At 38.8% G+C, this 71,630-nt stretch overlaps 6 protein-coding genes across 7 annotated transcripts; 3 read left to right on the forward strand and 3 right to left on the reverse strand.

Moving 5' to 3' along the window:
- Positions 1–7,908: 7,908 nt before the first annotated feature.
- On the reverse strand, positions 7,909–8,929 carry LOC130709985 (ethylene-responsive transcription factor ERF109-like). Its single transcript, XM_057559140.1, has one exon. The coding sequence runs from the start codon at positions 8,859–8,861 to the stop codon at positions 8,145–8,147; it is 717 nt and encodes a 238-aa protein (XP_057415123.1). The 5' UTR covers positions 8,862–8,929; the 3' UTR covers positions 7,909–8,144.
- A 6,875-nt stretch (positions 8,930–15,804) lies between these two features.
- Positions 15,805–21,112, reverse strand: LOC130715131 (ceramide synthase LOH2). Its single transcript, XM_057565176.1, has 6 exons — positions 20,724–21,112; positions 19,469–19,677; positions 18,041–18,196; positions 16,970–17,155; positions 16,701–16,879; positions 15,805–16,183 (listed from the first exon to the last, which is right to left on the reverse strand). Exons 1-6 carry the CDS (start codon positions 20,838–20,840, stop codon positions 16,167–16,169), a joined length of 864 nt encoding a protein of 287 aa, XP_057421159.1. The 5' UTR covers positions 20,841–21,112; the 3' UTR covers positions 15,805–16,166.
- Positions 21,113–21,488: 376 nt separating this feature from the next.
- Positions 21,489–22,874, forward strand: LOC130712251 (uncharacterized). Its single transcript, XM_057562083.1, has one exon. It carries the CDS (start codon positions 21,489–21,491, stop codon positions 22,872–22,874), a length of 1,386 nt encoding a protein of 461 aa, XP_057418066.1.
- An 8,311-nt stretch (positions 22,875–31,185) lies between these two features.
- On the reverse strand, positions 31,186–35,149 carry LOC130712537 (abscisic acid 8'-hydroxylase 4). The gene is made up of 9 exons (XM_057562368.1): positions 34,843–35,149; positions 34,414–34,738; positions 33,833–33,982; positions 33,316–33,564; positions 33,104–33,193; positions 32,779–32,857; positions 32,557–32,663; positions 31,671–31,789; positions 31,186–31,566 (listed from the first exon to the last, which is right to left on the reverse strand). The coding sequence occupies exons 1-9, from the start codon at positions 35,043–35,045 to the stop codon at positions 31,455–31,457; spliced, it is 1,434 nt and encodes a 477-aa protein (XP_057418351.1). The 5' UTR covers positions 35,046–35,149; the 3' UTR covers positions 31,186–31,454.
- A 7,242-nt stretch (positions 35,150–42,391) lies between these two features.
- Positions 42,392–43,629, forward strand: LOC130714719 (uncharacterized). Of its 2 annotated transcripts, XR_009011387.1 has the most exons (3): positions 42,392–42,977; positions 43,187–43,293; positions 43,475–43,629. XR_009011387.1 is itself a non-coding variant. In XM_057564653.1 (2 exons), exons 1-2 carry the CDS (start codon positions 42,421–42,423, stop codon positions 43,191–43,193), a joined length of 564 nt encoding a protein of 187 aa, XP_057420636.1. In that variant the 5' UTR covers positions 42,392–42,420; the 3' UTR covers positions 43,194–43,629. The 2 variants fall into 2 exon arrangements, 1 of the variants encoding a protein (XP_057420636.1); XM_057564653.1 differs by having other exon boundaries at positions 43,187–43,629.
- LOC130712252 (uncharacterized) lies at positions 43,252–45,963 on the forward strand. The gene has a single exon (XM_057562084.1). The coding sequence runs from the start codon at positions 43,252–43,254 to the stop codon at positions 45,961–45,963; it is 2,712 nt and encodes a 903-aa protein (XP_057418067.1).
- The last annotated feature ends 25,667 nt before the right edge of the window (positions 45,964–71,630 follow it).

Consider the following 71,630-nt stretch of genomic DNA (forward strand, 5'->3'; position numbering starts at 1 on the left):
CTGGAAATTTTTGCAGATCTCCCTCTCTTCATCCTCCTTATTACCCCAATAGAGCATACAATGATATTTGCACGCATCTATCTTTTCATAATTCAAACCAAGCTTGGAGATTGTCTTCTTGGCCTCGTAGAATGAACTAGGAATTTTTGCGTGTTCAAATGCATCATTTAGTAGTTCTAGTATCATTGTCATGGCCTTGTCACTCACTCCAGAAAGACACTTGATATGATATAGTTTCACCAAAAACGATAATCTTGAATACTTTGTACATCCTTCATACAAGGGTTGTTCTCCATCTCTGGCCAATTCATAAAACTCATCAGCTTCAAGCCTTTCTTGAGATGCAGGTGTCGTTTCTTCTTCATCCATGTCAATATCCACATTTTCTACAATGAGTACTTCATTTTCCCTGTGCCTATCGACTCCAAATGCATCATTGATCATGTTTTGAACAGGATCTTCAACAATTGTTGTGCCTTCAGTTGAATTTGAGGGGTTGATGAAAGAAGCATTATGAGTTTCGCCGGTTGCACTCTCCCCATGATAGGACCAAGAAGTGTATCCTGCTGGAAATGGCGTACAGATTAAGTGATCATACACCTCATCTCTACTCTTCCATTTTTTGAAATGACAACGTTTACAAGGGCATATTATTTTGCCATTGACCGAGCGGTGTTCAAAGGCAAAATCAAGAAATCCCCTAACTCCTTGTTCATACTCAGTTGAGTTTCGTGGCTTTGGAATCCATGACTTATCCATAACTCTACACTTGAAACAACTTTCTACTCTGAATCAAAAGAAGAAGAGAAACTCACTGCAAAAGCATATACAACAAGTCTATATAATTCAAATTATTTATAAAAACATAGAGCATCTGTCCATGTAGATGATCATTGTGTAGATTTTAATGATATAAAGGACCAGACTAGCCAGAATAAATAACACTACATAAGTTAGGGATTCTGGAAATAGAATCAGTTAGGTTTCATCATTCGGTTCTGGTTATCTCTACTAATTCTTATATGATATAAATTTAAATTAACAACTACTTTTAAATTTGGTTTTTTCCTTAGCCAACTTTGAGATAAAACTAGTTCTTTTTTCGACAAAGGGGAATAATATAACATTAAAGGAATGAGAGTCATTACAAACAAGGTACGAAATAACACAATAAAACATGGCAAGCAGCTAGGAACTCATAAGAGAAATAAAATTGCAGTAGCACATTGCAACAGAAACAGTAGAACATAACATAGAACCCGAAAATCTCAAATCTTATCTGATCAAGGTGTATGTCAGTTCTTATCTGATCTAGCTAGATAAGCAATTGATTGATTCAATGTCAAAAGCATATATACCAGTAGCAAAAATAACCAAGACTAAGTAAACCACCAAAGTCTGCAGTAAGCCAGTAGAGATATATACCTGATAAATACAACACAGCTGGGAGAGATGCAGAAAAAGAGCTTAGATAATAAGGGGAGCCAAACTAGATTTCCAAACGCCAAGATTAAGCTAGGAAACACAGAACCAAGGAAATTATGCTGCTTTTAGTTGGCTGCAATCAGTCGTAAGTTGTCACATTTGCAATCAGTCCAAGGAAAAAAAAGAGCAAATAAAAAACTAAATGGCAGCCATATATATAGCCTAGGACAGCAAAAAAGAGCAAATTAAAAACCCAAAGTGCTGTTACAGCAAAATAGAATAAAGGAGAACTAATTACCAACATAAAAACAGCAAACAAAGGATACATCCATCGATCTTAAACATGAAACAAAAAGGAACTAGAAGAAAGACATAAAGCTGGAAAGATAAAGAGCTATCAATTTAATTTCAAAAGATAAAGAAGTGTTGAAGAAATGGTATATGTCTCAAGTTGAATTACTCCAATTGCAACTATGTTGGACAAGGAAAACCATAAGCATGATATGCTAAACAGGCCTCAGTTAAACAAATAGAATCTTCCGCAACCTAGAAACCCGGCTAATAGGGGGCAGGCAAGTAGTGCCCCATCTCACCAAGTGATGTATAAACTCTGTCCTTTCACTCTCAAACTATTGTATACAACATAACTTGATAGAAAGAAAATCCATAGGTTAATAGACACAGACAAGGCTATGGTATAACGTCTTATTTACCTAGTACATTTTTTAAACGCCCGATCCTCCCAAATTAAGTGGAATAGATAGATTAACTAGAACATGACTCAACGATGTCAAATCTACAATTGTTACTTGCAAACTCAACAAGTTTATGAGCTCAGGAGAGCTTCTTTACTACTTTACATTCTCAGTTGACAAAGCATTGTACTTCAGTAGCACCATATTTGAAAACCTAAAGCTTCCTACTCACTTCAGTGAGCTAACCTTCATCATTTTCCCAGAATTGAAAAATTCATAATCAAGTCATTACTACCCTAACCCATTTCATATATGCATATTCATATATCAGACATTGCCTATGAATTTGTAAAAGAGAAATAGGAAAAAAAACTACAAGAGAGATTGGAGAAACCCTTACCTTCTCAAGAGGAACAATCAAGCCAGGGGAGAGTGTGCCTTTCCTCCTTCGTGTGAGAAACCAGAATCACTATAGTGGGTCTTGTTCCCCAAATTCAAAGAGAGGAGAGTTAGGGATATATGTTGTGAGAGAAATCTAAGAAAATTTGAGAGAAAGAGATGCAAGACATGTGAGAAAGAGAACACACATACCAGAACCGTGAGCAAGAACTGAGAAAGAGAAGCAATTCGTGGAACTGAAAATCATTGAGCTTGAAGATGAGCCCTCACGATGACAGAACCGTGAGCAAGAACTGAGAAAGGAGCGTGAAGGTGACAATCGATTCGCGGAAGAATGAAATTTAGGGCCACATTGAGCGGAAGAAGGAGCGTGAAGGTGACATTGAGCGGAAGAATGAAATTTAGGGCCACATTGAACTGAGAAAGTGAGGAAGAATGAAATTTAGGGAGGGAACTGAAAATCATTCGCGGGTTTAGATTGGAAAATCGATTGAGGGAAATTAGGGCCGGCCCTTGGCAACCGTCGATAACAAGGAGTAATTTTAGCAGTAATGTTAGCGGCGGTTGTAACCGCCGCCAATAGTACATTTTTTAAAAAGGATCGACGGCGGTTGGCTATCCGCCGCGAAATAGTGAGTTTTAAAAGGGACCGACGGCGGTTTGCCCAACCGCCGCGAAATTTTGGCCACTAAGTTGCTATTTTGGTGTAGTGAGGGACGAGATGATTAGTGTAACAGAAAGCTCAAAAGAAACATAGTGAAAGTTGTAATCTAGTACTTATCTTTGTAGGATGAAACTTAAATTTATACCATGTTTTATGTTCGTGGTAAAATTTTCATGTTTTGTCAAAAATTTATTGGGAGAATTATGTGAATTTGTGATCTTAATGAGCATTGTCATTTTATTGCACTACTTTTTTTTTTAAATGATTCTTCTTAGTTGAGTAAATTGTGACTACCATAATAGAAAATTTATTTAAGTAATGGATAAATTCATGCAACTTTTTGGATTCAGTGATTCATTAACAATCTAACATTGGTCAGTTTGACCAGTTTGAGTCCGGTTTTCTTGGATTTATCAATAATTTCTCTAATTTGCGCATTTAAGCATTAGGCTTTTGTTTTGTGCAAATTTATATTTATTATCACTTGGGTGATTTTACTTGATATGAACTAAATGCTTGTTGATGTATTTCTTAGAAAATGTGGGTTAAGGAAGTATATGTATGAAGTTGAGACTTGAGAATGATTTTTATGATTTAATTTTCACCAAAGCGACTAGTTCTTTAAGTTAATGAGGTACTTGATAATTTAATGAGGGTATTAATATGTTAATTACTTGAATCAGTTAGTGAATTAGGCTACCAACGAAAAGTCTATTGCATGAGTCGGTTTGAGTAACAAGGAAAATTTGGGGTTTTGTGAAAGTGAAAATTATTCTGCTCGCAAGTGTTGAATCTTCTAAAACTATTGTATGTGGTAGATGCATGCTCCATACACATCAGAACTTATGTTCAAAAAAATTGAATCTTTGTTATAGTGACAATGGAAATTATTCGACCCACGAGTGTTGAATTTCCTAAAATTGTTACATAAGGTATATGAGGAATAACACAGGGACACAAGAAAGGGGTTGAATAGTGCTTGTATCATCCTTAATGATTTTGGCAATTGATAATTCTATTTTTCAAATATTATTCTTGCATCGTCTTAGACGTTGATGGCAACAGATGATTGATAAGAGTTTTGCAATAAGGTAAGAGTGAAAGCACACATAATTTTATCATGTTCACCTAGACAAGCTACATTCAAACCTTGGTCTATCAACCAAGAATTACACTAAGAACAGAGTATTAGCAGGACTTCTCCTTATACATGTATTAGAGGGACTTTTCCCAAGTGTTCTTTAATCTAAACTTTCAAAGTTATTGAGTATTAGACGGGACTCCTCCCAAGTGTTGTTTTAACCCAACCTCTCCAAGCTATTGAGTATTGGGAAAGACTCCTCCCAAGTGTTATTTTCTCCAATCTCTCCATGTTTTTGAGTATTCTTTGTCTATATGTCTCCAAGCAGAATGAGTAGTCTTGTCCCTGCCTCTCCAAGAAGAATGAGTAATCTTTGTCTTTGCATCACCAAGCAGAACGATAATCTTTTACGCCAACCTCTCCAGGCAATTGAGTTTTCTTATCCTGGACTCGACCAAGTATTCTTCTTACCAGCCTCTTCAGGCTTGATGAGTTCTGGTGAGGAATCCACCCATGGAGTATTATAAGGAATTCTCATCTCATTAGTCAGATGAGATCCATGCTCAATTTATACTCTTGGGTAATGTGCATTTGATTTTTACTAAGTTACAACCTTCTAGAGTATTTACATGATAGAGATGAGTATACATTGAGTGATGTCAATTCTAATCTCTCATATTTTGATCAATATTGAGTATACATTGACTGCTTTCAATCCTAATCTCTCAGATTTCGATTAATATTGATAAACGTTGGAGTGCGATTTATTGATCTCAATATCTTACTTCTTTTCTCTCATTTTTCAGTTAATATATATTTCACTGAGCCTTTGTCTCTTGATTTTTCTTCAGAGCTGTGTCTATTAGTGGTTTAAGCTTGGTATTCCTTGAACATTAAGACTCAATTACCATTCAATTACCCTCAACCTCACCTTTCACTAGGAATGACTAAGAGAGTTTTGGAATATCTTGGAAACCTTTATTGGTGAACAAAATCTCTTACTTAAATAATCATTTATTTAGATAAGGCTTAATTGCACTTTTGGTCCCCCAACTATACCCTTCCTGCGAAAATCGTCCTCAAACTTTAAAATTAGCAAAAAACGACCCTAAAGTTTACACCCGGTTGCAAAATTGGTTTTCCGTTAGATTCCGTCTAAAAACTAACAGAATATTCTGTTAAAAATGTATTAAAAAATAAATAAAAAATAAAATTGAGAAAATAATAGTATTTTAATTGAAATCTAGAAATACCCAGAATATTACATCAATTCATGAGAGCATTTGAGATTCAAATGATCACAACCTGAAATTTTAATCCAAAAAAAAATTGTTCAGATTAAAAGGAAACCAAATCCAGGAAAAACAAATCCTGAAAAACTGAAGAGGTGAGTTTTATCGTTTCTTGTTTGTTATCCCTTTCCACCTCAACCTGCATTTTCTCTCTGCTTCTTCAATCGAAACCAAAATTCACCATCACATCCAAGCAATTGAAGCAGAAGATCAATTGACCCCCTTCAAATCTAGTACTCAAACCATAAACAACCATAAAACCCAGAACTTGAAAATGCAAGTGTGTTGGTGTTCCAAAATCGGTGGGTTTTCTGGGTTCTGGGGGTGAACAAAGGGGGATTTTTATGAGTTTTAAAGAGGAAGGAGTCGTGGAGGGAGGAATATATGAAATGAGAGAGACACAGAATCAACAGAGACCAGATCTGAAGAAGAAAAGTGGTGGCTTGAATCTGCCTCCTTCACCATCACCCGCCACCGTCGCCGAACCATTGACCGAATCAGCAACCTCAACTTCGTCTGCAAAGCTATGGGTATCTTCGTTCACCTTTTTCTCCATCTCTGCCACCTTTCATCGCTTCTGTTGTCGCTTCTGCCACCTACGCTCTTTTGAAACACCAAATGGAAGTTGCTGCTGCTCCTTTTAGTTTTTTTCTCCAATAGAATTTTGAATCAAAATAGAAGAATTGAGGATGATGTGGGAAGAAAATGACAGGGATGAAAATGAAGAAGAAGATGTTTGAAGAAGATGAATAATGAATGAAGGTTGTTGGGTTTCACTTTTTTAATTTTTAATTCATTTTTTAACCCAGAATCCGTTAAGTTTTGGATGGTTTTGGACGGCAGACCAGTTTTGCAACCGGGTGTAAACTTCAGGGTCGTTTTTTGCTAATTTTGAAGTTTAAGGACGATTTTCGCAGGAAGGGTATAGTTGGGGGACCAAAAGTGCAATTAAGGCTTTAGATAATCATTGGGTTGATTTGAAAACCAGTAAAAAAAAAAATAATTTTAATATATACAAGAACATGAATTACATTTAAAATGTAGTGGAGTAAAATAAATTTTACTTTAAATAAATTCACCTTTTTGGTTTTCTTTTAAGAAACATACTTACAGACATAATAAATTATAAACATGCCGGTATTGAACTTATTTATAATACTATAACTAGTCGACAAAGTCAGACCAAAAAGGAATTTGCATCACTCAAGATGTCATGTCTGATAGGGGAAACGAGTATTTAACGAGTAGTGTACATAACACAAGTAAGCTTTGGGAATGGGAATCAAAGCTTTATTCTAAGCTTCTATAAGCTTCTATGAATTGAGTTTGAGTATCTTTCTAATGATGCATGTTGATCTCATCCTCAAAACAGATCGTGGAGAATTAAGCACATTCAAAAAACGTGGGTAAAATGAAAACGTGCTTCAATTACAGTTGGCAGTGCTCACTGCAGATGTGGCATAACCATGGACACTACGCGGCCCTACATAGTTGTAAATTTGTCATCCAAAATGCTCACCACGCTGACATCATTCAGGTTCAGGTGACAGATGGTGGGGTTTATTTTATTTTTTGTCTGTATCCAACTTCTTCCCTATATTGGTAGCTAGCTACTTGCTAGAATCTCTAGCTGCACGTTTGTTTTGAGTGTAAAAACTATTTTGTTTACCATTTTTTGGAATTAAAAATCTGTTATAATATAATATAAAATCATTAGAGTGACATTTACCCAATAACTTAAGCAAATTTTGGGATTAAGTGGTTATTTAACATGGTATTTGTGCATTTATCCACACTTCAAACCAAAATTCAAGAAAAAAAATGTCTAACAAGAGCTACAAATCATACTAATTTGTTTTTTTTTTTCCATCAGATTCATGTTTTTCCAAGCATATTAGGCCAACTCTTATACTTACTTTTACACATACCAATAGTGACCACTACCATTATTGAATATTTAATTTAGTGACAGTTTTTTCTGCAATAATAAAGGGAAAAGTTAATCTTGAGAACTACCAAGTGTGGTAGAGTAGTTTCTCACCTTATTCCCTAATCAAGAAGTTGAGATTTCAATTTTCAATCTTTATTCATGGTAATTAAGCAAGTTTTATGGTCAATCATGTACTACTTACTATGTCTACGAGTATTAAAAGAATAAGTCATTGTTGGTGTATATCCTAGTATGAACCAAATAAAATGTGGACTCTAGTTTCATATGCTGACCGTACAGTCAAAGTGAACTCCTTACTAAAAATGGATAAATTGTTGTTATCCATTATCTTCTTGTTTTGATGTTTCTGTTCATTGGCCCTGAAGCTAAAACGAGGAAATAAGTTCAGAAATCTACAAGAATAAAGCAACAAACATAGATACAATTTTTATACAAGCAGATTCTTCTGCAAAATTCAAACATTGTGAACTGGATCGTGATTTCTAAGCTTGCAAATTCCTCCCTGAAAAAATCTTAGCCGAAGAAGAGAAAATAGAAATCCAACGAAGCTAATCAACACACTTAACAAGTTGTGCTACACCTAAAACCACACATTACCACCAAAACTAACTAATTTTTTTTTTTTGCTATAGAACAATCAGGAACTGTTACTAAGAGTGTTCCCAGTAACAGAGTCAGAGGAATCTCTAGAAAAATCCATCATCATCATCAGCTGTTGAAAATCCGCATCCCCAATCCTATCCCAAAATTGATCACCATCAACTCCTTCCAATTCCATTCCCTGGTTGATCACATTCCCAGCCGAAGGCGGTGGCGGCGCATTAACCACTTCTGCCTCCGCCGCGTGCTGCTGCAAGCTCATGAGCGACTCATCGACCATTGGAAAATTAAGCTTAGCCCGCGGCCCGCGGAACTCGATCGCCGCCTTATCGTAAGCCCGGGCGGCATCCTCTGCATTGTTGAACGTCCCCAGCCAGACCCGGGCCGCGCGCCTCGGGTCGCGAATCTCAGCAGCCCATTTCCCCCAAGGTCTCTGCCTCACTCCCCTGTATTTCTTCTTTGCCCTCTTCTGCTGCTTCTTCTTGTTGCTGTTACTGTTACTGTTGCTGTTGTTGTTGTTGTTGTTGTTGTTGTTATTGCTCTCTTCTTCCGGGAAGAATTTGCATCCCAAGCATCCTGCAATGTTGCATTCCTTGCAAGTTTCCATGGAGGCAGGTGGAGGGACTATCCGGTCAAAGGTGGTGGTTTGGTGGTCTGGAAAGGCGGCGGTGACGGTGGAGGTGGAGCCGGCGATGACGTTGGTGAGGGTGGCGACGATGACGGAGAATTCTTGCTCGGCGGTGAGGGTTGACATGTTGAATTTGGAGAAGAATTTGATCGGTTTTTGGAAGCGTTGAAAGGTTTGAAGAAGTGAGTGAGGAAGTCAAGAGGGTGAAGAAGGTTTATATACGGTTTGGGGATGACGTGGAGGGTGATTGCCAGCTGTGCACACAGTTCACACACGGGGTTAACTTTTTGGTCATGAAGGAGGATAATTTGGAATTTTTATCACGTGGTGTATTGAATGTTGGTGGTTTTGGTGAATGAGTGGGTCCACATGGGGGACAGCTATGTCACATTGTTGAAGCAACAAGGGATCATAATTTCTTCCTTTTTTTGGTTTTTAAAAATTTAGGGTGCGGGATGGTCTTCCGGTCCAAGGTAGAGAAAACAGTCGAGATTAAAAACTACTTATAAAGACTTATATTTATCTCACTCTAAAAAGACTATTGCAGGGGTTCATGCTTGCGACTGTCATGTATGGACTCTGTCAATGATCATATTTTTTGTCACTAAAAGATGTCTCATTTTCTGCCTCGACCTGTAAAAATTTTACATGTTAATTAAAAAATATTTTGAGTTGACATTTATAAAGGTGGTTTTTAATATATCATTTAGAGATAGAAATTTTTTGTCGGATGAATTTTTACCCGGCTTTTATATTTTCTCTTCAATCTCTTTTTTCTCATTTTTGTCTTTTTCCATTATATCATTTATCTTATCACTTACATAAGTTTTTTTTACATTCTTTTTCTGTTCATATCTCTTTACTAAGTGTAGGTGTATTTAGTGTAAAATAACAATAACAATGTTTTTTAATCGAAAATAACTAATAATAAATTGGATCTTAGTTGTTCAGTATTTTTTTTTTAAATTTGAACATATTACATGACATCAGGGGAACGAAAGCAATAGGAGAATAGGAGAGTTTGACTTTTGACACAGTGCACTTCAAACGCGCGCTGACTAGCATAGTGTACGCTTATTAGTTCTGGAGTCTGGACCATTACCATGTCAAACTTTAATTGTCCATATCATTGGCGGCGTTAGCAAAAACAATTTTTAGATTAATATTTATATATTTTTCATTTTCATTAATATTTATTAAATTCTAATTGAAATATAAAATGTTTAATAACTAATAAGTTTTTTTTTGAAAGTAACTAATAAGTTAATAACTAATACAAATAATGTAAATAAATTTTACATATATATATCTATTTTGATTTCACCATTTTACCACAATCACAATTAAACTAAAATTTGTCCCCAAATGATAGCTTAACTAGTTAGGGCTGGAGGACATACGGGTTGGGGAGGTGAATATCCAAGATCGATCATTGGAGTGTGCAATTTATATTTCTAATTTAAAAAAAAATTAAACTAATTTTTAAAAATCTCAAAGATGTAAGATATAGAAATATAATTGAAGCATCTCTGAAGCGTAAACCTCAAACGCTGATGCGAATGCAAAAGCCAAAGAGTCTGTGAAAAGCGTAACAGAAAACCCTCAAAATATATGCTTTCTCTTCTATGGTCCAGAAGTTAAGAGGAAAAATAAAGGGGGCCAAATGAGAGAGGAGAGAATGATCCGAGAGATTCAGAGGGTGGTGCGGGAGAGGAAGAAACCCGAGCGAAAGGAAGAGATCTCGGTTGTCTGGGAGCGAATGCGATATCGACGGAGGACCTGGCAACAGAGTTGAAGCAAGGCTGCAACGCGACCCCGTCCTCGGAATGATTTTCTTTACATGGAGGCACAATTTCTTAGAGGTGTTTTTTATTTCTAAATTTTAGTTTTCTTTATTCTGATCTGGAGAAATGCTTATGGTTTCATGATTCTGTTAAGTGATGTGTGTTTAGGTGGTGGATAATGTAAACTGGACCATTTTCCTTTTTATTTTATTTTTTTGAGTTATTGGATTGGCATGGCTCAAGAAAGGAATTGTTCAAAAATGTGCAAGTTCTAAACATACGGAACCCATTTCCTTGTCAAAATCCCTCCCCTGCGTTGCGTCCTCCCCTTTTGAGTCTAATAGCACATGCGCTGCTGATTTTGGTGCCAAAACCAAGAATTTATACAACTCATAAACTTAAAGAAATAATTATCCATAAGATGTTGCTACTATTGGTGTTACGACTGAGTTAGATGGTTTTGGTTTCTTCTAGCACACTTCTTGCTTCCTTTCTCCTTTTTAACACAATCAATTTCAGGCACCACCTTCAATAATTGAAGCTACCCCTGCAACTCACCTCATCATTTCATTTTTCTATTTTGATTTTTATTTTCGTGCATCCTACCACTTAGTTCTGATGTGATTTCGTTTAATAAAATTCTATGAATTTATTTTTGTTATTTGGTTCATGTCTGAACTTGCTGCTACTTCAGCAGTATACTTAAAATGAAGGGGATGATATGTTTTTTAAACAAGGATTTAGACTATTTTTTCACCTATTTAGGCCAATATTTAGCATTTGATATTTAATGTGTTCTCTTCCCCATCTTTTTTATCAGTCACTTATTCCACTATGGAAAATGCAGGTGAGTGTCATGTAGAAAAACTCCCAGAAGAATATTTTGGCCTTGAAATAGAGATCAGGGGGTACTCAATACTTGATAATCCATCTATGCCATCAGAGGTGAAAACTTATCAATTTCATCCAATTTTAAACCATAATTGACATTCTTTATTTTTGCTACTTTGTTTATAAGCGTCTTATTTCTTGAGTTCAGGTGAAAAAGTCATGGCTTGATGTACAGCTCTGCAAAGAAGGAACTCAAGATTGTGATGCATCAAATGATACCACGTCAGGGGGATTACTTAAATTTCTAAAGCATAGCAATGAAGAAATGGTATTTGATAAAAAAAATTCAAGCTTATGTCTATTTTTTTTTTTGAATTCAAGCTTTTATATAGTTGTAACATGTTTAATGGTTATTTCTGTTCAAAGTTTCCTAAATCAGCCCTATAAACTACATTGATATGATCATCTTTGTTGGTTTAGTTGAATGAAATGGATAGGGATAAGGTAAAGGAAAGGGAGCGAGAGAAAAGGAGAGGGAAAACTATAGATATGGGGAGAAGGTCAAGGGGAAAGGTAAAATCAGAGAGAAAGAGAGGCAGATAAATCTAGATAAAGAGGCAATTGCATATTTTACAATGTGTAATTTACCCTATCTTCAATAAGTTAAGGTGTCGCTGGGTGTGATGGTCTGTGGAACCATCTTGGGAATAGGTTTATTTTGTGCAGTATGAAATACTCCTAGAGCATCTTTAACACATTGACAGCTAAACACTGATTAACCACCTTATCCCACTTGATTTTTCCTTTACTTTATCCCTACATGGACATTTTCCTTCAATGTTATCAAGGTTAGATTTAATTTAGCTTTATTTAACAAGAGGACCATTAGCTTGATCTATTCCACCGACTTTTTGTTCTGATCAGCTACCGGAAGAGGTTCCACTGTTAATGGCACAGATGTTGATCTACGCAGATTAGGCATGGAAGGTGCTCGAGAGGCGTATCACATTATAGTTATCTGCTATTAACGGTTTGTATTTATGTAAACCATTACGCTTAATAAGAAATATAGCTTTTCTTTTTTACAGGTTAATATCTTCCTCCCATTTTGTAGTCATCTGATACTGTTGTCAATAAAACTGAGATGAATAGAGAATATTGGAATGAAATGATATATATGTTGCACTTGATAAATAAAAATTAGTGCTCTAAATGTTTTAATTCATAAAGAATAACAATTCAATGGATATTTTATTTTCATATAAGCCTTATAGCCAAGTTCATTTACATGAATATGAATAGGGCGCAAGTATTCCACAAGGGCTTTTTTTTTATCAATTCTGATTCAATTGCAATTGCTTCACTATTTGCCCCGACTCTCCAATTATTACATGTTGAGTGATAAATCTATGTAGTTATTGAGCTGTATTTTGGTGCAGATTGTTCAACAATTCAGCCAGGAGCAAGTTGTTATAACCCAAATGCACTGAAAGACCGCGCTCCTTATGCATTCAGTGACTATTACCGAAAGAACCCATCACCTACTAGCTATGCATTGGAGGAGCAGTAACATGAAGAAGATTGACATTATATCTTAAAACTCTTTGATGTGGGCCTGTCATAGAGCAGGGCTCCAAGAGCTGGCTCTAGCGCAGTTCGACCAGGTCAGGCTGCTGAGTTGTTACCTGACAAGTTTATGTGTTCAATATTGATGAATGTTTGTTCTAACTTGCGATATTTGGACAAGGGTAAGCAAGTTTTTGTCTTCTGTTTCAAGTTCTGCTATTTACCTCTTTTCCAAACGCAAAAGATTGGAGGATTCTATCAGCTATTTACAGAAGGAGATCAATGGGATCTATGTGTATTTCCATGATTTCAAGCTATGCTGCTACGCATGATTTAGGAGAAGATACTCAGCATCTTTTTGGTTGTTATCATATTTTGGCCCTATTGGACATGGACTTTCTGAGACTATTCACGGAGCTCTTCATCTTGGTGTTAATATCAAGACGATTACTGGTGCAAAGATGCTTAAAGTAAAAAGAAACCGTGGAAAATGTGAGTTTTCATGGCCTATATTTCAAATTGCTCACAATAAGAGCCCCTACATATTTGAAGCTGATTGTACAACAGAAGAAGTTTGTACAGGTTATAGGGAAGGTTCAACTAGCTGCAGTTTTTCAAGATTTTTGTTTTTGTTTGGTGCATTCGTTTTAGGTGAAGTGAGTTAATTGATTAATTTTAGTGGACTATCATTGTTTTGGTGGGTTTTCACTCAAGATTTTTATCTATTAATAAATATTACTTTTACTTTTGAAAAACAAACATTAATATTTTTTCTGTTTTGTGGTATAGTATGTCTAAGGAAAATTATAAAATGGCGTAGCATTTTTTTAAAATACTCAAACATGCTTATGGCAAGTGAGCAATAATTATTTTCCAATCACCTCCAAATTTGTGTAAGGATTCTTTTGGACTGCTGGAATATAAAGAATGAATGTACTGACAATAGAACTTTATTATTTCAGACTTTTTGGCTGCTGCAATAATTAAGATTTATTAGTCTTTTTGAAGATTAACAATAATGTCATCATCTCAATTAAGTATTCCCTTACGTAGACTAATGCTTACAAGAAATTTGCAGCACAATCAAACTCATTTGAACCTAGCCAAATATTTTAAAGTTTTTGTGCAAAATATTAGCAAGCCTGGCTTGGCATTATCAACATAGAAGAAGGATGGACTATGGAGAAAAGAAAGTCCAACCTTAGATAGGGAAAAAAGATTACATGAACAAAATGAATTATATTGGTACATTTTTAGGGACTTCAAGAGTAATTTCAATTTCTTAGGTAATGTATGCAATTTAATGTTTAGTTAACTGTTTAATATAAAATAAAAATTTTGTAAATTTAAATTAAGGATAAATTGAGAAAACATTAAGAGAGCAAATAAGACATATTAGAGTTCTTAATGAACCTCTTTTAGTAGTCAGGTTCATACAGTGTTTTTTTAAACCTATACAACAATATATTTACATGGTACTTTATATAACTAAAATTTGTATTATTTACATGGTACTACTACTACATTTTGTTTGTAAGTAAACAAAACATCAAAAAAAGTTTAAGAAAACATAATTAAAAAAGTTCAAATATTATAAATTAATCAAAAAATTATAAATATAATAAACAATAATACAAATTGATAAAAAATTTAGTTAAGAATGACTTAAAAACTATTAAATTTAAATAATTTCGCATTTGGAAAAATAAGGGTAGAAACCACAAATAGATAAAGTAATTGTAAACTTTTACAAAATATAAATAAATACATTCATCACAATTTTTTTTTCTTTTCTTATAGATAAAATTATTTTTTCCTTTTAATCCCTAAATTATATTTTAATAAATATAATAAAAACAATATATACACGATAAACTACAATGAAAATCCCCCGTGCGGGTCAAAGTACTAGTCTATAATATAAAGGTAATGGATAATGAAAATAATAAGCAACAAGTTCAAACTCTAATTGAGGCAATGTTTTAAGAAAATGCAACAAATTAGTGAGACAAACTTATTTATAAAGAATTTAATAGATATTTAAATACATTTTTAATTGGCTAAAATGAATTAATAAATATACTCATTGGCTTACAATCAATTATTTATTATATATGATAGGAAAATTTCCCATGTTTGGGAGAGGTGAAGAATTTGAAGGAATTTGTGGTCTTTGAGCTTTTGGATCATTTGGGGGTTGACAATTTTACATCCAATTAAAGTAAAAATTAGAATTAAATTGATTTGGATCCATTTGTGTTGAAAAGAAAGGAAAATATTGAGAGAAAAATGTAGAAACAATATGGAAAAATTGGAATCAAGTGCGGACAATATTTACACACAGTGGTTTGCCATTAATGGGCCAGCCCTTAATGGGCAGCCATTGTCACCGAAGATCAAACAAAAGATTTCTCTTGCATTGACCAAAAAAAAAAGATTTCTCTTGCTGCCAATGCAATTTAAAATAAACTTATTTTTGAACAAAAAACTTACTTGTAGTTGTCTAAATGAACCCAAAATTTGGGATAAATAACTTATCGTCCAATTACAATGAAGATAAGTGAGTTATAATTTATATATTTTCTTAATTAATTTATTTATAATAAATTGTATTGGTCAACTAAGTTGTGGGTTAGTAACTCACATGAGTCATTTAGACAACCCTATTTTTTTGGTACATTTTTTTTTGGTACATATTTTAGACAACCCTATAAACTAAAGGCTTAAATAAGTTTTTTTTATCCTCATTATAGTTAGATTTGATTTTGATCTCTAACATCTAATTTACATGGTTTTTTCCATCTTTGATTTCAATCTCTACTTTATAACATTTCACTAGGTGATATGGATAACAAGTAACGTCACAATTGCCACATCCAGAGTAATCATTGACAAAAAAAGTGTAATCATTGCAAGAAAAAATTTCCCCTTCATTCTCCTTATTCGCTACATTTCATTCAACTTTTGGTTAACTAAACGGGTATGTTTAGGGGAAAAAACAATTATACAGGAATGCCTATCATTTATACAGCAAAAATATTAGAATATAGAATATACCTGAGGATACCTCTACATCCTTTCTACCCAGTAATCAATGAAAAATTTGAAACTAACAAAAGTTTATCCTTCTTCAATTGGTTGCAGTAACCAACTTAACTCCTAGAAATCTACGGACAAGTCAACAGCAGTATCTGCAGAGCTACCACCGAACAGCAAGAACAAAGAAAACTCAACAAAATCCTTCATCTATTCAATCATCGTCTGAATCTGGAAAAAAAAGAAGAAGATTCCCTCAGCTAAAATAAAGAACAAAATTACCAGATATGATAATGAAAAGTAAAGATCTGTAGATGCTGGAATCTGAGTGCAAGAACTAGACACATTTGTGATCATAACAAGTGGCAATAAAGGATTATGTATGATGATCAAACATTCAAACCAATCTAATACATTGATTGATGATAGTAGAATAATCATAAGCATGTGATAAACAGGAAGGGATAGATCGTAAGAATGTTTAGCGGTTTAGCTCTATACCCCTAATCTTGATCCTTGATCATTATATATCTAACATAAGCAGGTCTAATATTCTGCACCAGGCAAGCTCATATTATCAGAATTCAGATTTTCATGAAACTTTTATTTATAATTTAAATAGTGGGAGGGAGTAAGAATAACAACGGAGGATATCCCTGATAGAGGAATGGTTCCTGAACAAAAGAATATTAGAATATAGAATACTCATAACTCAATCTGTAATTCTGTATTGATGAAACTTGCTTACCTGATCTAATATCCTCACCAACTGTTCCTCTATTTTTCAGCTGTCTACTGATCATAGCACATATGAGCATCCACCAGTATATATGGAAGATAAGCAGCATGATGAGCAGTGTATTAAACATATAGTAAAGTAACGTGTCATAACTCTGTGACAGGTTTAAGACCTTCTGAAGATCAATGCTGGAAAATGAAAACCCAGTGATGAGAATATGATCAATAAGTTCCTCTCAAAATAAAGTCAAAATAATTCAATAAAATACAATGACAAACCTTGTTGCTTTAATAACCCAAAATGGAAAGAAAATTAGCCGTAGTATGAGCCATGAAATCGCAAAGAATGCAAAACACACACTTGCACCAAATTCTCTTCCAGAATACTTGAAAACTTTGGCAGCTTCTAAGAATACATCACTTCCATCATGAAGGGCAAGGATTATGGAGCCAATCCTGAAAAATCTGTAAATGCAATGTGTGTAAGTTATCACTTCATAATCTCTGTTTTGATGTTAATATCATATTTGCATTTTGATTATCTAAATCACCCAACCCAATATGGAAAATCCTGAAAAAGTTGAAGAAGAGAGAAGACAGAAAAAGAACACTCTAAACTATTTCAGAAAAAGCAAGATCTATCAAGCACTTATCAGCTATATTACAGTATCTGAACATTTAACAGTTATATTAAGTATTGGAAATGGATAGTTTTATTTCATAAATCAGAAACTCCAATCATAACATTAGATTACAAATGTAAACCAATGCACCAGCAAATAAGTATTGCACAAAATTCAGAGTAACTGGGATGCATGTTCTAACATAGCTAAGGGCATCTAGAAATTTTCAAGAAGTAATATATGCTGCTTAATATATGCTATAACAATGGAAGATTATATAAGAAGGCCACATGATACAATTACCAAAGTTCTTCAATACAATCAAAAGTAACTCTAAAGAGGGCATAATTGAACGGATCTCCATCCAGTAAATTAAAGAAAGTAAAGCATGAAATTTCAGGAAACTACAATGGTTTAAAGGACCATCCAGAAATATTTCAAAATTCAGACTTAAAAATTGTTGGTCTTAACCATACTACCAACCATGATGAATACTTAAGAGACAAAACATCATTCATGTCCTAAATTCTATTACAGATAAGTTATAAGCAATTTAGAGCCTATTAGAGTTTGCTTATCAGTAATGAGCATAAAATATGAGCCACTTAGTGAGAAATTTCATGCTTTGGTAAAAGAACAAAAATAAATAAACAAGTTCCAAATTTAAGGTTTATCTAGAATTGGCATGGTATACTCTTTAAATTGAAAAAGGAGGCCAAGATATTACCCTGTTAGATATGAGCCACCAATCAGTAAAACAGTAACTACATGGTGAGTAAACATCACCGAAAAATCCTTCCTTCGAGTCTCCCATGTGAGAATAGCAGCAATGCTATAGGTGTAGAATCCACATTGCAACATGTAGTAAATCACTAGGGGACTCCTGGGATAAGAAATGAAGTAGGATGCAACATAAATTTAGAATGAAAACTTCGTTTTACGAAAATTTAAAACAAGTACAATATTCTTGTAATTTTCATCCTAAGCTAAATCACAAACTTTCCCCATGTGAGTTGACTTCACTGTCAATGGAACGAAACAGCAATCAATGAAATACCATCAGAAGATGTAAGAAGTAAAATTAATCATACCCAATAAACTACAAACTATTTGCATTGCCCATTAACGAATGGACCAATGGAGGAATATATCGGTCTATTGCCTTGAAAACTTCTGATAATTACTTTGTCATATACTCAGTTGACTATCAAAACCAAAAACTAAATTTAGGTCTCTTTGAAGTTCTTAAACCAAAATGGACATGGGCCTAATATTCAGTTTCAAGTTATCTCTCACACTCAAATTTCTCTGTTCCATAATAGTTGCGTCAACTATTCATGCATGTCAAATAAATAATCTAATTTTGTTAGGTTGAAGGGAAATATCCAAATATATGCTGCTTGTGAACAGAGTTTTCTGAACTATAAATCATGTTTAGGTCTATGTCATGAAAAAAGTATCCATAAAGGCTAAAGCTCAAGTTGTTGGGTGAAAACACAAATAGTTTTACATTATACTTCTAACATACCCCCACAAACAAGACCCCATTGGGGTTGAAAAGTTTGGACAATGCACATGTCCATCTGCCTTGTGCTGAAATTAATTTTTTTTATTAGAAAAATGGAGTTACAACTAACAAGGACCAAACTCCACACCACTTGAATGGTCATTGAAGCTGTGATACCATTTTGACTTTGAGCAAGGCATAACTCAACCTCAAGTTATCTCATAAGATGAGGATTGCCAAAACTCTTATAGGCTCTACTTATATCTCTAGTGGATGTGAGATCTCAACACCCCCCCCCCCCACCCAAAACTAGACATCTGAAGAGTGAAGATCACAGGATGAGTTTTTTCATTTATTGCACTAGGATAGACATTAATATCATGTCATCATGAACCAACTATCCCAAAAGTTTAAGTTGTTGGGTGGAAACACAACTGGTTTTATATTATATTTCTAATTATCTGAACTGTATGAAGAGTATTAAAATGTAAAGAAAATCAATAATGACAATACTGGAGGCCTTCCAAATAAACATATATACAGACAGATCAGGTTGCCAGGACAGGATAGATGCATGTCACTCATTACATGGGGAAAATTTTGTATTAACAAGACTGATTTATTAATCATGCTACTTAAATTACTTACTTCAACTCATGATGTGGCCAGTCTTTGAAGTAAAATTTTGTATCAGTGAACCAAGGTTCAAGGTAGGTAATTTTAAGAATGCAAGCTTCAACTGAAGCGTAGTATGTTAGCTTCCACAAGGACTCTGAGCATTTTCCAATCTTTACTTGCATTTCCTTAGTAATCCGTGAAGGAGCTCTACCTCTTCTCAACAGCCTGACGGCCAACCTCTGTAAGCCACAAAATATTTAAGGAATCTACTTTATAAATGGTACTAACATTCTTTCTGAATAAATGAATTCAACAACACAAGATTCGACACAGTTGCTTCACAAAAAAGGATCTTTTATGAAACAGAAAAATGCCATGTTTATGCCATTAAAAGTCTTATAAGATCATCCTTGCCGACGTGCATTGCTAGAAAACATTTTAACTATCAAGCTGAAACACCATAATGCAATCTCGCTAAACTCTGGTACTCTCTTTACAAAACAACAGATCCATCTTCTCATCATATATGCTAAAATGTGTCTCTACCTCACCAGCCACAGCAAAACATTACAGTGTACAGCACTCTTTTCCAATGTAGAATTCAGAAAAATGCTATTCTTATCCTAATTACAATTTTCTTTCTACCTCCCCTTGTTCTCTTGGTCAAATCAGAAACTAAATTCTATCATGCCAACGAATCAAATTGCACCGTTTCCCCAAAGCAGACACAAGACGAAGCCATAAAATAACTATCGAATCAAGACATTACCATTCACCATAATAATTGCGACTAAAGAACAAAGAAAGGAAAGAAAACAAGCAAAATGCACACTGATTGATACATCAATTGAAAATCTAGTTAACTGCTCATATACATCATATATTTTGTGAGTCATATAACAGAAATAACAGAAAATCAATGCTGCATTAGAATATTTTCCTAATCTTGAGCTTTCAATTGCACAATTAACAAGCAAAATGCACACTGATTGATACATCAATTGAAAAATCTAGTTAACTACTCATCATATGCATCATAAATTTTGTGAGTCATATAACAGAAACAACAGAAAATCAATACTGCATTCAATTGCATAATTAACTCAAAGTAACAGGTTCATTTAAAGATCCTTTAACTAACACTAATCAAGACCTTAAAAGAAAACAATAACCAGAATCAAGAACTAAATTGCATCATTTCATTCCTTTTTTGCTTCTCAAATTTCTAACAAATTACAAAACCGAATCAAGAATCAGAAGAAATGAAGCAGGGGATCGATCTTACATGGAAGACGAATTTGTCAAGAAAGAATCTGGCTCCGAAACAGGCGAAAGCGAAGTAGATCGCGAGGGAGAAATGCGAAGCGTGCGGCACTACATTGTCGCTGAAGATGGAACCCATGCTACTACAATGGAAGAAAATCCCTATAAATCAATCAATCAACGAACAAGATCATGCGGCCAGTGAAGAAGAATTTTCACCCAATCGCGATGAATTGGAATGAGATCTGGTTTTCTATCGAGTTTCGAGTTTCGAGTTTGCGATGAGAGGAGAGGGTGGAAAGTGTGAGCGAGAGAGAGGAAACACGAAGAAAATGGTGAGGGTGAGGGTTTGTTTGTGACTTTCCTTTTTAAATTCAGCTTCTTCTGCTTTTGTTCTTCAGAGAATCATCATTCTTCCCAGCTCTTCAATTTCGTTTTTCTTTTTTTTTTGGGTGTGGGACCTTTCATCACCCACACGTGGCAATATTGTGCTCGTTGCTGCTTTTATTATTTTTGGAAAAGGGGAATCTCCATTAAATTCTTCACTTAATCTTTTATATGAATATTGCTTTAAACCAATGTTTGTAGAACCGGATCGAACCGGTTAGCAGTTCAATGGTTGGATGAGGTTGAACTGAGGTCGAACCGGTGAGAATGAGATTACATTATAATTTTTAACTAATTGTGTATATATATTTATAACAAAATATTTTCACAACCAAAAAAGCCAGAAACCAAAAAATCTACATTTTTGTGTGAGAGAGAGAGAGAGAGAGAGCTTTCTGTTATGGCGGCGCCGGAGAAGCCCCCGGAGGGGGGCGGTGATGCTCCTGCTCGCAGGCCAACGTTCAGAGAAATGGTGCTTGGACGTGTGGAGAAGGAGGCTGGCTTAGCAAGGGAGAGGGTTGATCTCATTGCCAACAAGCTGGTTCGGGTAGAGTTTGAAGAGGGAAAGAAGCACCTTCCAAGGGTGTTTGTAGCTGATTCAGTGATTGATAACTTGAGCACTGCTTGGAAGGATTCGCTGGTGGTCAAAGTACTTGGCAAAAACCTGGGATATAATTTCATGAAACAGAAGCTGAAAGCCCTATGGAAGCCAAAGGGTGGTTTTGAGATAATTGACGTTGATCATGGGGTGTACATGGTCAAGTTTGATCTTCCAGATGATAAGGATACGGTTCTTAACGGTGGCCCATGGATGATATTTGATCGGTGCTTGGCGGTGTCGCTTTGGAGCCCAGATTTTATCACGTCTGAGACGCTGGCTTTGAAAACTATGGTCTGGTTACGGTTCCCAGGGCTGAACCTTGCATATTATGATGAGAGCTTCTTATTTGCTCTTGCTTCTTCGGTGGGGAAACCGATCAGGATTGACGTGAACACGAAGGCGATGCATCGTGGCCGGTATGCGCGGGTGTGTGTGGAGGTTGATCTGAGCCAACCTGTCGCAACACGGATATGGTTCAGAAACCAGTGGATTCGCGTGGAGTTTGAGGGCTTACGCATGATCTGTGATCATTGTGGATGCTATGGGCATCTCACCCGTAATTGCCCAGGTACACAAGCAGCAGAGCCTGCGGTGCAGCGGCGTCCGGCGGCGGCTGCAACGTCGGAACCTCCCATGCACGAGAAGCCAAACCCTAACGCTGGTAACGCGAACGCGGGTCAGCAAGAGAAGCCGTGTGACGGCTGGACAGAGGTGAAAAAACGGAAGGAGAAAATCAAGGGGAAATCAAATTTGAATTTCAAAAAGCCACCTCAGCATAATAAAAACGGTGGCACAAATCAGAAGGAGAAAAATAAGGGAGTGCAGGTCCATAATGAGAAATTGCCAAAATCACGTGCTGCAGTTTTGGGGCGTGATAATTCTTTGGCATCTGGTTCCATTCTTTCCTTTTCCGCGGGAGAAACTTCACCAGTCCTTACTCCTTTGAAACGACGCCGGAGCAACGCTGGTATTGTCTTCTCATCTCCAACCCCGGTCCCCAAGAACGGTGGTGCGCCGGCAGCGAGTGGAACACCACAAAATGTGGTTCGAAGTCTGTTTCAGGCGAAAAGCATGGACATGGAAGTTGCACAGTGTGAGCTCCAGGAGTTGCAGAACTCGGCGGTGACTACCATGAACACAAAGGAGCACCCACCTGATGGCACCGTGATGACCGGAGGTCAGTGATGATGTTGCCCTCCTCTTGTGCGCCCCCTACTGTATCTCCATGATTGAGTTTAATGATTTCTCAGTTCTGGCGTGGAACATAAGGGGAGCAGCGAATGTGTCGGCAAAGCGACATGTTCGGGAGATTCTCCGGGTTAACCACCCAACTCTTGTTTTCTTATTGGAGACTAAGGTTCCTTTTAGTGCTGTCATGAGTTTTTGGAAAGCGGAGGGATATGTCCCGGTTCATGTGGAAGAAGCCATTGGCCGCTCCGGTGGCATTTGGTGTTTGAAACAGAAGTCTGTGCCCTTCTCTTTTTCTGTGGTTGAGACGACTACCCATGCAGTCACGATTCGAATTGATGCCCTCTCTTCCAGTTGGTTCTGTACTGGTGTTTATGCAAGCCCTTCTCCAGCTGCTCGGGTGTTGGGATGGGATTATCTGAAGGGTCTTAGACAGCGTGTCTCAGGACCTTGGATGTTGACAGGTGATTTTAATGAGACTCTGCTTCCTTCTGATCAGAACCGAGGTGTCTTTTCGGCGGCTAGAGCTGATAAGCTAGCGACTGTGATTGATGACTGTGACTTGCTAGACATTCACCCCTCTGGTTACCGGTTTACCTGGGCCAGGAAGCGAGAGGGGGAGCCGTTATTGTTGAAGAAGCTGGATTGGTGCTTTGTGGATATTCAGTGGCGGAATATGTTCCAAGAGGGAGGGGCTACGGTGTTGCCTCGCCGTTACTCGGATCATCACCCGTTGCTCATTCGGTGTGCCTGTTTGCTTCGAGGACGAGGTCCGCGACCCTTTCGTTTTGAGGCGATGTGGGTTTCCCATCCAGCTTATGAATCCGTGGTAGCGTCGGCTTGGGGAACTTCTATTCCGATTCACTTGAACCTTGATCAGGTGCGGCAGAAGTCTTTGGATTTTAATAAACAAACTTTTGGGAATATTTTTCAGCGGAAGAGGGAGCTTGAGAACCGTCTGAGAGGAGTTCAGCGTGAGCTGGAGCGGGTGGACTCTGCATCGTTGCTTCGGTCTATGGTTCAGATTCAGCAGGATTTGGAAACCACCTTGAAACAAGAGGAGCTTTTTTGGTACCAGAAATCTAGAGAGCAAGTGATCAAGTATGGTGACCGCAATACTCGCTTCTTTCATACTCAGACAGTTGTCCGCCGGAAGAGGAGCAAGGTTTATGCGCTGAACTTGCCTTGTGGTGAATGGTGTGAGGATGAGGAGGTGCTGAAGAGGGAAGCCCGATCCTTCTTTCAATCTCTTTTTTGCTCCTCCGAGAGCACCCGGGTGAGTGCCCTCACTTCCTCTGCAGTTGCTGGTCTTCCTGATGTTGCTCGGCAAGCTCTTTGCAATCTGGTTACTAAGGATGAGGTGTGGACAGCGCTTTCTCACATGGGCTCTCTGAAAGCTCCTGGGCCGGACGGTTTCCAGGCGCTTTTCTTTAAGCAGTATTGGCATATTGTGGGTGATGATGTGTGGCATATTGTTCGGGATGCTTTCTCGCATGGTTCCTTTGACCCTGTGTTAGCCCAGATTTTGATTGTGTTGATTCCGAAGGTTGACGTCCCTACATCCTTCCGGGAGTTTAGACCGATCAGCCTCTGTAATGTGCTCTACAAGCTCATTACTAAGGTCATGGTCAATAGGATACGACCTTATCTCCATGAGATTATTGGGCCCCTACAGAATAGTTTTATTCCTGGTAGGGGGACAGTTGATAATGCTATTGTTTTGCAGGAGATCGTTCATCATATGAACCGAAGGAAGAATCGCAACATCATCTTCAAATTGGATCTAGAGAAAGCTTATGACAGGCTTAGCTGGGATTTCTTGAGAGATACCCTTCAGTTCTTTGGCTTCCCTGCAGCTTCTGTGGACCTGATTATGTTCTGTGTATCTTCATCATCTCTTACTTTATTGTGGAATGGGATGAAGTTGGATCCTTTCGCTCCGTCCAGAGGGTTGAGACAAGGCGACCCACTCTCTCCCTACTTATTTGTGCTGTGTATGGAGCGTTTGGCTCTCGTTATTCAGGATGCTGTGGATCATGGGCGCTGGCATCCGGTCTCTATTTCCGGTAATGGTCCTGCTATTTCCCACCTTTTCTTTGCTGATGATGTTCTCTTGTTTGCCAAGGCAAAGGTTTCCCAGATGCAGCTCATCCACAAAATTCTCAGTGATTTTTGCTTGGCATCGGGGTTGCGGGTCAATGTTGCCAAGTCTAGAGCCTTTGCGGGAGTTGGGGTGGAACGTGCTAGGAAGGCCAGGATTCTTAGTGTGACTTCTATTCCCTTTACTTCCCACTTTGAGAAGTACTTGGGTTTTCCCATCCTGAAGGGGCGTCAGAAAGCGACGGATTTTGATTTTGTGGTGGATCGGGTGGCCAGGAAGCTAGCCTCGTGGAAGGGCAAGCTTTTGAACAAAGCCGGAAAAATTACTCTTGTCAAATCTGTTCTGAATAGCATCCCTGTGTACCCAATGCAGCTCCTTTGGTTCCCTCAATCTGTTTGTGACCGGCTAGATGGGATGGCCCGTGACTTCATTTGGGCTCGTGGTGACCGGCGAGGCATGCACATGGTATCTTGGCGTAAGATGTCTATGCACAAGAAGCATGGGGGCTTGGGCATTCGTCAGGCTCGCCTTTCTAATGTGGCCATGCTTGGGAAGCTAGTTTGGGATCTTATCAACTCTTCCGACAAGCTTTGGGTTCGTCTCTTGCGGGATAGTTACTTCCCTCATACTAGTTTTCTGCATGCTCCAGACAACCGTGGGTCCTTACTTTGGAATGCTCTGTTGCGCACTCGAACACAGCTTCGGGAAGGCTTTGCTTGGCGGATTGGTGAAGGTAATCTCTCCTTCTGGTATGATGACTGGAGTGGTTCGGGTCCGCTATGTTCCCTGGTTCATTATGTTCACATTTCAGACACCAGTTTGCGTGTTCGTGATGTGTTTCGCGATGGGGCTTGTGATAGTCGCTGTCTTGCCACTCCGCTCTCGGTTCATGTCTCCCAGCTGTTGGGTTCCCAGTTTGTTTACACGCACTCAGATCATGAGGATTTGATGGTCTGGTCGGAGTCTGTGGATGGCGTTTTCTCTGTCTCGAGTTGTTATAGCTGGCTGTTATCACGCCAGTTGGGTCCCATGCAGCCTGTTCCGTGGAATTGGGTGTGGAAAGCGGTTGTTCCGGAGAAGGTGAGAGTTTTTTCGTGGCAGGCGATGCATAACTCCCTCCCTACCGCTGAGATTCTTCATCACCGTGGGGTGAATATTCCTGTCCTTTGCCGCCTCTGCAATATGGAGCCCGAGTCCCAAATTCATTGCTTGCGAGATTGTGGTGCAGCTCGACGGGTGTGGAGTAATTTGGCCTTGTCGTTAGCTTCTGATTTTTATTCAGCGGGGTCAATGGCAGAGTGGGTGGCCTCGGTTCCTCGAGCTTCCGCTGCATCTTTGCTCCTTCATGCGTGGTTTATTTGGAGAAGGCGATGCAAGTTTGTCTTTGAGAACATCCTTGAGCCTTGGCAGCTAGTTCTCCACCATGCTGCTGGGATAGACCATGTGTTGCGCGAGAGCCTGGTTGCGATGGCCCCTACCCGTGAGCCTCGCTGGGTCAAATGGCGGGCGCCGCCAGATGGTTGGGTGGCTTTGAATTCTGATGGATCTTCTCTTGGTATCCCAGGGCGGTCAGGAGCGGGTGGCGTAGTGCGGGACGCTACTGGAACGTGGCTGTTTGGTTTCTCTGCCTTTGTTGGTGTCTCTGAAATTCTCAAGGCTGAGCTTCTTTCCATCCTCTTTGGGTTACGTCTCTGTTGGGAGCGTGGTATGCGACATGTGATTGTTTTCTCGGATTCTCAGTTGGCTATCACTCTTCTCCAGCGAGGTTGTGGGCGTTGTCATGCTTATGCAGCAGTGTTTGACATGATCCGAGAGCTTCTTGGTAGAGTCTGGCATGTCCGATTTGAGCATATCCTCCGGGAGGGGAATGCTGTAGCTGATTTGCTTGCGAAGCAGGGAGCTACTGGTGACAGACGCCTTAGCGTCTTGGAGAACCCCCCGTTGGATGCCATCACTATGTTGGCGGAGGACTACCGTGGAACTCACTTCTTGAGGCGTTAGTCCTTTTTTCGTTTCTTTAAGCAGCTTTGTACCCAAAAAAAAAAAAAAAAAATATTTTCACAAAGATATAACATTTTACATTACTTTGGTGTAAATAAATTTTTAACCTTTAACAGTATTAAGTTTCTAATTCCTTGTGAAAAAAAATTTGTTGAGTCCAATATATAAATTTTTCTTTTAGTGAAAAAACAGCCCATTTCCTTCACTCTTTTTTTGTCTGAACGATTTTTCATTTGTCACAAAGACTATTTCATCTCTCTAGTATGTACTCTTATATTGGGCTTGGTCCAAAAGTCTAAGTAACTATGAAGGCAAAGGGAAATCACTTTCTAAACCCTACAATAACGTGCTGAGAGAAGGAATTTCTTATATATTTAAAGGTTTAGATCTTCACATGATTATGTCATGTGAGAATTAATACATGAGAGGATCTAAATCCGGATTGGTCATAATTGCTATTAGAAGTTGAGATAAAATTATACTCGGGTCGAACCTAGTATAAGTCCTAATTATACTGTGTTGTTTAGGGTATAACTCCCTGTGTATAAGTCCTAATTGGGTGAATCCTCTTTTTTGAAAGCTAACTGGAATATAACTAGTAAAAATTTCATGATATTTGTATGGTTGGTTTTGTATCAGGTTCAGTTTCAAGTTTCCTCTATTCCTGCTGGTTGTATCATGGAACAACTTCGATGCAAGATTTTTAATTTAATCCAAAAGTGTTCAAATTTTATGGAATTTGTATTGTTAGAAAGCCGATTTAAAGAGAGTTTTGAAAAGATTTTGATTGAGTAGATTCCTTTGTGATATTGATGCTTCAGAAAGTTAGACATAGGGGAAGTTATTCCCACCATGATGTCTTTGTAGTTGGCGGACAAGTTCATTAAGCATCAAGCACCCTTATGAGATTGCTGCAAATGTCTTGGTAAGAGTTGGTAAGTTTGTACTCCCAATGAGCTTTGTAATTCTGGATATAGAAGAGGACTCATAAGTCCCTCTCATTTTGGGAAGATCTTTCTTGGCAACCGGCAATGCTAAAATCAATGTTGTCAAGGGTCTGTTATCTTTGAAAGTGGGTGAAGAGAAAAAAAAGTTTTATGTTTTTAATTTCGAAAAACATCCAACTTCTGAGGATATTTTTATGTGTGAAATTATTGATGAATTTGTGAATGATGAATTTTCAGGATTGCAAGGAAGGACCCTTTGGAAGCAATAATCATGGAGGGGGTTGAAGCTGGAAGAACTAGAGCAAGATGAGGAGGAAGTCCTCGAAGCTGTGCATCAAATGGAAGCTTCTGAATATCTTCCATTCAATAAAGTATGGTTTGAAGAATTGAGAAGAGATGAGGAAGTTCCTAAGCAAGAAAAAGAGGAGCTGAAGCCTTTGCTCCCTAACCTCAAGTATGCATTTCTTGAGGAAGGTAATTCTAAACCTGTCATTATAAGAAATTCTCTTTCTCCTCTTAAGGAAGAGAAGGTTTTGAGAGTTATGAGAGAGTATAAGTCAGCTTTGGGTTGGAGAATCAGTGATATCAAGGGCATAAGCCCCGCTGTTTGTATGCACAAAATTCCTTTAGAAAATGATTATTAATCAGTTGTCCCGACCTAGTGAGATTGTAATAGGAAAGGGAAAGACGATCAAGGAGGAATTTACTCATCATCACCCGATTCTCCGCAAACGAAGCTACCAAGCTTCTTCTATGAAACAATGATGATTTAAATACTTTAGGGATTAATAATATTGAAGTTTGTTTTTTTGTTGGGGGAGACAGATGAGCACATGGACCGAGGAGCAAGACACTAAAAGTTATCGACGATACATCTTAACTCAAAACCTTAAGGCATTAAGTTTATGTGTCACATCTCTTATAAAGTCTTATTCTTACTCATACTTAACTAATGTGAGATACTAATTCCGCACTTGAATTCTCAACACTTATAAAAAAAAATTGTAAAAGGAAAAGGGAAAGAAGATTAGGGAGGGATCTACTTGATAAATTGTGATATAGACCATAGTTGGTATCACATGAACTAATACGGTTGGAACCACAAAATAAACTCTTTAGAAAACCATTTTTGGCCCACTATCTAAATGCAAAGACGAAGTCGAAGTGGCAGTAGCAGTAGCTTCAAATTCTCCATCCAATCCATTACAGGGTCCAATAATGTGATGTACAATTTTGGTCCCCGCTTCTCCACCAAACCTGGACAAGCTTCAAGCCCTACAAAAGGTTTTGGATCCCTCTGGTTCAGGGCATCAGCCTTTTTAGTAGCCAATTAGTTAAAAACACGTGGTTTTATCATAGTCACAACTCGTGACTGCTATGTGAAGCAACATGAATGCTCAATCATGCAAACGGAGCCACATTGAATTAACTTGGGTTGATGAAAGTAGATTGATGTAGTGGTTTAGCATTTCGTTTCTTAAGTAAATGGTTAGAGAGTTCAATTTCCAACTCTTGTGAATGAATTTTTTTTAATACTTTATTAATCAACTCCCTACTGCTTAGTGCGCTAAGCGTAGTCTCATAGTTATCAGTTGTGAGAATACCTTCATTAATTCAGGCTACATACATGGTAATTGTATTTGGTTGATCATATGTGCTAATTGTGTAATTTTATTTAAGAAGTGCTAGCAATACACCCAATCATATTCATTGTGATTGATTTATTTTTAAAAAGTGAATATTTTTTAAAGTCAATACACTTTCAATAAAACATTCACAATGAGTGTGTTTTGTCCTTAAAAGTGTGTCTTTCCGGCATTTCTCATTTTATTTGAGGAGTAGTCGACAACAAGGGGTGCTAGCAACACTTTTTTATAAACACAAAACTCAACACATTTCTTGTTGTTGATTTATTTTCTGAAAGTTGAACACATTTTTAAGAAGTGAGAGAAATATACTAATTTTCTTAAAAATAAATCATTGTGTTGGAGAATGAATTTTAAAGAGTATATTACTATGGTGATAAGTTGGAAAAAGTTAGAACCAACTTAAATATTAAAAAACAATGGTAGAGCAGAGATAAAACACCTCCAAACTATCAGGCAGGGTGTCAGTGACATGCTGAGGAGGTCAGCAGAGGCTCACTCTTGGGTATAAACGCCGGGGATTTCCCATAGGAGGGGGTTGCCCACCAACTGAGATTTTACTGACTCAAGGGGGTTCGAACCCTTAACCCATGGGAAGGTGAGAATTGAACCTAGAACCCTAAATCAGTTGTGACAACTCATGTTGGCTAAGTATATAAAAATCGGTCCTCACATATTATTATAAAACAAAATATTTAATATCATTTATTTATAATATGTTACTTATATCTTAAAATAAATTTTGCAAGAAAGTCTATTAAGTAAAATAATTTTTTTTCTCCATTATAAACAAAGCCTTATTAAAGATAAATTTTGCTTTCTACTTTCACTCCACTGGAAATCATGAAACCCATTTCAAGTGAATTTCAACCTTTATTGAAAGACACCTCTACTTGTCGGATTCTTTTGCTACTTCTAGATTAAGGAAATCTGCAAATTCTAAGCCCATTTTAGTGTTATGATAATACTGCGTATCTAATGTTTCATTGTTTTCTTAAGATCATTAGATTTGACACCCCACTCATTAGAAATGTCACCCCACTTACGGAAACTTAGTTTCCGAAATATTTCAGAAATAAGGTTTCCGCAGCATTTTTTCACTCAAAAGTGGGGTGTTACATGTATTTTACACTACAAATCACGAATTAATTTCGGAATCTAAGATTCCGAAATAATTCGAAACTTAAAAATCCGAAAATAGGGGGTGTGAAATCTAATAGTTGGGGTGGCAAATCCAGCTTCCCTTTCTTAAAGGTCACATTGTCAATGGGCCTTTAAGAATTTATGATGAGGGACAATTATGTAACTAAACTTCGTATGATAGGCCCATAATTCATCTGGAAAGTATCATGGGCCATGGGGGGACCATGGAGGGTGCAGTCCCTGAAATCACTAAACAATAAGCATGAATTCAATTACAAAAGATAAGTTTTTTTTTTGAAGTTTAAGTACTGTCTATTTCAAAAGATAAGTTAGATCCCGAGTGTGAGTGCAAATTTAAAAAAAGTTGTATGTTGGGGGAGACATTTTTGGAACTGATTTACACACATCACAAAACAAAAAAGAAAATTACAAAAGATTCTTGGACCATTCAATAAAGCTCATAAAAAATCATGAGTTGATAATATATTCATTACTACCTTTAATTTTACATGCTCAGATTAATTAATGATGCTAAGCTAGATATGCCACCCTGTACAATAGCATAAGTTGAGGTTAAATATTACTTGGAAGAGAACCAAGGGAAATAACGTAGCCTCACTATAAAATAGGAGGTTCTAGGTTGGGTTAAGGTGGAGGAAATAAGATTAGGGAATTGGGGTGGCAAGGAATAATATCTAAATTATTTCTTATATATGGATACATGAAGATTTTTATATAATTAAATCTTCTTTGAGTCTAATTCTTTTCTCCAAAATTTTGCTGGTAGACCATGCTGAGGGACTGGGAATGGGCTATATTGAATTCCACTTTGATATCCCACTACCTCCCACCTGCCAACAAAATTAATGAACACAACTGAATGAGCACTCTGTTGTATGTATATAAGATATGAAGAAATGTCAAAATTTGACAAAATGATAAGTTGAAATTTCACCTGAATTTGGTTACTAGATGGTGAATCAGTATCAGCATGTTCAATTTCGCAAGCTCATTTCCTGGACAAGAGTGCACTCCATTGCCAAATGGCATGAAAGTATTGGGTTTTGGTGCAACCTGCATTCACCCAGATTTGAAATGGTATTCAGAATCACTAACAGATTTGTTCTTTTAGTTTTTGTAAGACTTACCCTCATCGAATTGTATAATCACATTCTAAATCTATCTTAAGGAAAACATTTACATGCCCTAATGAGTGTTTCTTACTTAGAATTGACAAATAAATAAATAAATGATTGTTTAGTGTAATAAATGATATGTCATAATAGGTATGAAAAAATTCGTGAACTATGCATTTTTTTTATCACACTTGTGATAATTTGTGATCGTTTTTAGCCGTTACAAATTGCACAGTAGTTTATAAAAAACAATTTTACTCTGCATTTTGTGGTAGTTTAAAACCTTGAACCGCCACAAATTTCAGGTGTCGCATAAATTTGAGTGTTCATGAATCAATGTCTTGAAATTTGCATTTAAATGACTAACAAAGAAAAGATAGTACAATGCTGTAAATGAGAGAAGGCATGCGAGAATTTTCTTTATCTTATCTCTAAAACTGAAGTTATATGTACCCATTTAGTATCTATTTTTTCCGACCATCCATAATTCCATATAAGCTTATAATTGTTAGTATACATTCCTAATTCACACCATTTAATTGGTGGAAAAAAAACCAAAATAGAAAAGAAAACCTGTATCCATGTTAAATAATTTGATTTACCTATATTAGAATTATTTATAGTTGGGATATTAAGTTAAACTTTCCTTATTAAAATTTTGTTTGACTTTGATGCACAAACTCATTATTGTTAAGCATAGCCTACCTCAAATCTTGATTGGTCAAAATTGTGAGGAGCAGGGAAGAATTCTGGATCATGGTGGATGTTCCTGAACAGTGGCATTACCTTCCAACCCTTTGGGATAAGACATCCTTCAGTTGCACGAAAGAACACTTTAGAAATGTGGGAAAAAATAGAAAAACCTTTTGAAATCAAACTTTCCATAAATGCACACAAGGAAAAGGATATTCCGTCTCAAATTCTCACCTTTGTACACCACATCAACCGTAGCTTCCCTAAAGGTGAATGATATGATGCTTGACATCCTCAGGCTTTCCAATATTACCTGCAAGACACAAGATCATGCTCATTACATTCATGAAACACTAATGTTACCTTGATGTACTAATGACTCATCCCTACCGAGTACCGACACTCAGAGTGAGAAATGTGTGATGAAAACAACGAAAAAGAAAAGTTGATCTAATTGAGATAGAAAAGAAAATGAATGTGAATATATCAAAATTGTATTTGTCATCAAATGCATTTGCAACATATATACATAAATATATATATGTCATATATGTCATACCCTATACGTAATTGGCATATTTCTGGTTTGACCCCATGTCAATGGCATTTTCCCTTCTTCATTGGATTCATACAGTGCCGTTTGCTCTGTCTGCAACACAGTTCCATTGATCAATTATTAATAACTATTGAATATTGATCAATGTCAACACTTATGGCCTACATTGATTTTGAAAATCTTTTCTTCTGGTAGAGACAAACAACAACCCTTACTTTTATTGCTTCAAGAAGTTTCTGGTCATCATGAAGATACTTGAGAATCCACGTTAGAACACTTGCTGTAGTATCTTGAGCTGCAAATAGTACCCCAATTACATTATCAGCAATTTGGTCATCATTCAGGGTTTGTCCCTTTTCATCCTTGTAGTTCAGCAAGTCGCCTAATAGACCCTTCTCAATCAATCTCTGCTCCTTTCTCTTGCAAATTATCTCACTTATAATCTCCCTGATTCTCTTCCGTGCCTAATTTTTTTTTTCCATTAAACAGAGAAATTAAAGATTGAGAATCAGATCCAAATTCCTAAACATAATTAAAACGAAAACTATTGATAATTAAGCATACACTTTCCTAACACATACATACCGCTTTGTGGAAGTTATTAACACCACAATTGGTGTGGATAAAAACCGCCACAAAGCAATATATCTGAGAGATGTCTAACAGAAAATGTATGTCTATGTATCATTAAAATCTATGTATGATTAAAATGTTGCACTTGATGAATCTTACCAAGAGTGCTTTGGAGTATGCAGTGCCAGGTATTCTGGTTGGGAAAGAATTGTACCCTTTCTCAACTATGCGATAATTTTCCTTAAGCTTCTCCCTATAATAGCCTTCCAAGGTCCCAAAGACAGAAAGTATACCAATATTGAAAGAGAACTGCCATGGGTAAAGAGAAGCCATAAGTGTGAAATCCAATCGTGACTAAGCAATAATAGAGGCCCCATAGTGACATGAAATTTATGAGGAAACAACCAACAAATGAAAACAAAATTTAACACTATAAAGTATAAGTAGTAGAAAACAAAACTTAACACAATGAAGTTGAAGTAGTATCAATTTTTTTTCTAACATCCTCAGAAAACAATCTTATTTGAGCCCTGAACATTTATATCCTCATCGGGCTCGCTCTATCAGCACAAATTTTTTTTGCAATCACACTTGAGACCTTGGTTTGGTTAGATGAATCAAACATATATTACTTGAACCAACTGATATTGTCTGTCCTGAATCATTAATTATTGTGTGACACAGATAAACCGCTGCAAAATGAGGTTCACAAACAAAAACACAAATCCAATTGAACCAACCTTTTTCATTTCTTGGAAAGCATTAATGGCCTGTCCAGCAGAAACCCACGATTCCAAGGAGGAAACCACCTCAGTTTCGATGTCGGGGATGAGTTTTCGAATCGTTTCAGGAGAAAGTGAGGTTTGGACAAGCTTCCTGATGCGAGTGTGGTAGTCTCCTTGGTGGAAGAACAATGCAGCAGGGCCAATCAGCTTCTCCTTGCTTTTGGGGTATGTTGGCTTGAACAAGTGAGCATGAGTCACCAGCACAAACCTTGCACCTTCAGGGCTAGCCAGCATCACACACGGACACCCTAGAATGTGTGTTTTAAAAATTTCCCCATATCTGATCAGGAGTAAAATCAAGTTATTAATTAGCACCAACCACCATGTTTAAGAATTAGTATAACACAAGTCAAATTAAATGTAACTGATTATGTAGGAATTGACCTTTTCTGTTTTGAAGCAAAGAAGATGTTAGGGTCCTGAGAGTAGAGTTGAAGAGTTTCTCCAATATAAGGCCAACCCAATGAGCCTGGTGGAAGCTTAGGCTTGGTTATGTGTTGGTTTTTCTTGAGTTTCTTTATTAATGGATACAAAAAGAGTGTTGAAAGAAAGAGGAAGATACAAACAAAGACAGAAAAAATGTCCATATATGTAGCTCTTTCTCTACGAATTCCCGCTGTTGCGGGTGAAGTAGAGTGACTAAATGTGATGGGTGGAATGAATATGGTAGCTATGGTTCAAAATCAATGAATGATCCTTTTGAGTTGTGTTTGTGTGTATATATATAGAGGCAAGACCACTGTTCTGTTAGGGAACATGTCTTTATCTCACTAATCAAATTTAAAGTGGAGATGTCTAGAATAAGGGATGATTATTTTGAGTTATTGTTTATATTTTACTGATAAACGTTGACCAGCGATCTATGGATAAATGCGAACTGAGAAGGGAAAGATAACACAAGCACAAGCCACTTATCATGTCAATAAACAAAAAGGAATTTCTTTATGGTGGTAAAAATGTGGAGGAGGAAAGAGATAGGGAGAAAAGAAAAAATAAAAGAGAGAAAATATAAGATGTGATAGATGATAAGATAAGAGAAATAAAAATAAAAATAAGTGAAAATGAAGTGGAGATAAAATGAGACGTAAGTATATCATTATTGAACAAAAAGTGAAATTATAGCACGACTCTGTTTTGACACCTCTTTTTTTTATATCACACTGCCAATTTGGTAGGACATACATGAATTTTATAACCAATAAAAAATATTTATAAGAAAATGTCAAAGAAAATGTTATTAAATGTTTGAGAAATGTTACCTACCCCAATAAAAAAGAGAGTGGCCCCACTAAAATGAGAATGAGCACCATAATCTAACCATTAAAAAATGAGAGTGTTGTGAAAAATAACTATCATAAAGTGTCAATAGCACCACTACTAAAATATGTTGCCCCCATTTTTTATTCATTTCATATGTTTTTGTAATCATTTTATTTGAATTAGCTTTCAATTTCTCTTATCACTTCATTTCACTTTTTTCAGAATCTATATTGAGGTTTCGAGTATCAGTTTAGACTCTCACATTATTTAAAAATATGCTAGTTGAATGTAATCTAATGTCTTAAGTTTCTATAAAAGTGTAGTAGGCGATTCTCTAGATGATCTGCTCCATCATTGTGTAGTCATTGTTGAATAGAAGAGAACTTTTCTTTGAGGAATGAGCATTGTATTGTGGTTGTGAGTCGTCTCACATATATGGGGGAGATATGATCCACATACCTAATATTTAAGTTTTTAGGTAACTATGTCATATTCAATTATGTCAGTGATCTTCTTTATCGACCCACATTGTGGGAGTTATATATATATATGTATATATATATATATATATATGTATATTTACATGATAATGAATCATATTTAGCTAAATTGGGATTCCTCATTGACCTATGTTCTAATAGACATAAATTGTAATATGGTTCAATATCATATTAGACGGTCTAGGAAATACTTAGCCAAATGAGTTCGGTACTGACCAACCATAATGATCAAAACAATATCTTATCTCGTACAATAAGTCAGCTGAACTAAAACAAATCTAATGAAACTAATAACTAAAAGGTTGTCTAAGTTTGGTCATTGACTTGAAAGTCATTCACAATGACTTCACTAAGGTTGATGCTTCAACTTCACATATATTCCTCTCGGCTACTAGGCCAAAAGGCCTAAAGGCATCGCAACCAGTCCGAAGGGCTTGCAATTAAGAAGGCGCCATAAGGGTGGATTACATGACTAAGTGAAGGAATGTTTCCCCCGACAAGTGTCTGAGTGGCCATGCATTAGCCGATAGACAACGAACAAAGCATGACAACGAAGAGTCAACCATGCACTCGGAAGTTTTGCTTAAGGACTTCCCATACACTTGCAGAGAAATTGGATATAGGTTAAATCGTTCATTTACATAACATGCTATTTAATCTTAGAATTTCACCTTGAGTTCTTCTAAAGCTCTTGGATTCTCTCCTTGCTCATACACTGCCTTGAGTGTCAAAGGGTCTTTCCAGGTATCTCTGATGCCTGCAACCAGTACCACCACACTCTCACTGCCATCCTTGGTCATTCTCTACTGCTGAGATCGAGGAAGTTATCCAAGCCTAATCTTAGGAAGAATATTTGGGCTTGTTTGTGGGGATTTATTCAGAGGAAGGGTGAGTTCATTTTCCTACTTGATGAAGAATTCGCGACATGTGTAACCGGAGACGTCACTACTGTTTTATTGAACAAGAAGTGTGAAAAAGATAATCTATATCCATTTAGCCAAATTATAAATTCGTTTCTGGGTGTGGTTCACAAAATGTTATCACGTCACAGATACTGCTTAAGAATCTTTTTAGAAGAAAATGCTATGGAAAATAAATATATAAATATTATACTCAAACTTCACAGAATTCTACGTACATTATCATTATGATTATAAAAAAAAATTAATAATATATTATTAAAATATTTATAAAATAATCGGGTCAAGTTAAAAAAAAATGACCGTTCAAATGAATCAATAATGATTCATAAACATAAGAATATAGTGTAGACATAAAAAAAACACCCCTTTTCTTGTAAATTTTACTTCGGATTTTCCTGCGGATTTTGTTTCAAATATAGAGGCTGCTATTTTGGGGCGATTTAAACCGCCGAAAAGTTATTTCCGAAGAAAAATTCGCAGGAAATGAGGTGTTTTTTTATGTCCCTACCATTGGGGTTATAAATCATTATTGAAGACAACAACTTAGCTATTATAGAAATCACGTCGAACACTTTATCTCGACCATAAAATAAATGAGATAAATGATTTTTAACATTTCTGACGGAATACATTTATTTTGCATCTTATACTAATTAACTTAGTATTGTCTTTTTCATTTTGAAATTTCAACTAAATAACTACACATGTCAAGCAAGGGACTCCTATTTTGGCCAGCCAAAACAAACACTCGGCCCACTACCATCATGATTACACTAAATAACTTCACGGTCAATGCGTGTCAAGCTAGCCGGTTAGGAAGACTAAGCACAAGGCTTCCATTCTTCTAGCCAATTAGTGACATACAAAGCCATGTTGTTAAAACTATGGTCAAATGTTGACTACACAATTTTATATAATTTCGACCTATGTTGCATAATTTCGACCTATGAAGTCGAAAGTAAGGAGACTCAAGAAAATTTACCAAGTGCTAAGTGACTTCGGCTGGAAAGTATTTTTCGAGATGTGAAGAATCCATTACGGGAGGCCGGTTGTTTTGAAGACAGTTCGCGAAAGACACGTAAGGAGCAAAACAGGACACGTGTAGGATGAAGACATATTCAGAAGACACTTGTAATGGTTTTATCAATTGACCGTTAGAAGTCAGTTACATTTTAAGTCTATAAATAGTAGGTTTGTAGAAAGAATAGAGGTTCACAATCTTTACTCGAAAACTCTCAAGTGCTTACGATCGATCACAATGATTACAAGCCAAGTTAGAGTGAAAAAGTAGGGATTCGTGTAACACTTTGCATCTTATAGTTCATTATTATTATTCAGATTCAGAAAGTTTATTCATGTTTTTATCATTTAAGTCGAATTTATTCGTTTTGTTTCTAATTTGTTATTAAATTTCTTTAGTTTTGAGTGACTAAATTTAATTCATTTTCACCAAAGAACCCAAGAGGACTCGAATCCAGTCCCAGATTGATCCTTGGATTCTCTATTTGTTTTACCAAAATTTAGTGTAAACAAATTGGCACACCTGGTGGGACCTCTTTGTGAAAATAGTTGTTGAATTCGGTTATCATTCAAACTTACTTAACCCACGTTTATGCGTTTAAGAAGTGGAAGACTAGTAAGTATGGCGAATGGTAGATCGTGAAGTGGTAATTCCCCTCCCGCGAATACTGGACCTTCGGCAAATCAAACCGGAAATCCCGGTGCTGGAGTGAATGTTGAGGGAAATGCCTTGAACTCTGGAACGGAACAGGCAACAACGACCAATGTGGCCGAAAATATTATACCTGTGGTGACACCAGCGGCTACAGTGCCCTCTCCGACGACTCCAGTCGTATCACAAATGGTTGCTGGGGCATCTCGCCCTCAACCGGTGAACATGCCGGTGAATCCGCCATTTGGGATGCCTCCAGGGTTAATGGCTGGAGTAGGGACATTTCCTGCCGTATATTCAGATAACGTAATGTCAGTCGGATCCCCGAGGAATCAACACCAGGCTTCGGCCTCCAATGTCGGGGGTCGAAATAATATTTATCCTCAAGGGATGGCAGGGGCGAGTGTCAACCATATAGGGACTTCGTTGACAAATACCTCTGTTAACGTATTGAGGCAACAAATGGATGATAGCAACCACGAAATGGTGAATATGTTGGCCCAACAAATAGGAACTGTGTTTAATCCTTTAATCCAAAACACAAATGAGTCGTATCAGCAGTTGACGAGACAAATGGGTCGAATTGCTGACGCTTTTGGAGTCCCTCGAAACGAGGTGGCGAATCCTGTGGGGGCAGCGGCGAATAATGCCGTCGAAATGAATGCGGTTCCTCAAAATGTTCCGCTTCAAGCAAATGCCGAAGTGGCGGCAGTGCAAGGTCGAAATCAATTGGATAACCTTGGTGGCCAAATGCCTCTGAACATTGAAAATCCTATCTTAATAAATCGAAATATGGATGCAGATAGGGTAGTCGAGAGAGTTAGACAAAATAACGTTGGGGGGCATCAAAATATAGCAGGCATAGTCGAACAGTTATTGAACCAACATGGATTCAATGTGGGTTATGCAAATCGACCCCATTTTGCTTCGGCTTTCTCCGAATTCGTCCTTCAAACAGAATTGCCTAGAGGATGGAAAGTCCCTAAGTTCACCAAGTTTTCAGGGGATACTGGAGAGTCGACAGTTGAGCATATCGCTAGGTACCAAATAGAAGCAGGGGATATAGCAAATAATGAGAACCTAAAGATGAAATATTTTCCGAGTTCTCTGACTAAAAATGCTTTTACTTGGTTTACTACTTTGTTGCCTAATTCAATCCATAATTGGGCTCAGTTAGAGAGAGTTTTTCACGAACAGTTCTTCAGGGGTGAGTCGAAAGTCAGTCTGAAAGAATTGGCCAGCGTGAAAAGAAAATTCAAAGAAACCATAGATGATTACTTGAATAGGTTCAGACAAATGAAGTCGAAGTGCTTCACTCAGGTCCCAGAACATGAGTTAGTCGAAATGGCGGCTGGCGGCCTAGACTACTCAATTCGTAAGAAGATAGATACCCAACATCTTAGGGACATGGCTCAATTGGCTGACAGGGTCAGACAGATTGAAAATTTGAAACTCGAAAAAGAAAAATTTAATAGAGTTCCCAAGAAGGGTAAAGTCGCGTTCGTCGAAAGTTGCGAATATGAAGTCGATTATGACTCGTATCCAGGCAACTGTGATGATATCGAACAGCAGGAGGTTGATGTGGCCGAATTGGTATCAGGACCTCCCTATGTTTGTAGGATGTTAAAACCCTATGAATCTAAAAATGTGGAAACAAACAAAGGTGTTGGTAAATTTCCTGTGAAAGCGTATAATTTTGATGTTACTAAATGCGACGCGATTTATGATATTCTGTTAAAAGATGGTCAAATTAAAGTATCTCCTGATCAAAAAGAAGTACCTTTCGACCAAAGGAAAGGAAAAAAGTTTTGCAAGTTTCATAATGTATTCAGTCACTGGACTAATAATTGTGTACGTTTCAGGGATCTGGTGCAAACTGCAATCAAAGAAGGACGGCTCAAGTTCGAGGAAAAGGATAAGGCTGCTATGAAGATTGATTCTGACCCAATGCAAATTGGCAACGCCAATTACGTCGAGCCAGCCGGGATAATGATGGTTGAGTTGTCTGATTTGAATCAGGTTGCTACTGGAGGAGATGATATCGAAGTTGTGGGGCCTACTCCAGGGATGGAGAAGGTCGAATTGTCTGAAGAGGGAATGGATGCTCCTTCCGTGGAAGAAGAGGTCGAAACCGCTAAGAAGGTGGTTTACCCTCGGTCGGAGGAAAGCCTGCTGGATTTCCTGCAGCGTTGCCAAAAGTCTTACTCTGAAGTGATGTTGTGCCCAAGGTGCAGTGTCGTATTTGACAAGGTGGCTGCTCAAGCTATAGAAGATGCTGAAATCAAGAAACGCCGCGCAGTAATACCGGAAAGGCCTCCTAGTTTTGGGTCCAGAGGACGAGCTGATTCTTCCTTCATAAGGGGAAGGGGATCCTTTGGGTTTGGAAGAGGGCGTGGTCGAACTTATATGCCACCAAGTCGAGTTCCGTTCAACAAGTGGATGGCAAGGAGTCAGGCGCCTCACCCTAAGGTTAAGGTGTTCGAATTGGGAAGTGGGTCTGCCTATATGGATAATTCTCGAAATCATAAGAATTATACCTATGTCCCAAGGCCGTATCTAGGTCGAAACCCAATGACAAAAACTCAATGGAGGCGTCACCAGAGGGAGAAAGCCTTCGAGGCAGGCCAATCCAGTTCTGAGAGGCCAGTCAAGTACCAACTTTTGGGCCAAAGTGGTGGGGCTCCTATGGTTCCTATTCAGGTGATTAAGCAGAGTATGAAGAATGCTGGGAATTGGGTGACCACTAACCAGGCAAAAGGGAAAGAGAAACAGTCTGAAGATGTCGAAATGAAGGACAACTTTGAAATGCTGGAGTCTGAGTTTGAGTCCATGTGCAGCTTAGTCTCGATCCTTCCAGAAGAGTTCGATGTGAAAACTGAAATCACTGATGATGAAGAGGATTACTACGTCGAGGAGGATGATGACAGTCCACTGTGTTATTATGTGATGACTAAAGGAGGAATCGAAGACGATTGTGCCGTTTTCAAGAAACCAGATATGGAGATGAAGAAGCATTTGAAACCGCTTTTTGTGTGGGCCCGCATTGAAGGAGTAGGCGTCAACAAAGTCTTGGTTGATGGCGGGGCCGCCATAAATTTGATGCCAAAGTTTCTGCTTAAGAAGATTGGGAAATCTGTCGAGGATTTGCAACCTCATAACATGATGTTGACTGATTACGAGGGAAAAACTTCTAAGTCTTTGGGAATGTTATTGGTGGACACCACAATTGGTACTGTTTCTCGACCTACTCTGTTTGTGGTAGTGCCATCGAAAGCAAACTACAATCTGTTGCTAGGACGAGAATGGATTCATGGGGTGGGGGCTGTGCCGTCCTCCCTTCATCAAAAGCTGTCAATTTGGAGGCCAGATGGGGTGGTCGAAAATGTTGATGCTGACCAGAGTTACTACAAAGCTGAAGTGGAGTTTGTTGACCAAAAGAATTTCGAGAAGCGGATGGCAAACATCGCTCCGTATGAATCAGAAGGAAAAGAACACATGGAAGGTTCCACTAGTTATGCAATGAATCTTCACCCGGAGTACGGATTTCTTTGGAATAAAAATTTTCGTGCTCGGAATGCCACTGGAGAGTGGCAAGTCGTCGAATTAGATGATTGAGTCGAGCGTAGCTCGAATATCGGCCTATGCGGCCGAGATGAGAATAAAGACGGCCTTGGAGGCCGAACAATATATAGGAACGGCAAAGGAAGCCGAATATGAAGAAATTTGCAAACCGGAGGAGTGCCTAGACTTGGATCATTTTAATGAAGACAGATCAGAGCCGGTTCTTGATTGTATATATGATGATGAACCCCTTGGATTCGAGCAATCTTTAGATCCCATGTTAAAAATGCAGGCTCAGGATCCTTTGGAGGAGGTTGATTTAGGGGATGGGACCAAGAAAAGGCCGACGTATGTAAGTTCGTTGATCGATTCGGGTTTTAAGAATCGGATTGTTAGTTTGTTGCAGGAATACAAAGATTGCTTCGCATGGGATTATGACGAAATGCCGGGTTTAAGCCGGGAGTTAGTGGAGTTGAAGTTACCAATTCGGCCTGGTAGGAAACCAGTGAAGCAAGCCCCAAGGAGATTCGCCCCGGAGGTGTTCTCAAAGATAAAAGAGGAAGTGGAGCGCTTACTTGGAGCAAAGTTCATACGAACAGCCAGGTACGTCGATTGGTTAGCTAATGTAGTTCCTGTACTTAAGAAAAATGGTAAAATGAGGGTTTGCATAGATTATAGAGATTTAAATTCGGCTACGCCGAAAGATGAATATCCCATGCCTGTGGCCGAAATGATGGTAGATTCTGCCGCAGGAAATGAATATTTAAGTTTACTGGATGGATATTCGGGGTATAACCAAATTTACATTGTAGAGGATGATGTGTCGAAGACTGCATTTCGGTGTCCAGGGGCACTAGGAACATATGAATGGGTGGTGATGCCGTTCGGTCTTAAAAATGCCGGTGCAACTTATCAGAGGGTAATGAACACTATCTTTCATGAATATATTGAGAAATTTATGCAAGTGTATATCGATGATATTGTAGTAAAGTCGAAATCTCAGGATGTTCATATCGAACATCTTAAGTTGTCATTTGAAAAAATGAGAAAGTACAGCTTGAAAATGAACCCACTCAAGTGTGCCTTTGGTGTAATTGCAGGGCAATTTCTGGGATTCATTGTTCATAAGAAGGGCATTGAAATCGACCAGAACAAGGCGAAAGCAATCTTCGATACTCAACCACCGTCGAATAAAAAACAGTTACAATCTTTGTTGGGCAAAGTCAATTTCTTGAGAAGGTTTATCATGGATCTAAGCGGGAAAACCAAGGTATTCTCCACATTGCTTCGACTCAAAAAAGAACAAGAGTTTCAATGGATGGAAGAGCATCAGAAGGCGTTTGAGGAAATAAAAGCCAGCTTAACAACGGCACCAGTCATGGCTCCTCTCATTCGTGGGAAGCCAATGAAACTCTACATTTCGGCATCAGAGGAAACTATTGGCAGTGTGTTGGCTCAAGATGATGAAGACGGAATTGAAAGGGCTATATATTATTTGAGCCGAATCCTTAATGATGCCGAAACTAGATATAGTTTAGTAGAAAAATTGTGTTTATGTTTGTATTTTTCATGTACTAAACTTAAGTACTATATTAAACCCATTGATGTAACTGTTATTTCCCATTATGATATAATAAAGCATATGCTGTTCAAGCCCATTCTTCATAGTCGAATTGGAAAGTGGGCGTTGGCCCTTACTGAGTTTTCTTTAAGTTATCAACATTTAAGGGCTATGAAAGGCCAAGTAATAGCTGATTTTTTGGTTGATCATAGTGGGTCGAAAGAACAGGAGACGGTGGTAACGTTGAAACCTTGGGAAATGTATTTCGATGGTTCGAGGCATAAAAAGGGGACCGGGATAGGTATCTTGGTAATTTCACCCCAAGGAATCCCGACAAAAATTAAGTTGGGCATCGAAGGTGAGTGCTCGAATAATGAGGCGGAGTATGAAGCTTTATTGATAGGGCTCGAAACGGCTCTAAACTTGGGGGCTAGAGAGCTCTTAATTCGTGGAGATTCAGAGTTGGTTATTAAGCAACTAACGGGTGAATACCAATGCGTTAGTGAGAATTTAATGAAATATCATTCGAAAGCAGTTAAAATGTTAAGTTTTGATGAAGTTGAATTATGTCATATCCCTAGGATCGAGAACGCTGAAGCGAATGTTTTGGCACAAATTGCGTCAGGTTACCGGCTACCTCGGAAAAAGTTTAAAGAGCTAGTAAAGGTCAAAAGAAAGTTCATTCCTAGTTTTAAGGAAAGGAAAGTGGAGTTCGAGCAGGAGGTATTGGTCATTAGTAATTTGGATGATAGTGATTGGAGGAAACCTGTTGTAAAATACTTGCAAAACCCAAATGCACCAACAGACCGAAGAACAAAGTATCGAGCTCTAAGTTACTTGATTTTGGATGACGAATTGTTTAAAAAAGGGGTGAATGAAGTTTTACTAAAGTGCCTAAGTGAAGAAGAAGCGTTTCGAGCAGTCAAGGCCATTCATGATGGTGTGTGTGGGGCGCATCAGGCTGGCCATAAGATGAAGTGGACATTGTTTCGACAAGGAGTATATTGGCCAAATATGTTAAAAGATTGTATTGGATATGCCAAATCTTGTGCCGAATGTCAGAAGCATGCTGGCATCCAACATGTACCGGCAAGTGAGTTACATTCGATTGTGAAACCCTGGCCATTTAGGGGGTGGGCGTTGGATTTGATAGGTCAAATACATCCTTCTTCGTCTAAACAACATGACTATATAATAGTGGCCATCGATTATTTCACTAAATGGGTCGAAGCCATTCCGTTGAGAGGTGTCGACCAAGATACGGTTATTAGTTTTATTCAAGAACATATAGTGTTTAGATATGGGATCCCTGAGACGTTAACTACTGACCAAGGGTCAGTATTTACTGGGAGGAAAATGGCTCAGTTTGCTGAGGATTTTGGAATAAAACTGTTAACCTCAACGCCATATTATGCTCAGGCGAATGGACAAGTCGAAGCAGCTAATAAAGTTTTAATTAACTTGGTTAAGAAACACATTAGTCAAAAGCCGAGAAGGTGGCATGAAACTTTGAGTCAAGTTTTATGGGCTTATCGAAATTCGCCCAAAGAGGCCACTGGAGTAACCCCTTTTCGACTTACGTACGGGCATGAGTCAGTTTTACCGATCGAAATATGCTTACAGTCTGTTAGAATTCAAAGGCAATGTGAGATTCCGTGTGATGATTATTGGAATATGATGTATGACGAGTTAATTGAATTGGACGAGGAAAGATTAAATGCTTTAGAAGTTATGATTCGACAAAAAGAACGAATTACTAAAAGTTATAATAAAAAAGTCAAGTCTAAGGCATTTAGCGTTGGAGACTTAGTTTGGAAAGTGATCCTTCCAATGGACAAAAAAGATCGAGCATACGGAAAATGGACCCCTAAATGGGAAGGGCCATTTAAAGTGATCAAGTGTTATTCAAACAACGCGTATTCGATTGAGGAAATTGGAACGATTGCTCGAATATTGACGATAAATGGAAAATACTTAAAAAGGTTTAAGCCAGCGATTCATGAGATAAAGATCGATATAGAAATGTAGTGCATAAGCTGAAAATAAATATGGCGAAAACGCCATTAGAGAGTACATAGTGGAAATAAAGTGGCACAGGCGCCATGTAAAAAAAAAAAAAAAATGATCAGCAGAAATAAGAAGACTAAAATGGTGGATTGGCTTTCATGGGAGCATATCGACCCTTAAGTTTCTTAAGTCGCTTGTCAACCTTCGCCTTCTTGTTCTGAAGATCAGAAATTTCGCCTTCAAGCCGATTCTTGTCTTTCACGTGAGAAATGGCCTTGGCAGCAACTTCGGTTTTTTGTTTCTTGAACTTGGCCAGATTGGCTTTGAGGGACTTTTCCTGTTGTTGAAGTTCGGCAATCTGTTTCAAAATTTCATTCAGTTGCATCGAGTCAGCTTCTTCGAGTAATTTGATGGAATCTACTTCGGTTTTAGCTTGGTCGAATGATTCAGCTGCTTGTGTGCACTCAGTGAATTTGGAGGCTAAGTCTTGACCGACAAGTTTGGCTTGGTCAAGGGTCGAAAGTGATTCGTCAAGAAGCTCTTGAACTTCTTGAATGCCCTTTTCTTGTTGATCAGTAAGGTCCTCATTGCCAAGATCAGCGATAAGTTGCTTAATTTCTCGGCCTAAGTTAGGATTCGAGGTGAGGGCAGAGAATAGATCTTGCTCGAACGTAAGAGATCGCAGCTTGTTGATCATGGTGGTGGCAGTGTTCAGAGTGCTTGTGCCTTCGTTTTGCATAGATGATTCTTGGCTTCGACTGGTGCTAAGAGAGACTTGACCGCTGATGAGTTGCTCAAGGGCTAATACTGGGTCATCCATAGCAAGAGCGTCAAAGTCTTCGATAGGAATGGACTGAGGAGACTTCCTGCCAGCAACAGGGCTCGAAACCTCAAGGGCTTTTTCTTGGGTCTTCGAGACTTTGGCAATGGGTGAAGGGATAGGCTGACGGTCTTCATCAGTATCTGACTTTTCGGCCGAAGCACCAAGGTCCTGCGTAAAGGACTCATTGTCAGATGAAACATAACTAACTATTCGACCAGAAGGATATTGAATTCGTAATGGTTGAAAGTTTAAAAAGTCATCAAGACTTTGGCAGTCAGAAGAACTGGAATCAGAAGAGTTCGAAGACAAATGGATTACTTGGGGAGGGGGCTTTGGTTTCGAGGAAGTGTCCTGGAAAAGAATGCAAAAGGTAAATATAAGGATTAAGGAATAACGAAGAAAGGAGTGTTGAACGAAAAATACTTACTTGTTCTTGCTGAGCTTTGGTCGGAGAAGAAGCTCCCGAACTTTCGCTTTGAGAGGAGCCAGAATCTTCTTGGTCAGTTTCTGCTTGTTGCTCCTCTTGATTCGGCTCAGCCCCGGCACGTTTCTTTGCAGAAGAGATCGGTGGATTCTCTTCGTTAATGTCCGAGGCTTTAGAGTTAGCATTGTCTTGGGCAGCTTCATCGGGATCGACAGTCTTGGAGGAAATGTCCTCGTCTTCAGGAATTGGGTCTACCTGCAAAATATAAGGGAAGAAAATGAGTAAAAAAAAAAAAAAAAATCGAAAAAATCGAAAGAGAAGGATAGAAGATAAGATTACCAAAGTTCTTTCTGAGTCGTCCTTTTCGGATGAAATTCTTATTTTCTTTCGAGCATCCGAAGTCGAGCTTTGAGAACCTCTCTTTCGAGCCTAGAAAATATATAAGATATGGATTTGGAGTTGAATAAAGGGTAAAACAACGCATTAACGAATATACCTTAGGGACGTTCTTTTGTTGAATTGGAATGCCTGTTGAATTGTCGGAACCTTCGTCTTCCTTGCATGGAACTTTGGGTATTGGTTCAGCTGAAGGAAAAGGGGTATAAATACGAGAGTAAAGGAAAAAGAACAAAAGTAAGACGAGTCTATCTAACCTTGATGAATTTGTGTAAGGACTTGGACGTGACATGAGTTAACATGAATGTGTCCGGGGTAGTTGTGCAAGAAATATTTAGTCGAAGTAACCCTTTTCGGAAGTGGTAAAAGACTTTGTATAAAACATTTGTATGTAAAATGGTCGAGCCACTTTGGGTAAATAACAGGTAAAGCCAAAGCCATGTCACTGGTAGTAAAAGCTGGAAATGTTGGACAATAATGTCGAAGAGTATAGACATACTTATCCACAAAAGGGGGAAAAAGTTTAATTTTTAAAACTTTGGCTTTGACTTTTTCTTTTAAAACTTCCGCCGCTTCCGAAAGGGTTAAATTCAATCGACCTGGAAGATAAACAGTTTTGAAGAATCTCTGAAATGACTGGATTTCTTTGATGAGCATACCTCGAGTTTTCTTTGTAGCCTTTTTCTGCACAGATTGAAGAGCTTCAGTCATCTTTCCAATACAAACTCCTAAGGTGGTCTGAATAGACTTGTAGTAGGTCGACCACCAAACTTCAAATTCTTTAGTGCAATAAAAGGATGGTTCGAAAGACAGAGGTTCAAGACGAAGAGCAGACGTCTTCTTGTCATAATAGTTGAGGGCTTCATAAAAAGAGTCGACATCTTTGTCGCAAAACCCTTCATTGCAAATGGCATCCTTTTTTGAGAAAAGAGGGATAGGAACGATTTGACATAGGCCGAATTGTCTAGCCACAAGTTGAGGCTGGTAACCCAACACGTTCACCTCAGATTTTTTGAAACCAAGGGGAAGAACTTGAGGTCGGAAAAATTCCCTCCAGATGCTAATACTTTCAAGTTGTTCGCCCGGAGATTCGCATGGGAAAGGTCGGACAAGCCATTTGGGACCAGTAGTTGGAGCAGCAAATGGAGCAAGGTCGGGAGTAAAAGAGGTCATTTCCATAAAAGCAGTGAAAAACTCACGGAAAGTGGTTTCTGGATCGACTTTATCTTTGGAAGGAGTCAAGCAATTAAGTCGAAAAGCAGCAATATAAGTCGAGACATTTTGTGGACTTGGAGTTGAGAGTTTGGTCTCAAATATGGCATTTAGCCAAAGTTGAAGAAACCATAGAGGTCCAGCAAAAAGGATGTTTTTCTCGGCTCCAGAGGGTTTCTGAAGAGAAGTGATGGCTTGACTCAAAGAAAGGTAAAGTTCGCCTAATAAAACTTTACCTAAACAGACGTCGGTACCTTCGTGCAAAAGCTGAGCAAGAAGCACAAATTTCTGAGGAACTTGAAGAGACTTGGAACAAAGGAAGAAAGCAGAGAGCCAGAACAACAAGAAAGCTACATGTTCCGAGTCGGAAACATTTGCAGAGGTCTTGTCGTGGTTTCTCAGAATGAAGCTTTTGTAAGTTACATGGTTATAGTCTAATTTGATTTCTTTCTTAACAGGCCGGTCGAATGTAAAAGAAGAACCTGTAGGTCGAAGACCGGCAATAGCAGCTACATCTAAGAGAGTAGGGGTAATCATTCCCTGAGGAGTATGAAAGGTATTGGTCGAACGCTCCCAAAAGAAGAAAGAACTGGCTAACATTGCTGGATGGTAGACAATTTTCGACCTGGATAATTGGATTATATCAAAAATCCCTAAAGTTTTCCAGAAATCTCCTTTCACTTTCTCGACTTTGTTTAACCATTCAATGTAGGGATTCGTCTTCACTGGAGGTGAAGAACGGAAAGCTCGAGGGGGGTCACCTAAAAAGGACAGATTGTAGGAATCCCTAAAGGCCAAGATTTTCTCATCCGGTAAAGGTGAAGGAAAGAATGCAGATGCATTTCTTGGGAAAGTAGTTTGGTAAGGTCCTAGATATGCATGCAACTTATCACCAATGGAGAAGGGAATAAGTACCTGGGAATTCCAGATCTTAATCTTTTCTTCTTCATTGGGAGGTTCTGGAACAAAGGTCCTCTCTTCAACTTCAATGGGTTTTAAAAGAGAAACCGCAGACGGAACCTGAGAAGAGGATGTGGAAGTCATGGTGGTGGCCGGTGAACGGGAAGATGATGATGATGCAATGATGGTGATGGTGAAAGCTCGCGCAAACCGAAATGGTTCCGGTAGAGCTTTGGAATATCAAGGAGTTGCAGAGTTTGGAAATGGGTTTTTTCAGAGAGAAAAGCTGGAGGTTGAAGAAGAAGTGAAGTGGAAAGGTTTTTCCACCTATTTATAAGACTTAAGTCTGAGTAAGATGAGCGGTTGAGATTAGACCGGATGCCAAAACTTTGTTCAATGAAATTTAGTTTAATCCGTTTGAATTCTGAGTGGGGTATGGCAGTTTCTACTTTTTGGTTTCTCTTGAAGGACGTGTCTGACATGATTAGACATTTATGATAGTGGAGTGTGGAAGTTGCTAAAGGTTAAAAGAGACTTTTGTTTTGTCAGGAATGGAAAAGGAAAAAACTGACAGTTAGTGTTGGGTCGAAATCATGTGAGACGAAAATATCATTTTTCTGATCGAATAAATGATATTTTGGGGGGCATCTGTTGACTACACAATTTTATATAATTTCGACCTATGTTGCATAATTTCGACCTTTGAAGTCGAAAGTAAGGAGACTCAAGAAAATTTACCAAGTGCTAAGTGACTTCGGCTGGAAAGTATTTTTCGAGATGTGAAGAATCCATTACGGGAGGCCGGTTGTTTTGAAGACAGTTCGCGAAAGACACGTAAGGAGCAAAACAGGACACGTGTAGGATGAAGACATATTCAGAAGACACTTGTAATGGTTTTATCAATTGACCGTTAGAAGTCAGTTACATTTTAAGTCTATAAATAGTAGGTTTGTAGAAAGAATAGAGGTTCACAATCTTTACTCGAAAACTCTCAAGTGCTTACGATCGATCACAATGATTACAAGCCAAGTTAGAGTGAAAAAGTAGGGATTCGTGTAACACTTTGCATCTTATAGTTCATTATTATTATTCAGATTCAGAAAGTTTATTCATGTTTTTATCATTTAAGTCGAATTTATTCGTTTTGTTTCTAATTTGTTATTAAATTTCTTTAGTTTTGAGTGACTAAATTTAATTCATTTTCACCAAAGAACCCAAGAGGACTCGAATCCAGTCCCAGATTGATCCTTGGATTCTCTATTTGTTTTACCAAAATTTAGTGTAAACATCAAATTGGTTTGAACGAGGTTAAAACCTCAATGTCACCTAAGTGTCATGATGGAAAACGATTAACTGCCTCTACAGTTGATCGGACAACCTATTATCAATAGGTTCAATTGCTTGGTAAGTTGAGTAGAACATTCATTTAAATCTATATTGCTCCCTTTAAATTCTGAGATTCTCTCTTTGTTCTAAAAGCTAAGTAAGATGAAGAGCTGATTTGAGTATCAAAATGTCTTTTGCAATTTGCAGGTACTCCTTTGTCTTGGATGAAGATTGTACCACTGTGCTCACAACCACTTTAATTAACCACCATATATACTCTCTGCCAAGCATTGCCATGCTCGATCGGAAACCATCTTACTCAGATTGTGGAACAACATTTGGATATTGTTTTAAAGTGAAAAGTGAAATAAAAAATCTAGAGATTTCTAGCTATAGCACTTTTCCTTATATTTCAGGATTCATTGTCGTTCACAATTTTTTGACCATTCTTGTGCACCCTTTTGATTTGAACCACAAGTTAAGGAGGCACATATATATATGCGAAATTAAGATCCAACCAGCGATGTAATTTCTCCAGAGAAAATGACAACTAAATAGCTATCAAATGCTAGATTATTATGGTCGGTAGTAGTAGAGTTGTCATGCCCCTTCAGGCCACCCCCTCACCTTGACATTAGAATTTGAGACTACAATGTCATGCTCCATGTGAATAGGTAGGTATGGAAAATGATATATCATTTTTACATCCACAACCATGTCACTGAAATCTTAGCTCGAAAGTTTTAATATTTTTTCAGCGTGAGAGCTCACTCATCATATATTAGGAAAACTCAACGCAATTTGTAAGCACACTCTACCACATTCTATACGATAAATCTATTTTTGAGACACATTTACCTCATCAATTAACTAAGATTAATATTCAAATTAGCCTGTCAAAAAAAATATTTAAATTAGTCCATAATTTTGTAAGCGAATTTAATTTTAGTTCTTCAATGAAAATAACATTTAGTGGCGGTCAAATAGGAGTAAACTCCTCACAATGAGTTCCAAGAAATAGAAGGAAATACAAACTTGAAAACCACGTAGTGCCTTTGAGACTATTGCGAGAAGTCTGTTCTTATTGTTATACATTTAGAGAATTTTGATAAGTTTCTCAAATTTTATTTGTTTCATAATACCTCTACAAATTTCCTCCTGTTAGCGTTGGTCGTGACCAACTCTAATGTTTCAGTTTTAGAGCCGTCGTATGCGACCGATGCTAAATGGGAATTGTTGGCCTCAACCTGGGTCTTTGGCGTGTTGCAACGGCCTAGAATCGGCTTACTCTAAAACGTTGGGTCGACTAAATGAGTTAACTTCGACCTTTTAACGTCGGTCCCAACGCCAACGCTAAATTGGATGTAGCATCGGTTTTTAGCCAAGTAATTTTATGACTAAGACTATTTAGCATTTTTTGTAGCGCATATGTGATAGGAATAGAAGAAAAAATAGCGGGAGAAAATAACTGAAATTAAGATAGAAGATAAATAGGAGTGTGAATGAACCAAAACTCAAAAAGTTTATCTAAAATGCTATTTATTTACAAAGTATAATATTATATAAATTCATAATATATACAACCCAGCTAGATAAAGGAAAGAAATGGTTTGTCTAGCATTGAGTGAGAAAAATTTGGTTCATAAGTTAAATTGAATTTTCGGCAAATTAATTTTAGCACAAAAAGATCATAATGTAAATAAGATTACTAAATGTTAGTAGTAAAATCATGGTTCATGGGTGAACCAACTTTTAGGGAATTGTTATTCAGACCCCCCACAACTATTCAGACCCCTCATTAATGTATGAAAAGTCCTAAATGCCCTTAATGAAAAAAATATAAAAAAATCATCACTCTCTTCACATTCTTTCTCTCTCCTCTCTCCTTACCTCTTTCCTCTTTCTTCCACCCTCACCACCCAACACCACCCACCGCCACCACCGCCGCAGCTGCCACCATTGCCGCCACCACCGCCGCTGCCACCACCACCACCACCACAACCTCCATCTTCTGTCGTTTTTGAAAATATCCAACTTTAGGGAGTTGTTTCTGTCGTTTTTTTATTTTTTTTCTGCAAATAAACGCACTTTAGAAATGCGTTACGCACGCACTTTAGAAGTGCGTCGTTAACGCACTGTTAACGTGCGAAGTAAACGCACTTTTAAAGTACGTTTTGCTGCAAATTTGTACATAACTAATATTAGATGATTTTTAAAAATCGTGAGACTGCTAGAAGGTGTAGGAATTTGTAGATTCTAACTGCATATTTGAGCTTAGAATGATCCTATTACCTTAACTAATAAGTGACAGTCCAAAATTCCTTTCGGAAATTAAACAGGAAAAAAAAAGAAATATCTGTGTTGCGTTCGCACTTTGAAAGTGTGTGACTATCGCACTTTCAAAGTGCTATAGTGACAGACTTTCAAAGTGCGAGCGGAAAAAATTTATAAAAGGCTTTTATGGATTTTACAAATTTATCAGGGTCTGAATAGCTGTGTGGGGGGGGGGGGGGTCTAAATAACAATTCCCCAACTTTTAACATTATCCACTATAGAATTGCCCATACTTTTTTTGGTCTTACCCAATGTATCCCCTAAGCCAATAGCAGGGCCGTGTACATATATTTTGGGACCTAAGTCGAAAATGTTAAATGGTTAAGAAACTTAGAATATTATATAAAATAATAATTTTTATATTAATCTTCTAGCTTTTTGAGCTGCAAAATCATTTATCTGATTTTTATAATCAAGCAATTCTAAAATTTCGCTTTTAATAGATAAAATAGCTAACCAATTCAGTCTATCTTGTAACATTATTGAACTTAGATATGATTTACACAATTTTAATTTTGAGAAACTTCTTTCAGCAACAACTATTACAAAGATTGTCAATAAAATTCTATTGATAATATACAATTATGATAGCAATTTTAATAGTTAGTAACCAAAAAATGCATACATTATTGTTCTCGCCAAGAACATAGAATCAAGGCATAGTTCCAAGAGTGTGTGGAATGTGATCGGAGATTTTAGAGAGATGAACTCTTAATTGCTTAGAGAGAGAAAATATAACTGAATTTCAATATTGTTATTGCCAAAAAGAGTCCCTTACAATTGGTGACCGTCCCCTATTTATAGATTTGGGGTTGGGCCTTCGTGCCTTTAATCTGTCTAAATGGGCCGGTTGGGCCTTGGGGAGAGCGGCCCAAGGTCCAGGTGTGTTCCGCGCCTAAGGCTGAGTCCCCTGGGCGAGGGACCCTGGGGTCTCGCCCAGTCCACAAGACACCGAGCTCGAAGCATGAGAGCTAAGTGTGTCTTTAAACAGAAGAAACCAAGGCGAGGACTATGAAAGACTAAACAATGATAAAACCTAAAGTTTTTAACAAAATGAAAAAACAATTGCCAACATGGCCGGGATAATAAAGTAAAAAAATCTTCGTAGTCCAAACTTTTCGCTGCACCACCCCTTTCCTAGGCAAACTGAGTCCACAAGTAGTCCCAGAGCAATGGCACTTGACCTGCTCGCCTTGCCAGCAGTGCGCATGTGCCCTAAATCATGACACTTTGACAGGTGTCGTGCGTTCGCCACGCGTTGCGTCCTGAAGTAGTTTTTAGGTCAGCAAATCCACTGAATCTCAACTGCCACTTTTGAAATGTATTTTCGAATCTTCAGCGAACCCTGCCAACCCGAATTTCAACCAATAAGCTTCCTTTACGGTGCCTTCCATTTCATGCGCCACGTGAAACCCTGACGTTTTTGAATTTGAACCAATCATCATTAACGGCTACAACTTTTCGCCTAACACGCTGCCTTTACTTTCTACTTTCCCATCCTTTAAATTCTCTTCCCCACATTTCCCCTCTTTCCTTGTTAACTATCTCCTCACTCGCTCCTGGTTCCTGTGTCGGCTTCCCTTACTAATCCTGCGAATCCCTTGCTCTGCTCCCTGCTCTTTCGTTCACAACCCGACCTCTGGTTAGTTCTTTTCTCTTCTCCTTCTTATTTTTGATGTTCCCCACAGGGGCTCTGTCCTCTCTCGAGGAAATCAAGGCTCACCGCTTGGCAACCTTCGCCACTATTCCCCCTTGTCACGGAGGCACCCAACCAAGAAATCCTTGACCAATCATCTGAACTGTCAACCAACGAATCTGTCTATAACCTCGCTAATCGAGTCGGTGGGTTTTGCTACTCCTCTTTGCTAAATGACCTCCTTCGCACCACCAGCTATCAAGAACAAGACCGCCCTAGGCAGCATCGAGAGTTTAACGACCTCAGATACTCTCACTTTTTCTTCACCCATGAATACCTATTCCTTGACCTGAACATAAAACTTCCCTTCTCACCTTTCCTTACCCTCATGTTGCGCAGCATCAACGTTTTCCCTTGCCAACTTCACCCCTGCTCCTGGGCCTACCTACGATGTTTCGAGATCCTTTGCCACAGTGTTGATGTTGCACTTTCTCCTGCCCTTTTTTTCCTCCTTTTTGAGGTGGATCTTCGAGGATCTCAAGGTTGGGTCGTCTTGGTCCCTCGGCCCGGTCGAGAACGATTTGTCCCTTACGGGGTGGGCTCAGAATCTTATCTTGCTCGGAGATACTTTCGAGTCGTCATCCATCCTGCTTACCCCTAATTATTCACGGAGAGGGGAGAAGAAACACTTTTCCCTCTTTACTGGACCTCGTCCCCTCAATCTTTAAATGGCCCCCATACCATGTCTCCTTCTCCCCGAGACAGTATCGCCCTAGAAACCTTACTTCAACTTCCGCTCCTGAATTGTATTGACCTGCTTAATGCCCCCCCCAGGATCTAAATTGCTTCCCCGATTAGATCCTGATTCCTGTATGTTTGTCGCTTACTTTCTTCCTCGCCTTTCCCCCTGATGACTGTTTTTCTTTACCTTTTTCAGGTAAAACGATGAAGTTCTCTACCGCTGAGTTGTTGAGTGCCTTTGTTCTTAACAGCTTCAAAGCCTCCCCCTCTGCCCGTGCTGGGGAGAAAAGACAGAGCTCGCCGGCGGACGAGGATGCCCTAAAGAAGAATAAGGCGAGTGAGGCGAACCCCTCCGTTATCTCCCCTGTTTTTGGTGAAGAGGGCATCATTCCCGCCCCTTGTACCTCTTCAGATGCGGGCAAGTCTCCTGCAGCTGATCAGCAGGGCGAGGCGAAGGCCTCTGCTACAGCTCACACCTCGCCGTCTGGCAACTGCCCAAACTCTCCCACCAATGTTTTACCAACCCCTCCTTCTCCAAAGAATGTCAATGAGGGGGAGGAACTCTCGCCCAATCGCCCGAAGGGCCCCTCCAGCGACTCCAACCCCGATCCATTTTCCTTCCTTCTTTCTCATCCATATCTTGAGAAATTGAGGGAAATTCCCAGCCAGAATCTGCAAGATGTGGCTCAGGAAGCTGTGTCAAATCTTCTCCGCGCGGGTTGCCTGTTTGCTCAGGTAGCCTGGCAGGCTCGGCCCCTATCTGGCACTACTGAGCTTCACCAGGAAGTGGAGACTATGCGCGCCGCCAACCTTCGATTCGATGAAACTTGCTCCAACCTACACCGCCAGCTAGCTTCTGAAGCAGAGAAGACGTCAAAGATACAAAAGAAACTTGTTGAGGCAAAGCTGGCGCGGGCCGCGGCGGATGAGAAAGAAGAGCATCTGGAAACCAAGATTAACGAACTCAAGCAGGCCCTTGATGCTAAAGATGCTGCTCAAGAGAAAGATCTTTCCAGCAAGGAAGAAGAGATTGCCCAGCTGCGCAAGGATTTATCAGATAGGCGCAAGGCTCTTGCCGATGCTCGCTCTGATCTAGAGTCCAAGTGCAAACTCCTGGTCGAGAAGGATGCTCAAACCAAGATTCTGGAGGAGCAAATGAAGAACGACGCAGCCCAGACAGCAGCTGTTGAACGCATCCGGGGCTTCCTGATCGCCAAGGCTCAAGTCAAGCATCTTCATCCTGATGTCAACCTTGACTCTTTGGGAGTTTTTAAGAAGATTACACCCGCTGGGATGGAAGGTGCTAAAGACCCTCCGAGGGTTGCTGGCGTTGACCTAGGAGATGCTATTCTACCAGAAATGAAAACATAGATAGAAACAATGCTTCTTTATTTATTTGGATTACTATATTTTAACTTTAAGTTGACTCATTTCAGTTTTTACTTATCTTTGTGTTTTATGCATGGTTTAATGTTTTCCGATTTTTATTCCCTTGTTTCCCCCGCTTGTTTATTAATTTCTGAATTACGTCTGACGACATTGATGGTGTGCTGGGTTCAACTAGGGCTCTTAGCTCAGTTTCTGAACTGAGGCTTTCTCTCACACGCATATTTCCCGTAAGATCAAGTGTGCCCTCGCCAGCCTTATTAGGCGAGGACTTATAATTTCTCAGGGCCCAATGACCATATGGGTTTACCTGAGTCTTTTGAGCCTAGTTTGAACAATGCTCGCCCATATTTCGGGGAGATTATCAGGATAAGAAGCTTATCCGCACACATCGCCGACGAGTGACGGCGAGCTGCGTCGGACTTTCCGGAGCAATCCCCAGACATCAAGGTCGTGTTGGGATTGCAACCTTCAGGGAATTTTTCCCACCGAGCCCTCGCCGCAATTCAGTGTGATTGAAATTGCTGGATACAATTTTTGTATTTTCAATCAGACGTGATAGTCAACAAACTCCCGAGATGGAGAACAAGAACGTGTCTTTGTTTTTACCATTCAGGCACTTTTGGCCGACAATTTCTTCGAACAAAGTACAAAAGGATTTTCCCCCGCCGAGTCTGCTATCGATTTTGCATCAGATTTAGCGTTTTTGTTGATCTCGTTAGCTGTAGTAGTATTTTAGACTGGCAGCGTTCCACGATCTTGGCATCCGCTTCCCATCCAAGCTTTCCAGGTGATAAGCTCCCTTTCCTAGGACCTTCATGATTCTGCAGGGTCCCTCCCAGATTGGGCTTAACTTGTTTCTCGTGACCCCTGTCCGTTTCTTAAGCACCAAATCCCCTGCTTGCATTTCTGTTGGTCGCACCTTCGTGTCATACTTAGCCGCTGCTCGTTGTTTCATCGCCACTTACCTTAGGCGAGCTTCGTCGCGTGTCTCTGACAGCAGGTCCAACTCCATCGCCATATTTGAAGCATTCTCGGCCTCAAACTTCGGCGCTGTTCGCCATGAGCTGTTGTCGATCTCTACGGGGAGCATAGCATTCGCCCCGTATGTCATCCTGAACGGTGTTTCTCCTGTAGACGAATGTTGCGTCGTGTTATATGACCAAATCACAATCGGAAGTTCATCCAACCAGGCCCCATTGGCATCCGAGAGTCGGCGTTTCAATCCTCGCAATATGACTTTGTTCGCCGACTCCGCCTGACCGTTGGTTTGAGGGTGCTCTACCGACGAAAATCTCCTATGGATCCCCATTCCCTCACAAAATTCCTTAGTCTGATTGCTTGCCAATTGCGTCCCATTGTCCGAATCGGCACACGATCCTTTTCCAATAAAAACTTATTATCTTGGTTGCTGTTATGCTTGCTAAAGGTTCAGCCTCTATCCATTTAGTAAAGAAGTCCACCGCCACGAGAATGAACTTCATTTGCGATCTGGCAGTGGGAAAAGGCCCGACGAGATCAACTCCCCACATGGCGAAGGGCCAAGGGGAACTAATCGTGGCCAATTGCTCCGGCGGGGCTCTGGGTAAATCCGCGAATTGTTGACATTTCTCGCACTTCCTTACAAATTATGCATAGTCCTTTCTTGTCGTGGGCCAATAAAAACCTGCCCTGAGGACTTTACCCGCTAGAGACCTTCCCCCAATGTGACTTGCGCAAACCCCTTCGTGAACCTCTGTCATAACATCCTCATACTTTTCTGGTGGTAAGCACCTTAAGAGGGGCGAAGTGAATCCTCGCCGAAAAAGGATGCCATCGAGCAACGTGTAGTGCCCTGCTTCTCTCCTTTGAGCCTTTGAGTACTTCACTACATCTCCTGGCTCACCCGCTAAGATATCAATGATGGGGTTCATCCAAGTTTCCTGGCGATCGACTGAGGCTACCAGTTCTCCCTCTATGCTAGGGTTGGTGAGTGTTTCCTGAATCACGCTTCGGTTATTCCCGGGTTTTCTGGTGCTAGCCAACTTAGCTAGGGCATCAGCCCTTTGATTTTGTGTCCTCGGCACGTACTCGACCACAATTTCCTTTATTCGACTCATAAGCGATTGTACACACTCTAGATACTTTATCAAAGCCGGTTCTTTGACCTGGAACTCCCCATTGATCTGATTTGCCACTAATAACGAGTCTGTTCTTACCAACAAACTGTCAATTTGCACCTCGATCGCCAGCTTTAGTCCTGCAATTAGAGCCTCATACTCCGCCTGGTTGTTATTAGCCTTGAACTGGAATCTGAGAGATTGTTCCAACACCAGTTCTCCTGGCCCCTGCAATGTGACTCCGGCTCCACTTCCTCGGGTGTCAACTCTACCACAAAATCTGCCAAGATCTGCGCCCCAACTCTCCCCCTTTTATCATACTGCAATCCATACTCTGATAGCTCCACTGACCATGCGACGAGCCTTCCTGACAAATCTGGTTTCTGCAACACCTGCCTCAAAGGAAGATCAGTTCTCACCTTTACTTGAAAACTTTGAAAGTAGGGTCGCAAGCGTCTGGCGGTGACGAGGACGGCGAGCGCCGCCTTTTCTATCTTCTGATACCTCATTTCGGCCCCTTGAAACGTGTGGCTCACAAAGTAAACTATTTTCTGTTTCCCGTCTACCTCCTGAAGGATTACCGAGCCGATCGCGTGGTCTCCTACAGAGAAGTACAAGTGTAGGGGAAGACCCGGGACGAGCTTCGAGAGAACAGATGCTGCTGACAACATTTCCTTGAGGCGAGTAAAAGCTTCTTCACATTCTGAACTCCACTCGAACGCTGCGTTCTTCTTAAGGCATTTGAAGAATGGAGCTGACTTATTACCCGAATGAGGAAGAAATCGAGACAAAGCTGCGATTCGCCCGGTTAGCCGTTGCACCTCTTTCACATTGCTTGAGCTCTTCATCTCCCGTATCGCCTTGCACTTGTCCGGGTTAATCTCAATCCCCCTTTACGTGATCATGAAACCTAAGAATTTACCCCCTTGTATTCCGAAAGAACATTTCTCCGGATTGAGCCTCATGTCGTGTTTCCGGATTTTGCCAAAGGCTTCCGATAGGTCCTCGTGGTGAGTCGACCCCAAAACCGACTTAACTATCTTGTCGTCGACGTATACTTCCATATTCCTTCCTACTTTCCCCTCAAACACCCTATCCATCAGTCGCTGATACGTCGCCCCGCTTTTTTCAATCCAAAAGGCATGGTCTGATAACAGTAATTTACCCTTGCAGTCATGAAAGCCGTTTTATCTTCGTCCGATGGATGCATTTTGATTTGATGGTACCCTGAGTAGGCATCCATTAAACTCAGAAGTTCATTCCCCGAGGCTCCATCCACCAGTTTATCTATGCTAGGTAAAGGGTAGGAATCTTTCGAACATGCCTTATTTAGGTCTGTGTAATCCACACACATTCGCCATTTTCCGTTTGCTTTCTTGACCATTACCACGTTTGCCAACCAGGTAGGGTACTTGATTTCGCGAATAAAATCCGTTGCAAGTAGCTTGTTCACCTCTTGCTGGGTCGCCTTCTCCTTCTCATCGCTCATTCGTCGCCGAGTCTGGGTCACTGGCTTCGCCCCTGGATTCAGTGCTAATTTATGACAAATGAAATTTGGGTCTATGCCAGGCATATCCCTGTGATTCCAAGAGAAAAGGTCTAGGTTCTCTCCCAACAACTTTGACAACCTCTGCTCTTGGCTTTCACTTAATCTGGTCCCTACTTTGAGTATCTTCTCGCCGAACCTCAACTCTTTGGTTTCTTCTATCGGGGTGGGTCTATTGACTCGCCCCTCGCCCCTTGGATCCAAGCTTTCGTCCGGAGCCTCTACTTCATTACAATGATGTCCTGTTGAGGCGTTCTTCTTACCATACCGATCCACAGCGTTACAGTAATACTCTCTTGCAACCCTTTGGTCCACCACAATCCGTCCTATTCGCCTGCTCGCCAACGGGTACTTTATTGCTAGATGAGCTGTTGATATCACTGCGCACAGACGGTTTAAGTGCTCCTTCCAATGATCGCGTTGTATGACCCTTCCGCCTCTAAAACCAAGTATTTTACTGTTAGTTTTTTGGCATTCTCGCCCTCGCCGAATATGGTATCAAGATCTATGACTCCTTTCACCCACACTCATTCGCCCGCGAATCCTACCAAGGTCTCGTCATACGGGATAAGGTCACCTTCCCTTATTCCAAGCTGCGCAAACGCCCCGCCGTAGATGATATCTGCTGAACTCCCCTGGTCCAAGAGCGTTCGTTGTACGTCGAAGTGGTTAACCCGAAGGGAGATCACGATCGGGTCGTCTAAGTGTGGTTTTAACCCGAAAAAATCAGCGGGTGAAAATGTGATGTCCGGATGCTGAAAACCGAAAGGTGCTTCCGCAACCGCATTCACCGTTCTGAGATAACGCTTGCGCGCTGCACTAGTGATTCCTCATCTGCTAAAGCCTCCGGCGATTGTGCCTATTTCTCCGATCGTAGGAGGTTTATTACGCTGCGCCTTAACAGTCTTTCCTGTTGTGATCAATTTCTCAACTGCATGCTGTAAAGTTGTAACGCCCCAATTTCTCATCTGAGGAGTCACATTAGTAACCTAACAAGTCTAAGGACTATTTCGTAATCCTAAGAAAACACGATAATTTTTTTCTTTTCAAAACAACTAAACACAGTTTAATACATAACATAGTCTTAATTAAACAACCCGTTCCCGACATATAATAATAGTGTCTTACAATAGCATAAGCAAGTTTCCAAAATAAGTGCGCACACTTAAAAAGTGGCGAAAACAGGGTTTTAGTAACAGAGTTTTCAGGTAGCGAAGAAGACTCAAAGCATAAACTATTAAGAGGAAACTATACAGCTTCTTCCATCCTTGCTCCGCCGGTTACTGTCCCTCCTCCATCTCAGCATGGCTAAGCATCGCCAGAAGGCTCTTCATCGCCTAATAGCGTTAAGCGCCCAAATAACAAGTAGAAAATAGAAAGGGTTAACTCCATGCAACTACCACATATAAAAGAGAAAATCAGGCTATTCAAATTTAATTACCTAGCATGGTAAATAAACTAGCAACTTAAGTTAATCCAGATATCAACGAAACCAACAATATAACTAAACTCATACATCAACAACTTAACATAGATTAACTCAGATAATAATAACCTCGATAATATAACATCAAATCAGATATCAATAAACCAATAACTAAAATCCAACAACATAGGGTCAGGTGTTAGTTCCCTATAATGCAACTATATGTTGCTACCAAAATGGATCGATCAATAACGTCTCGCAAGACGGGACAATCACGCGGGACCACACCCCACCTCATCGCCACTGTATAACGTCTCGAAGGACGGGACAATCACGCGGGACCACACCCCACCTCATCGCCACTTAAAGACCAAGCCCTATATGCCAAGTCAATTAACAACAACACCCAAACCAATGATTTATTCGGACTAACCACGTGTTATTCCTATTATCAACGAACATAACTCAATTCAATTGCACACCAACTCAGTTCAATGACAGAAACCAGTAAACGGTCGAACCTCTCAGAAAACGGAGACACACGTCTCAATAAGTTCACTCGGCCGAAGCCTCCAGAAAACATTTTCCCAGTTCAGCAAAATAATCATAATTCAATGCTAATCAATATAAACATCTTCATCTCAAACGCAGGCAGTGCGATAAAAGCAGGCAAGACTCAAAGACACTCTAAAACTGAGTTACCCTTGCCTTCGTGAGTAGAAGTTGTGCACGGAAGTTGCGAACCTAGAACAAGGAAACACAATCATCAACACAAGCCCTACTAGAAGTAATCAATCTAATAACACTAATCGAAATCGGAAAGAAAGCTTTAAAGCTTCGAAGTTCCTATTTAGGCACGAATTGACAACAGAACTTCGTTCGCTAAAACGAGCATAACTCGAGCTACAGAACTCGGAATGACACGAAACCACAGCCAAAATTTCGACAACGGAAAGGGATACGCTATGGCTCAGGCCATACTAACCCAAAAATTATTTTTGGACACGGTACAGCTCCAAAAAGGTTTCGGCCACTTTAGAAAATAGGGTTTCCGAACTTTTTCTTCGATCTAATTTAATTCCTAGGTATTCGTAGGTGATATCTAGGCCAGGGAAACTCTCAGAAAAATTTAATGACTGAAAATACGACTTAGGGGTATTTTGGTCAAGAATTAATGACCAAAAACTCAAAGTTGAAATTCTGAAAAACAAAATTGATGGGGTTGTTCACAACGACGTTTATAGCACTTAATCTCAAGGGTACTAAGCTTGGTTGCGACTTTTTGATAATAAAGTAAGCACATGTGAAGAAAATGGGTTTTTAGTCAGTTTTTCAGATCTACGACGACTCGGTGAAAATCCGAACGATCCGACAGTGATTATAGCATGTTGGGTTGTAGTAGAAGATAGTTGGAAAGAAAAATCGAGGTAATCGGACATTTTTACAAAAAGCTCAAAACTTTGAGCATAGAAATAGATAGAATAAGCCGACATAAAGCAGAAATAGAAGTAAGATTAAGCATCCTTACCTCTCTGCCTACACGTAGCTTCCGAAATCAGGACGATCGGGCAAGGATTGAAAAAAAAATCTCACTCTCTCTTTCTCTCTTGAAGCTCTCGGCCACTTTGGAAGAAAATGTGATATTTTCTAATTTTTTCCCTTTTTATAGGAGAGGGGAAAATCCGAAAAATCGAGATTTCGCGGTTCCGGTCGTTTTAGTACTTTCATCTGCTGATAAAAATTGAGTATTCGGCGACAAAATGTCGAAACTCAAATCAAGGTTCATTTAATTGAGGAAAACGTCTCAAAGACGGTGTGGGTCGATTTATGCCGAAAAACTACTTTTTGCAGTCGACGTCGGATGAAGAAACTTCCTTCAGGAAAAAGATCACAAACGTCGAAAGAAATGAGGCATCACGGATGGAAACTTCGTTAGAAGCTCCGAATAGAAAAACTCTTCATTCAGGGTCTTAAAGTTCCCGAGAAGTTAAAGTCTAGCTGCGGCGGACTTCCGGGAAGCGAAACCTAACAAGCGTACAATCCAGGGTTTCGTATCGGAAAGCTGGTCATGAGAAAAATACTCAGAGAATCTTATTCTCTCTTTAATTCTAAAATTCTCTTAAACAATGCTCTAGTAATTCTAAAATTCTCTTAAAGAACATTGGTGAAGACTCCTTTTGGGGATTCTTCTTCACTTTGTGGCTCCTCACTTTTCTCCACAATGTCACTTTCATGGATAGTAAGTGATTGTTCTCCCTCCTCCAAAGCTTGAGGGCAGAAACATTATGGGACCCCTTCAGCTATGGTTTTGGCTAAATGACCCAACTGAGTCTCCAAATTATTGATGGAAGCTTCTTGATTCCTCAAGCTGATCTTGGTTTCATTCATGAAACTCCTGGTTTCGTCCATGAAAATCTGATTGATAATTACCAAATCAGCCACAATCTCTTCCAAGCTCTTTTTTCCGCTCTCGTGATATTGATGGGGTTGTTCTTGATCAAATGCTTGATGTTCAAACTCTGCATAATATTGATGACTTGGTAGATCCCATGGATAGAAGTTGTCATCACCTTCCCAAAAGATATTGGGTTGTTCTTCCCATCCTTGGTCATAGTATTGACGTTGGTCATATCCATGAAATCCACTCAAATCAAAAGCATCCATTGAACCTTGTAAAAATCACTTTCACACACAGGTTAGTAGCACCAATTCAATGAATCAATGGTAATAAAATTTCCAAACTATAAAACTCAAGAATCAATCAACAAAACAAACTATCCCCGGCAACGGCGCCAAAAACTTGATAGCAATTTCGCAAGTGTACGGATTGATCGAAGTAATACAAAAGATTGTCGAACCACAGGGATAGTTGTTCATCAATTGCTTCTAAGAGTTTTGTGTTCAGAATGTGAAAAAGAAAGCAATATAAGTTTGAGGTTTTGTTGTGTTTAACACACTTTTGATGAAAAGCAAGAATTATAATTCAGATGAAGAAGTACCCTGGGTTAAGTTTCACTTAATCCAATTATGTTTCTTACAACCAAATCCTTATATGAACTTTAGAACCCCTTCTATGATGCTAAAGCCTTTACCTTTACTTGCTAATACCTTAATCAAGTAAATCATTCAATTTCAGTTGCGAAGCCTAATGCCTTAGTACCTAGTCAATTCAATTGAAGAATGAAGCTTCTATGTTTAGGCCAACACAATAAGTTCTCACCCTTATACCTAAGTGGTAGTAAACAAATCAATCTAATCCCATTGTCCCTTAATCCTTACCAACTACCATTGTGCAAGAAGAAAGCCAAACACTTGCATGCATTCAAGAGAATATTGAAATAAAGAAAAGATACATAGAAAGGAAACTTTATTCATATAAGAAACTCAGAAGTTCAAAACATAATCAAAGCTAAGGTTTACTTCACCCAAAGTACAAAGAAAACTAGCCAAACATGGCTAGGGAATTCATAATGCAAACTAAAGGAACAAAAACCTGAAAGAAGAGGGCTAAGAAGCCTCCCACAAGCTCCAAGAACCTAAACCTCTAAGTTTTGGTCAAAAAATTCCAAGATACCTAAAAGAAATAACAAAATCCTTATTTATAGAGTTTCCAGCGGTAATCCACGCATGTGTGTGGCCTCCTCCACGTACATGCGTGGGCAAAACGCTCAAAATCGCACAATTCGCAGCATCAGATTTTGCCACCACGCATGTGCGTGGATCAGACGGCGCACATGCGTGGGCATCAGGTTTTCCAACAGGAGCTCCACGCATGTGCGTGGTCTACATGGCGCACATGCGTGGCTCATCTGATTTTTCTTCAATTTTGTAACTCCCACTTCTCCTATCATCATGGCTCTTAACTTAGCTTTCAACCATCATCATTAGCCATCAAAAACCTATCAAACCTGAAAAGAATCTCAAGAAACCATCAAAACAACAATGTAACTCATTGGAACATGTCATTAATCATGATAATTCACCATCCTTTCCTTCAATTCAGCAAATAAAACCCCCAATGTGCAATCAACACTCATGAATTCAAAGGACTTCAGCTCAAAACTGACCATAGGAATTACTCTCTAACTAAACTAATAAAAAGACTAAATAAATTGATTAAAAACACCTAAACTAATGCAGATGCAATTATGAAATAAAAAGGGACTCAACTTGACTTAAAACTCAATAAAGGACTCAAAAAGGAAAAGATAGAAACAAGAAGGACTCGATAAACATAGAATAAACCTCGGGTCATCAGCGGATATAGCCTTTTTCGGACACTCTCGACCTTAGTCGGGTGCGAATATGACTCGTGCTATCAATCAAAATGACTAGTGTCATCCTTAAACATACTGTGAACTTCCGTCTTCACATTACTTGTCAAAAAGTCAAACACAAGTCAAGTTCCACTCATGCTTACACAGAGTCCTATGCGTGAGCTGGAAATTAATTATTTAATTATAAAATCCTAGGTCTTACAAAAGCTCTGCACTTCCCGGTATCATGACCAGAAACTTGGTGATAAGCACACCACTCTCCCGTCACCCTACTCTTCGCCGAAGAAGACTCTAACTTCCTCATGGAACCTCGGTAGCTTTCCCTGTATAATCCGCTAGGTCCTAACGTTGCGTCCATTACGGTAACTGCCTCATCCTGTTGTTCCAAACGACCAACGACTTCACAGATCAACTTTTGCCAACTTCCGCTAGCCTCCAACTCCGGAATTTGCGTGCTTACGCCTGTTGGCACTTGCTCGTCTTGTTCCGGCGTGCTTACGCCTTGCGTTGGCTGATCGCGCACACGCCTTAATTGTCCTCCTCGCAATCGATGATATCCTTCCATCATACCGATTCCAATAATGGTTCCTATCAACTCAAGAAAATTCTACAAGAGATTTTACACCTTCCTTCAAATCGTGATTCACGTTGTCCGGGAATTGAAATCTACTGATCCCCACAGACGGCGCCAATGTTCTCGCCAAGAACATAGAATCAAGGCATAGTGCCAAGAGTGTGTGGAATGTGATCGGAGATTTTAGAGAGATGAGCTCTTAACTGCTTAGAGAGAGAAAATATAACTGAATTTCAATATTGTTATTGCCAAATGAGTTAAGAGTCCCTTACAATTGGTGACCGTCCCCTATTTATAGATTTGGGGTTGGGCCTTCGTGCCTTTAATCTGTCTAAATGGGCCGGTTGGGCCTTGGGGAGAGCGGCCCAAGGTCCAGGCATGTTCTGTGCCTAAGGCTGAGTCCCCTGGGCGAGGGACCCTGGGGTCTCGCCCAGTCCAATTATGATAATTTGCCCATTACCCAATGACATTCTTTACTCTGTTTGTACAAAAAACATAGTAATTAAAAAAAATTGCGCCTAAATTTTTTTTTGGCCCTTAGGCGATTGCCTTTTTTGTCTAATGGCTTACACAGCTCTAACTGATAGTAATGAGGCTAATCTCTCGTTCATAGATAATTAGTTTCTCCTTTCACAAATGTGAGAATTGAACCTCCAACTATTGTTTAATTGACGAAATGTTGAATCACTAGTCAACCGACTTGGTTAGAATTTCCACCAATGGTTTAAATAAGTTCAGTAAATTTAAGTTTATATATTTAAATCTTGTAGAATTAAGTTTTTTTTTTCTTAATTAACTAAGTTAACCTACCGCCGGTAGTTGTGAGGCTAATTCTAATTTGTATCTGTAGCACCCCATTTTTCCCATTGTTTTATTTAAAAACGTTTATCAGAGTTTAGAAACATATCAAGGGAGTATTACACTTCTTCACGAAAACTCATTAAAATTAACACTGATTGTGTTTGAAAATTTATAAGTTCATATGCTTTCCAAAGAATGAATTATTTATGGCAATAAAATTTCTAAACCAACCAGATAATACTAAGATTCATAAAATCACTTATTTAAATAGGTCTATCTTTCATGATATTCCAATAAAATTCATCATATTCAGAACTGAATTTCATAAGCACTTCGGCCATCAACAGTACGACATCGCCATAATTTAGAAAATCATTCAACAACTTCTATAAGGAGAGGTTCTAAAATCCTCTCAACAAAAGTGTAAAAGTAACGTAAAATATCTACCCAGTGTTACATTACAGAGCAAGACACTTATTTTATAATAATAATAATAATAATAATAATAATAATAATAATAACATAAGCTAAGACTCTCCGAAGCTACTCCTCATGAGCCACATCTCTACCTCCAGTACCTGAGCGATGTCGCATAGAACATCATTCCAACAGAAGGGTAAGAACTTACATTGTATAAAATATAGCATAACAAAGAGCAAGTAAACAATTCAGATCCTGCTTTATAAACTCTTCACATTGTCTTTAAAATCTGAGTGATTATAATATTTTCTCTCAAGACAGTTTCACAATTCTTATTAATGTTTCGGAAAATTATAAGCTTAAAGAAGAATAATAATTCGACTTTACCACAACAGCAAAACAATTCACCAACAAATCACCAAACACATAAAACCACTGAAAACGTGAAACTTAGTGTGTGAGACTCTAATGTATGCATGTGGTACCAATTGTTAACCTTAGCGGTATCACCGCGTCCACTCCAGACAGTTAACCACCAATGAAGTCAACGCCAGACTTCCAGAACCACGCCAGTTCTGGGACAAACCTCAGTTTTCCGATGAAAACCGACATTTTGCCTCTTGACTAAATGAAGTGTATTTCGTGCAAAAACTCATAAATTAAAACATGCAATTTGAGACCACTCCAGCCCCAAATATATAACATATTTTCTCACCAAATTCCATAACGGAAATCACACCAAAATTGCACAAAATAACACTTCAATATCATTATCAAATCATTCACTATTCCACCGATAAACTAGCAACACAAAGTCATCAAATGTCTCATATCAATTACCAGAACCAGTTCCAGAATCAATCACAGAAATAAGCAGAAACATAGCAAACTTGCAGATAATTCCGGTACTAAACGTGCACTCCAAAAATTATGAAAATTTTACCAAACATAGCCTTATACTTTAGCTTTCATACAAAATTTGTTTCACCCAATTTGGAATTCTGTAGAGAGAGTTATGCTCTCTACAGCACAGGTTGTTAGGGTTGCGAGCAAAACAGAGTGAACTTGCAGATAATTCTGGTATTGAACCAGCAATCCAAAAATTATGAAAATATTACCCAATATAACCCTATGAGTTAGCTTTCATAAAAAATTAGTTTCACTCAATTCGGAATTCTTTAGAGAGAGTTATGCTCTCTACAACACAGGCTGCTAGGGTGTCTGCGGGCAAAAACAGAATGAACTTGCAAATGATTCTGGTATTGAACCAGAAATCGCAAAATTATGAAAATATTACCCAACATAGCCCTATGAGTTAGCTTTCATACAAAATTGGTTTCACTCAATTTGGAATTCTGTAGAGAGAGTTATGCTCTCTACAACACAGACTAATAGGGTATCTGCGGGCAAAACAGAACAGAACCCAATTTTCCCCGGAACCTCAATTTCGCTCAAAATCAATTTTGCTCACCACATGTTAACACTCAACACAGTCTCTCAGTTCTGAATTTTCAAAGAAGATGGGGGTTCCTTCATGTTAAACTCAACCTCTGTTATTCTACAATTATACAAGGTAAATTCAAACCCTTACCTTCTATGACACCGGTACAAAGCCTCCTTGACCCTTTTCTTCTTGAAGATCAAATTCTAGGTTTTCTCCACCTTTTCTCCTCTCCTTCACCTTTCACGTGTTTCTCTGTTCTGCTGCTTCTCTAATCCTAATTTTCTGATTTCTCTCTTTTTAATTCTCTCATAACCCTTAAATAATCTTACAATGGGCCCCACTCCCAACTACTCACTTAAAACCTAAAACTCTTATTTATCTATATCACATAATTATTTAATAAAATAACTTAATGACCTTATCATCTAATTAAATCACATAATCATCAAATTAAATCACATAAATTATCAAATTACCATATAACATAATAATTAAAATAAAATAATAAATAACCTAATGACGAAAAATGGGGTGTTACAGTATCATATTGTGAATTAAATGGCTTATTAGCTTTAATTACGTTTCTGTTGATGTAATTATGAGTTTCTTGACAGTTTTCTTTTGTGGTCATAAATTATGAAGGAACTAGTTACAGATTATCAATCGCCGGTAACAGATTGCTGGTCGAAAATAATAGATTTGCAAAAAGCACTAATAGATTTTCAAAACTTGCTATGCAAATTTTGTAGTTGTTTTAAATTGTGATTATTTGTCGTACTTAATTTACCTCCTTTTAAATATCGCGTCTTAGTGTACAAATAATTTCCGAATAATTTAGTGTAATTGTTTAAATTAAATATTAAATTGTGATATATATATATATATATCATATATATATCATATTATAAATAATTAAAATTATTAAAAAATAAATTAAAATAATAATGAAAATTAAAATGGTAAAAAAATTCAATTTAAATTTCTAAACATAAGTTATACCTAAAATTTAAAAAGTATTTGAATTTACATAATTTATTTGACTTAGAAGAGTCACACTCACATAAATAGTGTGCGAAACTCACTCTCCATTGAGAGAAGAGAGAAAATATTGATGATAGTCTCATCAGGACAATAGATCTTGCAATAGCCTCACTCTCCAAGAAGAAATTTCAAAGAAAAAAAAACGGTCGACAACGTCGGCCAAAAGCCCAAGGCTAACATACCCAAAACTGTTTCTCCAGTCGGCAAAGCATCAGTGTCAGGGCTGACATTAAAATGGTTGAAGCTGATGTGTAGATTAAGCCAAGTGACCGACGCTAAGTATTAGCGTCTGTTTCGCTTACGCTAAGCTGGCAAAACCTCGCCGAAGACATTGGCTAACGCAAATCCTTTAAATTAGAATTGACTGTATAGGATTTCGCAATTTAGAGTTCGTCATATAGACCATCTGATCATAATTTACATGCCAATGCACAAATGATAATGACATGCACTGTTTTATCACAGCTTACAGACCCATGTGGATTTGTTAACCATTCTTTATTAACATACTACGTTAACCCAGAGGTCAGAACTAAAGGTTCCATTATTGACACTCTTAATAGCTTTCACATATTTCTACAAACTGATCATGCCCCTTTCTCCTTCGTCGAGGAATCCTCCAACAATCATGGATATCGAGCCATTGGTTGTGGGGTTCATCCCACTCAATTTCTCCTCTTGCACTTTGTGCTCCCTTTCTTTTCTCATGCCTTTAGTCCAGCCTTCTTCATCCCTCTGTCTGACATACTGTCTCAAATGTTCCTTCTAGATGAGCTTTTCAATTTCCTACAGAAGGACCCGACAGTCCTCCGTGTCATGATGGTAAATATACCATTTATCTTTGTCTGGCCATAGGTCTCTTTTGGGTGGGGGAGGTCGCGT

Source organism: Lotus japonicus, chromosome 4 (genome assembly GCF_012489685.1).
Source record: "Lotus japonicus ecotype B-129 chromosome 4, LjGifu_v1.2".
NCBI lineage: Eukaryota > Viridiplantae > Streptophyta > Magnoliopsida > Fabales > Fabaceae > Lotus > Lotus japonicus.

Bases quoted from the DNA above. Each gene is read 5' to 3' on its own strand.
- LOC130714719 (XM_057564653.1), top strand. From the start codon at position 42,421: ATGATTGAGTCGAGCGTAGCTCGAATATCGGCCTATGCGGCCGAGATG.
- LOC130712251 (XM_057562083.1), top strand. From the start codon at position 21,489: ATGGCGGCGCCGGAGAAGCCCCCGGAGGGGGGCGGTGATGCTCCTGCT.
- LOC130712537 (XM_057562368.1), bottom strand. From the start codon at position 35,045: ATGGACATTTTTTCTGTCTTTGTTTGTATCTTCCTCTTTCTTTCAACA. The intron at 32,664-32,778 runs GTGAGAATTTGA...GTGCAACTGAAG, and splicing joins GGTTGATGTGGTGTACAAAG to GATGTCTTATCCCAAAGGGT. The intron at 31,790-32,556 runs GTAGGCTATGCT...GGGTGAATGCAG, and splicing joins TTGACCAATCAAGATTTGAG to GTTGCACCAAAACCCAATAC.
- LOC130715131 (XM_057565176.1), bottom strand. From the start codon at position 20,840: ATGGGTTCCATCTTCAGCGACAATGTAGTGCCGCACGCTTCGCATTTC. The intron at 18,197-19,468 runs GTAAGTAATTTA...TTCTTATCCCAG, and splicing joins TGGCCACATCATGAGTTGAA to GAGTCCCCTAGTGATTTACT. The intron at 16,880-16,969 runs GTTTGTCATTGT...TTCATTTTCCAG, and splicing joins TGGGTTATTAAAGCAACAAG to CATTGATCTTCAGAAGGTCT.
- LOC130712252 (XM_057562084.1), top strand. From the start codon at position 43,252: ATGCCGTTCGGTCTTAAAAATGCCGGTGCAACTTATCAGAGGGTAATG.
- LOC130709985 (XM_057559140.1), bottom strand. From the start codon at position 8,861: ATGTCAACCCTCACCGCCGAGCAAGAATTCTCCGTCATCGTCGCCACC.